The 72,089-nt window shown below is 37.2% G+C and overlaps 5 protein-coding genes and 3 long non-coding RNA genes across 20 annotated transcripts; 7 read left to right on the plus strand and 1 right to left on the minus strand.

Annotated features, from left to right (window-relative positions):
• Positions 1 to 5,163: 5,163 nt before the first annotated feature.
• On the plus strand, positions 5,164 to 7,331 carry LOC130461085 (uncharacterized). Its single transcript, XR_008921410.1, has 3 exons — positions 5,164 to 6,087; positions 6,254 to 6,307; positions 6,946 to 7,331. It is a non-coding gene; the product is annotated as an uncharacterized lncRNA (long non-coding RNA).
• Positions 7,332 to 10,257: 2,926 nt separating this feature from the next.
• Positions 10,258 to 12,004, plus strand: LOC110801438 (uncharacterized). Its single transcript, XR_008921518.1, has 3 exons — positions 10,258 to 10,759; positions 10,927 to 10,980; positions 11,619 to 12,004. It is a non-coding gene; the product is annotated as an uncharacterized lncRNA (long non-coding RNA).
• Positions 12,005 to 12,291: 287 nt separating this feature from the next.
• On the plus strand, positions 12,292 to 13,470 carry LOC110801423 (uncharacterized). Its single transcript, XM_022006788.2, has one exon. It carries the CDS (start codon positions 12,292 to 12,294, stop codon positions 13,468 to 13,470), a length of 1,179 nt encoding a protein of 392 aa, XP_021862480.2.
• Positions 13,471 to 14,703: 1,233 nt separating this feature from the next.
• LOC130461102 (uncharacterized) lies at positions 14,704 to 16,674 on the plus strand. The gene is made up of 3 exons (XR_008921426.1): positions 14,704 to 15,430; positions 15,597 to 15,650; positions 16,289 to 16,674. It is a non-coding gene; the product is annotated as an uncharacterized lncRNA (long non-coding RNA).
• A 287-nt stretch (positions 16,675 to 16,961) lies between these two features.
• Positions 16,962 to 18,140, plus strand: LOC130461367 (uncharacterized). Its single transcript, XM_056829447.1, has one exon. The coding sequence runs from the start codon at positions 16,962 to 16,964 to the stop codon at positions 18,138 to 18,140; it is 1,179 nt and encodes a 392-aa protein (XP_056685425.1).
• A 26,638-nt stretch (positions 18,141 to 44,778) lies between these two features.
• LOC110790209 (uncharacterized) lies at positions 44,779 to 50,494 on the plus strand. Of its 10 annotated transcripts, none has more exons than XM_056828734.1 (5): positions 44,779 to 45,232; positions 45,529 to 45,563; positions 47,261 to 47,396; positions 47,854 to 48,267; positions 49,864 to 50,494. In XM_056828734.1, exons 1-4 carry the CDS (start codon positions 45,038 to 45,040, stop codon positions 47,908 to 47,910), a joined length of 423 nt encoding a protein of 140 aa, XP_056684712.1. In that variant the 5' UTR covers positions 44,779 to 45,037; the 3' UTR covers positions 47,911 to 48,267; positions 49,864 to 50,494. The 10 variants fall into 10 exon arrangements, with proteins under 10 accessions (XP_056684712.1, XP_056684711.1, XP_056684716.1 ...); XM_056828733.1 differs by having other exon boundaries at positions 44,786 to 45,232; positions 47,824 to 48,267; XM_056828738.1 differs by having other exon boundaries at positions 44,794 to 45,232; positions 47,333 to 47,396; positions 47,824 to 48,267.
• Positions 50,495 to 61,426: 10,932 nt separating this feature from the next.
• LOC110790200 (senescence associated gene 20) lies at positions 61,427 to 62,194 on the plus strand. Its single transcript, XM_021994979.2, has one exon. The coding sequence runs from the start codon at positions 61,549 to 61,551 to the stop codon at positions 62,017 to 62,019; it is 471 nt and encodes a 156-aa protein (XP_021850671.2). The 5' UTR covers positions 61,427 to 61,548; the 3' UTR covers positions 62,020 to 62,194.
• A 2,058-nt stretch (positions 62,195 to 64,252) lies between these two features.
• Positions 64,253 to 67,320, minus strand: LOC110790210 (uncharacterized). Of its 4 annotated transcripts, none has more exons than XM_056828769.1 (4): positions 67,102 to 67,320; positions 66,867 to 66,948; positions 64,711 to 66,547; positions 64,253 to 64,570 (listed from the first exon to the last, which is right to left on the minus strand). In XM_056828769.1, the coding sequence occupies exon 3, from the start codon at positions 66,452 to 66,454 to the stop codon at positions 64,826 to 64,828; it is 1,629 nt and encodes a 542-aa protein (XP_056684747.1). In that variant the 5' UTR covers positions 66,455 to 66,547; positions 66,867 to 66,948; positions 67,102 to 67,320; the 3' UTR covers positions 64,253 to 64,570; positions 64,711 to 64,825. The 4 variants fall into 4 exon arrangements, with proteins under 4 accessions (XP_056684747.1, XP_021850683.1, XP_021850682.1 ...); XM_021994991.2 differs by having other exon boundaries at positions 64,691 to 66,547; positions 67,102 to 67,319; XM_021994990.2 differs by having other exon boundaries at positions 64,691 to 66,547; positions 66,853 to 66,948; positions 67,102 to 67,319.
• Between the last annotated feature and the right edge of the window lie 4,769 nt (positions 67,321 to 72,089).

The following is a 72,089-nucleotide window of genomic DNA, read 5'->3' on the forward strand; positions in this document are numbered from 1 at the left end:
CTCACGCTAACGGTCAAAAAAGCCTCCGAAATAGCCTCAAAATTTATTTTAAATATGAGCAAAAATCAAAGCACTAAAACGAAAAAAAAGAGAAAAAAAAAGGAAATGTAAGAACACGTGAAGCAAAGCGCCAAAAACGACCGCCCAACTCATTTTCAGCGCCCAGGGCTGGGCGCCGAAATCTTTGACGCCCCAGCCTGGGCGTTGAAACTCTCTGCCTGCCTAATTTTTAGAAGTGCTCGTCATTTTATCCGCACATAACGGAACAATAACGAACACTTGGGGGGTACAGCACGTATCCAAACAGGCTTATCAAAAAATATAGCCATACAAAAATAGTCGAATTTCATTTTTACATAATACTTACGGCAAAAACGGTAGACGAGACGAAAATAATGATAATACTTCACTCATTTGACCGATTAAGTAATATGCTACCACCTCAGGGCATATCTATTAAAATCCGGCATCCTAGAACTTATTCTAGCTAGAACTACGCGCGACCTGATTCTGACAAGATACGTAGGCAATCCTTACCAAAGATCCGGTCCAATCAAAAAACATATATAAATTGTGCAAAAAGTGTTAGACATATAAAAATGAAAAAAGAAAAAAGAAAAAGAGGAGAAACAAAAAATGAAAATGAAAAAATAAAATACGCCTTTATTAAAAAAAATAAGAAAGAAAACAAAGTGCTGAGGAATGAAAAACAAACACAACTGAAATAAATAAAGGGCACCTACACCCTAGCAAGAACTACACTACTCTAGTTCTTCCGGATCATCAAATAAAGTCTTGTAGAGGGCAATGTTCGCAGGATCCACCCCCACAGTCTTCTGCGCTGCCCCTATATCAATCTCCATAAGAACCGGCTCCTGGACACTAACTTCCAAAGATGCCAAGACTTCAGAAACATTCTCAGTTATAGCCCGCTCAGCCTCAAGGGCACAGACAATGGTGGGAGAAGGATTATTACCATCAACTAGACTAGTCACTGTTTCTACAGGCGGCTGAGCCTTCCTAACCCATACATTGTTCCGGCGACGACCTCCGCGAGAGCTTGCATTTCTTTTTACAACAGCAGGCCCCTTCATGTTAGGCATCTTTTTAGGCCTGAAATTGGAACGGGGAGGAACTTCCTTTCGCTTTCGATCAGGAAGAGCTTTCACAGTCTTAATACCATTGGTACGAGGTTTGGCAGAATCAGGACCCTCATACTTAACACGAATACGAGGTATCAAAAGCTCAGCCGGCTCCCCATTTCGAGCCTCGGTCCTCACATCTTTATCATCGGAGCTCATCCACAACTTGTAGTTTTCAGAAAGACCCACAAAGCCATTTGTAGCTACGGCCCAACGCGGGAGACCATCATAATACTTAGCCCACGCTTGAACCCGTGCTTGTGAAAAGGCCGCTGCTTTAGGTGGTACCGTATCAGAAAAGGGGATAGTCTGCCTTAAACCGTATTGACGCATGACTCGGTAAGGGAAAATATAAGTGGGCCGAGATAGCCCCAACAAGGAAACGTGAACCGATACATCAGAACCCCCCGTCATAGTAGTCAAACCCCACCACGGTACCACCCACTTAATAGAACAGATACCATGAGTAAAAAAGGAGGCCCACTCGGCCTCGTCCTGGCCTCGGTGCAAATATTTTCGGTTACCCAAGGCTATAGGGCGATAATGTTTAGGATCGGCAGGAGTTTACAAAAGCCTAAGCCGTTCCACGAGCCAAATCTGCAAAAAACGGGTACGATCAAAAAAATGATAATAAAAAGAAAACGGTTCCTGGGGCGCAGTTTCAACGCCCAGGACCAGGCGCCGATAATTCTAGCGCCCAGCCCTGGGCGCTGAAACTCAGCCCCAAGGCAGGACGAATAAAAATATATATGAAAAAAAACGTATACGTGCGCAAAGAAAAAAAATCGATTACCTGCAGTAATAGGGGGCTTCCCTTAAAATATTCAGATTTGACATCCTTCTTCAGCTCATCCGCACTCAGCAAAGTCTCGGCAACAACCAATGGCATAATAGAATAGCAGCTTTCCATTTGGCTAATCAAGGGGATCAACCTTATGTCACCGAACTCACCATTGTTATTCGACAGCAAATAATGATTTAACAAGCAAAATACAAGGGCTCGAATATTCAATTTCTGTTCGGTCATATTCTTACTAGGCCTAAAGTGGTGTTTTACAAGTTTTGCCAAATTAACCTCATCACCTACAACAACTTCAGCAAGCATGTTAGCATCTAGTCCTAGGAAAGCCCCTATGGTTGTTTTACTCTCTTCAATAGTGCCAGGAGTGGCAGGGGTAGCATTAGTAAGATAACCAAGGATCGCAGCAAATTCATCTGGCAAAGGACATATTTCGTTGCCCCGAAAGACAAAAACATGATGATCGGAATCCCAAAAGCTTAGGGCTGCGTGCAGAAAATTATAGTCAATGTTAATTTGTTGTAAGCCTAAAAGTGCCTCTAAGTAGTATTCTTTCAACAAAGCCTTTTCTGTAGGATTAAGGGCCCGTAGCCAACGCCTAACAACCCGTTGGAGTGAGAAAGTAGGAATCGACATGACGAAAGCAAGGAGTAACTAAAACACAGCAAAGAAAGAAGGAAATTGAGAGTGATAGAAAATAGGGACGTATCTAGCCCCTATATATAGCTGAACGCATCAATCGACATCCTGATCCCATTCGGAAATGCGTTAAGAAATCCGAAAGTCAAAATTCGCCAGGAAAGGACTTTCAGCGCCTGAAGTTGGGCGCCGAAATAATTAACGCCCAGCCTTGGGCGCCGAAAATGCAGCCCAAGGCCCAGATTTCACAAAAGGCGGAACAGGAAAAGACTTAAAACCGTGTTGCTAGACACGAGGCCCTATGTGCAATTAAGATCAAGCCCAAAAGCACCTTTAAGCTCCCAAATAGCAAAAATGAATGGTAAAACTTGGTCGAAACTTAGACTTGTCTCCAGGAACATATATGTACACTTTTCAAAACAAATGTGAAATATCAAGGTCATTCTTCGAAACACCAAAAAATGTTGTTAAGTCGTTGGTTTCTCAAATAAAAAATGTTTGTCTGACAAAAGATTAATCCGGGCCAAGCTAAACCGGATGATATTAAACCTTGTCGCCCGAAGACTGAAGTCGCACCCCATGACTTCGCCAAAATAACACACCACTATGAAAGGTCGCTCGCACATACGAGCTCGACCCCAAACATGATTAAAAGACGTTATGAAGTATGCGAAAATGACCAACAAAGCCCAAGTGCTTGGGGGCTCGCGAAAAGTATACTCCAACAAAAAATGCGCAATCGAAATCACATTCCCGGACTACGCTATACGCTGTCCCATGTTTGGATGATCTCAAAAGAACAGGTTCGACCTCAGAAAAGGGTCGTCATTGACACTTGTACGTGGTCCTCTGATCAAAGACCAAGTAGTGGCAAAAATCGAGCCGTAAAGACTAGCTCAAAACCACGAAAGCAGACGGTCACAAGGCAAAGGTCCGTCTAAACCCGTTATCGACCCACGTTCAGGTTACAACTAAATCCGAGAATGGATAAAAAGGAAATCTCAAAAGAAATCACGATGAACGAAAAATAGAGACTTGCCCACCTCAATCAGGCAAGATCGCGCCGCGAACCACGCAAGTTCCAAATCAAGAAAAAAAACGAATTCAGGGATGTCCACCCTTAGCGGACAGGGCTCGCCCACCTTCAGCGGGCTGGGTCTGCGTCACTAGCCGTGCAGATCCTCAGTTTTCGAAAAATAGAATCTTCAAAAAACAAAATGAAACAGGCTCGCCATCTTCAGCCGGCGGGGTCTACGGCGCAAACCACGTAGGTCCTTATTTTCAAAAAAAAATGAACACAAAACAAATTTCAAAATAGATTCGTCCACTTCTATCGGACGGGGTGTCCACCCTTAGCGGACAGGCTCGACATCTTTAGCTGGCGGGGTCTACGTCACAAACCGCGTAGGTCCTTATTTTCAAAATTTCAAAAATAGATTCGTCCACTTCTATCGGACGGGGTGTCCACCCTTAGCGGACAGGCTCGCCATCTTTAGCCGGCGGGGTCTGTGTCACTAACCACGCAGGTCCTTAGTCGCTGCAGCGATAAATTTTTCTGGTTTTCCGTTTTTCCAAAAAAGAACGATGTGAGTAGCTTTCCCTTTTTTCCAAAGATTGGTTTTCCGTTTTTTCCAAAAAAAGAGCGATGTGCTGGATTTTCCTTCCATTTAAAACAAGGGGGTTTTCTCGTTTAGCTAACCCTGAAAATGAGAATCTTTAAAAACATTTTTACCTCGTGATTGGGCTTGGCCAGGCCCAATTACACTTTATAGCTTTGATTTCGAAAACATCTGTAGCTACTCCCAATGACAAAGTGAGGGAATTTCTACGCACCTTTAGATCCTTCCAATGACAAAGTGAGGAAGTTTCTATATTATCCGTTGACAAATCCCAATGACACGTGAGGGATATGTCGACACTTCAAGTGATGACCCTTAAGTCAAATGTTATCACTCGGGGGCTCGTGAGACCCTCGCCAAAACAGGTCACCATGGCTTGTGCGGCGCACTCCGTCTAATACTTTGACCATCGTCTTACTCCAAGACTCAATCAAAGTGGGGGCTAACTGTAGACACCTACTTTTGTCCCCATTCCCGAAAGGGAAGGTTCGATGATGAAAACATAAATCTCCACTTGACAACACATCTCCTATAAAATAACGAATCTCAATTTCCCTTTTCATTTCACCCGAAACCTGCTATTTATAGAAACCTGTTATTTATGGAAACCTGCTAAAAAAGTAACTGTCGTAATGGGTAGTTGTTAAAAGTGGCAAGTCATAAAAGATAGAAACCTGTCAGAATTAGGTGTTGCACTCCAACATAAATCCTAAATGAGATAGAGATTATGAGAGAATCCTATTCCTAATATGATTCGAAAATAAGTGTAACACCTCACAATTTCAAAACACGTTTTATTAATATTAATTACTATTATTAGCCTAAAAACGTCCTAATCAATTTTGATCTCTGGAAAACCTATTATTACAACTCCGTATTATTTTACAAACTAACTCTTTAAAAATAAATGTCTTGATTTTTTTTATATAATTTTATTTTATTTTATTTTATTTTATTTTTTTTATAAAATTAATATAAGTAGTATACGAAACAACCCAAATCTGCGCTCTTTCTTTTCAAATAAAAAAAAAAAAAAAAAATCAGAAAATTTTCTCTAGTTTGTTAGAATTACGAAACTACCCCTAAGTCAACTCACAAAAGAGGCAAAGTCCACTTCTTCTTCTTCCCCAACTCTGTCGTGGAAGCAGTTCAATAAGGCCACGAATTTCCTTCCAAATGTCACTCAAAAATCAGGTTACTCACCCATTTGAGCTTACTCATCAAGTGCAAAAGCACCCGGTTTAGTTACTTCTCTCACAAAAGCTTCCATGGTTTTCATTTGGAGGTTTTGCAAAACCATTAGCATGAGCTCATGGCTTACGTGATTCCTCTCCCAAACTTCCCTATAAATACTCATGAAATCAGGCCATAAAACTCACCCAACCAAGCACCAACTCACAGAAAAATAAGCACAAGAAATTAGCTATGTAATTCCCGTAACTATCCCCTGTTTTCGCGCATCACCACCACTGTCACCACCGCGGCACCGCCGCCTATACAACCCACTACTACCATAAGCACCTCCTCTCGTTAACTAAGACAAAGTGAAACCATTGTCCTTTATGTACAAGTCAAGTTGTAACAAACCGTAGCCGAGTCGAAACCCGAAATCACGTAGTCCCTCTCTCTCTCTCCTCATTAGAGCGAGCCACCACCGTCTACCACCACCCAGAAGCTGCCTCCATGAACCTCCGACCGCCTACTCTCAAAACAGTACCACTCTTGTGCCGCCTCACACGCAACCCATCTTCCTCCTTGTCTCGTGCTTCTCTGTTTCACGAGACCAAATTGGTCTTGAAACCAATTCCCCCAATTGGAGTAATATAGTATACTGTACCTAATATCCAAAAGTCAACCTTTGCTTCCTTTTAACCACCAAATAAAATGAGTAAGTTTGCTTTGCTTGGATATTTAGTAGTTTACGCATTAGTGTATTTTCAATGATTATAAAATGGTTTTAAAACAATTACTACATACGTACTAGCTAAATTGCATTATTTTTTTTAATAGCTACTAATTAATAATTTTCATCTTAAATTATAAACTATAAATAGTGCTGAGCTCGGGAGATACGGTACATTGAACAGGAAGTACAAACTACGGTTGAGGTAACATCTATTGCTAACACCCACAATCCCCTTATAAAATGTGTTTATGTGATTATGAAATATGTTTATAATGATGTGTTTTTATTGGATTGTGGGATATGAAATGTATTTATAAAGTTTGCTTTATGCATGAAGATATTCAAATATGTTTATGAATGATTTTATAAGACTGATGTTTATATATGAGTTACGAATAAGATACGAAACATGATAAATAAAAGTGTAACCGGTTCTGGCAGTTAGTGGGGTTACTATTTCTAGGTCGTGCACGTACCGCCGTACCGCGGGACACCCAACAAGGGAGAGTGCTCCTTGAGGGTTACCGCAAGCTAAAAGAGAAACTACTTAGGTACGGGCGTATGTCCAACAAGGGAGAGTGCTCCTTGAGGACTATCGCAAGGTGGGAGACGTCCCGCAAGGCTAACTTGTCAGTTACCAAGTAAAAAGAAGGTTTTAAGAAAGATAATGGGAACTATCAAAGTTTCAAGTTATAAATGATGTTTTATTGCATTTATGAAAATGTTTTACTATGTTCTATTCTCCCTGATTGCAAAGTAAATAAAATTAATTGAAATGAGTTTACGCTGTTAGGGTAGTATGTTACTGGGCCTCGGCTCACGATGTTGCTTTTGTTTTAGGTACGAAGAAGATCGTGGGATGCCTTAGAGTGAGGATGCAACCATCAAATTCACGATCGATGTTTAATAAAGATAACTATGTCATTAGTAATGAAGGGATATATTAATTAAACTCTAAGTTTGATTTCACGATTTGAGTTAGATTTTTAAATTAACGTTAAACATGTTAGAAATATTTATTAAGGTTTACTTAGATTTCAATGAAATTTTTTAAAGAATTAATCGAAGTGAAGTATAGTTACTGTTACTCAACAGTAGTCAGTAAATGTAAAAGGTTATGTCGCCTTGTATTTCCCACGAGGGAGATACGGCAAGTGACGCTCCGACTAAATTAGGGTTTCCGCTGCTAATTAAAGATAATTAACCTAATTAATGGTGTTTGGAAGACGGGGCGTTACAGTTTGGTATTCAGAGCCAAGGTTCTGGACCATAAGTGCTAAAACTTACGGGTTTTGCACGTAATAAAATTCCATAGGTTTTAAGCGAAGAGTTTCAAGAAATAAGTTAAAAAGAATACGTTAAAATCATGCTAAGTTAAAATGAAATGAGTGTGAGTGATAGGAACGGGGAACGCAACGGGAATGTTTTCTTATTATGATTTGCAGAATTTCTTAGTCTAAATTCAAGAAGAAAAGATTATCTGAAGCGTTGTATCCTTGCGATCAGATCGGCGATGACTTCAAGCGGAAATATTCCTATTGAAGGCACTAGAAACGATAATGATGTTAACGATGGCAATGGTAATCACAAATCTGCATTAGCGCTGGAAGGAATGCAAGAAAGAATTGAAGAATTGCGCAAGGATCCCATTTTCGGGGACACTCCAGGAGAAAAAAGCGATAATCGAATGGACTTAATGAGATTGATAATGTCGGAACTTCTGCAAGGAAATCGTCAGAAGCCAAGGTCAGAGCAAGAAGAATGCTCCAACATGTTCAAGAAGTTTGCTTCTCATAAACCCCCTACTTATGATGCCAAGCCAGACCCTACTGAATTTGAGGAATGGATTAGCGATATGGAGAAGTTATTTGATGCAACTCAATGCCCCGAGAAATGGAAGGTCAACTATGCTGTCTTTTACTTGAAAGGACAAGCCAACCTGTGGTGGAAAAGTGTTAAAGGAATCCAAAATGAGCCTGGTTTTGGTTGGGAAAAACTGACGGAAGCTATGCGGGAACAATTTTATCCCTATTCTCTGCAAATGCAAATGGAATCGGAATTTATCAAATTGAGTCAAGGAAAGAAAAATGTTCTAGAATATGCAGTGAAATTCAATGAGCTTGCTCGATTTGCCCCTGACTTGGTGACTACTGATAGGCAAAGGATGAATCGATTTGAAGGAGGATTAAGCATTGAGATCCGTGATCGTCTTTCGAGTTCTAGAATTTCCACTTTCCAAGAGTTGTACGATCGAGCAATTAACGTCGAAAGAATTATCAAGCTTCGAGAAGAAACATATGGAAAACGAAAAGGGAGCTTCGAAGAAAATCAACCGAACAATAAGAAACAAAATGTCAATGTCAGCTATCAAGGAGGGAATAACGGAAACCAAAGCTTCAACGAATCGTGGATGCGCCAAGTGTGGAAGATGGAACCATACTGAGAAAGAATGTCGAATTGGTACGCGAGATTGCTTCAAATGTGGTAGCAAAGATCACCAAATCAGAGATTGTCCTCAAATACATCGAGAGCAAGGTGATAGGAGAAACGATGAAAACAAAGGAAATGGTGGCACTACAAATTTCAACCGTAATCCCCCACGTGGAGCAACTTCGAATGGAAGAGTGTTTTTAATGCAAGGAAAAGACGATGACGCAAATGACAATGACGACTTCGCTAGTATGGAGTAAAGAATGAGTGATCTTTTGAAAACGCGTGATCGAACATCTAGAAAAAAATAGTCTAAACTAAATGATGGAAATTTTGAAAGTAATATGCGCTAATCAAGTATCAAACTAAGATGTATTACCATCATTAGTTATATGAATGTTATGCTTATGTATGAAATTTCAATTAAAGAATTATGTCTCTATGACATGCTTTATGGATTATGTTTATGCCGACATGATTGTATTTGTAATAATTAATCGTTATATATAGACGCCGTCTTCAATGGAGGTTCTCTTGAGCTCAGACTACGAGATTGTTATAATAAATGACTTTTACAAATTATTTGAGTATTGCAATTGATAGATAAACATTTATTTTCATTATATATATGTTTATATATTTTCAGAATTATAATTTTTCATTAAATGTTACTATTTTTGCTAGAAAATATTTTCAAACAGGATTTCACAAAGTAAAATGGGAGCCTAGTCTACGCTAACAAGTTTGCCCTTTTTTATGTTCTTTGCTCCTCGATCCTATTTTATGAAATAAAGTGGAGATACGAAAGACGATGGCGGAATGTAATTGACCTTAATGACGATTAAGGATCAATATAAAATTTTGCCCCTTTTGTATTCTTTACTCTTCGATTTAGGTCTCGAGTAGAAGCGGAGTCCTAAAAGAAGATGGCGGAATGAAGGCTAGATATTGTCGGAATTGAAATGAAATCGTGAGATCTTGGTCTTAAAATAAAATATCATATTTTTATCCGAATGTTTTCGATTTTCAACAATCATTTTACGCGTCTAATTTTCAAAGTTTCGAGGACGAAACTTTTTCTAAGGGGGTAAGAATGTAACACCCCACAGTTTCAAAACACGTTTTATTAATATTAATTACTATTATTAGCCTAAAAACGTCCTAATCAATTTTGATCTCTGGAAAACCTATTATTACAACTCCGTATTATTTTACAAACTAACTCTTTAAAAATAAATGTCTTGATTTTTTTTATATAATTTTATTTTATTTTATTTTATTTTATTTTATTTTTTTTATAAAATTAATATAAGTAGTATACGAAACAACCCAAATCTGCGCTCTTTCTTTTCAAAAAAAAAAAAAAAAAAAAAAATCAGAAAATTTTCTCTAGTTTGTTAGAATTACGAAACTACCCCTAAGTCAACTCACAAAAGAGGCAAAGTCCACTTCTTCTTCTTCCCCAACTCTGTCGTGGAAGCAGTTCAATAAGGCCACGAATTTCCTTCCAAATGTCACTCAAAAATCAGGTTACTCACCCATTTGAGCTTACTCATCAAGTGCAAAAGCACCCGGTTTAGTTACTTCTCTCACAAAAGCTTCCATGGTTTTCATTTGGAGGTTTTGCAAAACCATTAGCATGGGGCTCATGGCTTACGTGATTCCTCTCCCAAACTTCCCTATAAATACTCATGAAATCAGGCCATAAAACTCACCCAACCAAGCACCAACTCACAGAAAAATAAGCACAAGAAATTAGCTATGTAATTCCCGTAACTATCCCCTGTTTTCGCGCATCACCACCACTGTCACCACCGCGGCACCGCCGCCTATACAACCCACTACTACCATAAGCACCTCCTCTCGTTAACTAAGACAAAGTGAAACCATTGTCCTTTATGTACAAGTCAAGTTGTAACAAACCGTAGCCGAGTCGAAACCCGAAATCACGTAGTCCCTCTCTCTCTCTCCTCATTAGAGCGAGCCACCACCGTCTACCACCACCCAGAAGCTGCCTCCATGAACCTCCGACCGCCTACTCTCAAAACAGTACCACTCTTGTGCCGCCTCACACGCAACCCATCTTCCTCCTTGTCTCGTGCTTCTCTGTTTCACGAGACCAAATTGGTCTTGAAACCAATTCCCCCAATTGGAGTAATATAGTATACTGTACCTAATATCCAAAAGTCAACCTTTGCTTCCTTTTAACCACCAAATAAAATGAGTAAGTTTGCTTTGCTTGGATTTTTAGTAGTTTACGCATTAGTGTATTTTCAATGATTATAAAATGGTTTTAAAACAATTACTACATACGTACTAGCTAAATTGCATTAGTTTTTTTTAATAGCTACTAATTAATAATTTTCATCTTAAATTATAAACTATAAATAGTGCTGAGCTCGGGAGATACGGTACATTGAACAGGAAGTACAAACTACGGTTGAGGTAACATCTATTGCTAACACCCACAATCCCCTTATAAAATGTGTTTATGTGATTATGAAATATGTTTATAATGATGTGTTTTTATTGGATTGTGGGATATGAAATGTATTTATAAAGTTTGCTTTATGCATGAAGATATTCAAATATGTTTATGAATGATTTTATAAGACTGATGTTTATATATGAGTTACGAATAAGATACGAAACATGATAAATAAAAGTGTAACCGGTTCTGGCAGTTAGTGGGGTTACTATTTCTAGGTCGTGCACGTACCGCCGTACCGCGGGACACCCAACAAGGGAGAGTGCTCCTTGAGGGTTACCGCAAGCTAAAAGAGAAACTACTTAGGTACAGGCGTATGTCCAACAAGGGAGAGTGCTCCTTGAGGACTATCGCAAGTTGGGAGACGTCCCGCAAGGCTAACTTGTCAGTTACCAAGTAAAAAGAAGGTTTTAAGAAAGATAATGGGAACTATCAAAGTTTCAAGTTATAAATGATGTTTTATTGCATTTATTAAAATGTTTTACTATGTTCTATTCTCCCTGATTGCAAAGTAAATAAAATGAATTGAAATGAGTTTACGCTGTTAGGGTAGTATGTTACTAGGCCTCGGCTCATGATGTTGCTTTTGTTTTAGGTACGAAGAAGATCGTGGGATGCCTTAGAGTGAGGATGCAACCATCAAATTCACGATCGATGTTTAATAAAGATAACTATGTCATTAGTAATGAAGGGATATATTAATTAAACTCTAAGTTTGATTTCACGATTTGAGTTAGATTTTTAAATTAACGTTAAACATGTTAGAAATATTTATTAAGGTTTACTTAGATTTCAATGAAATTTTTTAAAGAATTAATCGAAGTGAAGTATAGTTACTGTTACTCAACAGTAGTCAGTAAATGTAAAAGGTTATGTCGCCTTGTATTTCCCACGAGGGAGATACGGCAAGTGACGCTCCGACTAAATTAGGGTTTCCGCTGCTAATTAAAGATAATTAACCTAATTAATGGTGTTTGGAAGACGGGGCGTTACAGTTTGGTATTCAGAGCCAAGGTTCTGGACCATAAGTGCTAAAACTTACGGGTTTTGCACGTAATAAAATTCCATAGGTTTTAAGCGAAGAGTTTCAAGAAATAAGTTAAAAAGAATACGTTAAAATCATGCTAAGTTAAAATGAAATGAGTGTGAGTGATAGGAACGGGGAACGCAACGGGAATGTTTTCTTATTATGATTTGCAGAATTTCTTAGTCTAAATTCAAGAAGAAAAGATTATCTGAAGCGTTGTATCCTTGCGATCAGATCGGCGATGACTTCAAGCGGAAATATTCCTATTGAAGGCACTAGAAACGATAATGATGTTAACGATGGCAATGGTAATCAAAAATCTGCATTAGCGCTGGAAGGAATGCAAGAAAGAATTGAAGAATTGCGCAAGGATCCCATTTTCGGGGACACTCCAGGAGAAAAAAGCGATAATCGAATGGACTTAATGAGATTGATAATGTCGGAACTTCTGCAAGGAAATCGTCAGAAGCCAAGGTCAGAGCAAGAAGAATGCTCCAACATGTTCAAGAAGTTCGCTTCTCATAAACCCCCTACTTATGATGGCAAGCCAGACCTTACTGAATTTGAGGAATGGATTAGCGATATGGAGAAGTTATTTGATGCAACTCAATGCCCCGAGAAATGGAAGGTCAACTATGTTGTCTTTTACTTGAAAGGACAAGCCAACCTGTGGTGGAAAAGTGTTAAAGGAATCCAAAATGAGCCTGGTTTTGGTTGGGAAAAACTGACGGAAGCTATGCGGGAACAATTTTATCCCTATTCTCTGCAAATGCAAATGGAATCGGAATTTATCAAATTGAGTCAAGGAAAGAAAAATGTTCTAGAATATGTAGTGAAATTCAATGAGCTTGCTCGATTTGCCCCTGACCTGGTGACTACTGATAGGCAAAGGATGAATCGATTTGAAGGAGGATTAAGCATTGAGATCCGTGATCGTCTTTCGAGTTCTAGAATTTCCACTTTCCAAGAGTTGTACGATCGAGTAATTAACGTCGAAAGAATTATCAAGCTTCGAGAAGAAACATATGGAAAACGAAAAGGGGGCTTCGAAGAAAATCAACCGAACAATAAGAAACAAAATGTCAATGTCAGCTATCAAGGAGGGAATAACGGAAACCAAAGCTTCAACAAGAATCATGGATGCGCCAAGTGTGGAAGATGGAACCATACTGAGAAAGAATGTCGAATTGGTACGCGAGATTGCTTCAAATGTGGTAGCAAAGATCACCAAATCAAAGATTGTCCTCAAATACATCGAGAGCAAGGTGATAGGAGAAACGATGAAAACAAAGGAAATGGTGGCACTACAAATTTCAACCGTAATCCCCCACGTGGAGCAACTTCGAATGGAAGAGTGTTTTTAATGCAAGGAAAAGACGATGACGCAAATGACAATGACGACTTCGCTAGTATGGAGTAAAGAATGAATGATCTTTTGAAAACGCGTGATCGAACATCTAGAAAAAAATAGTCTAAACTAAATGATGGAAATTTTGAAAGTAATATGCGCTAATCAAGTATCAAACTAAGATGTATTACCATCATTAGTTATATGAATGTTATGCTTATGTATGAAATTTCAATTAAAGAATTATGTCTCTATGACATGCTTTATGGATTATGTTTATGCCGACATGATTGTATTTGTAATAATTAATCGTTATATATAGACGCCGTCTTCAATGGAGGTTCTCTTGAGCTCAGACTACGAGATTGTTATAATAAATGACTTTTACAAATTATTTGAGTATTGCAATTGATAGATAAACATTTATTTTCATTATATATATGTTTATATATTTTCAGAATTATAATTTTTCATTAAATGTTACTATTTTTGCTAGAAAATATTTTCAAACAGGATTTCACAAAGTAAAATGGGAGCCTAGTCTACGCTAACAAGTTTGCCCTTTTTTATGTTCTTTGCTCCTCGATCCTATTTTATGAAATAAAGTGGAGATACGAAAGACGATGGCGGAATGTAATTGACCTTAATGACGATTAAGGATCAATATAAAATTTTGCCCCTTTTGTATTCTTTACTCTTCGATTTAGGTCTCGAGTAGAAGCGGAGTCCTAAAAGAAGATGGCGGAATGAAGGCTAGATATTGTCGGAATTGAAATGAAATCGTGAGATCTTGGTCTTAAAATAAAATATCATATTTTTATCCGAATGTTTTCGATTTTCAACAATCATTTTACGCGTCTAATTTTCAAAGTTTCGAGGACGAAACTTTTTCTAAGGGGGTAAGAATGTAACACCCCACAGTTTCAAAACACGTTTTATTAATATTAATTACTATTATTAGCCTAAAAACGTCCTAATCAATTTTGATCTCTGGAAAACCTATTATTACAACTCCGTATTATTTTACAAACTAACTCTTTAAAAATAAATGTCTTGATTTATTTTATTTTATTTTATTTTATTTTATTTTATTTTATTTTATTTTTTTTATAAAATTAATATAAGTAGTATACGAAACAACCCAAATCTGCGCTCTTTCTTTTCAAAAAAAAAAAAAAAAAAAATCAGAAAATTTTCTCTAGTTTGTTAGAATTACGAAACTACCCCTAAGTCAACTCACAAAAGAGGCAAAGTCCACTTCTTCTTCTTCCCCAACTCTGTCGTGGAAGCAGTTCAATAAGGCCACGAATTTCCTTCCAAATGTCACTCAAAAATCAGGTTACTCACCCATTTGAGCTTACTCATCAAGTGCAAAAGCACCCGGTTTAGTTACTTCTCTCACAAAAGCTTCCATGGTTTTCATTTGGAGGTTTTGCAAAACCATTAGCATGAGCTCATGGCTTACGTGATTCCTCTCCCAAACTTCCCTATAAATACTCATGAAATCAGGCCATAAAACTCACCCAACCAAGCACCAACTCACAGAAAAATAAGCACAAGAAATTAGCTATGTAATTCCCGTAACTATCCCCTGTTTTCGCGCATCACCACCACTGTCACCACCGCGGCACCGCCGCCTATACAACCCACTACTACCATAAGCACCTCCTCTCGTTAACTAAGACAAAGTGAAACCATTGTCCTTTATGTACAAGTCAAGTTGTAACAAACCGTAGCCGAGTCGAAACCCGAAATCACGTAGTCCCTCTCTCTCTCTCCTCATTAGAGCGAGCCACCACCGTCTACCACCACCCAGAAGCTGCCTCCATGAACCTCCGACCGCCTACTCTCAAAACAGTACCACTCTTGTGCCGCCTCACACGCAACCCATCTTCCTCCTTGTCTCGTGCTTCTCTGTTTCACGAGACCAAATTGGTCTTGAAACCAATTCCCCCAATTGGAGTAATATAGTATACTGTACCTAATATCCAAAAGTCAACCTTTGCTTCCTTTTAACCACCAAATAAAATGAGTAAGTTTGCTTTGCTTGGATTTTTAGTAGTTTACGCATTAGTGTATTTTCAATGATTATAAAATGGTTTTAAAACAATTACTACATACGTACTAGCTAAATTGCATTATTTTTTTTAATAGCTACTAATTAATAATTTTCATCTTAAATTATAAACTATAAATAGTGCTGAGCTCGGGAGATACGGTACATTGAACAGGAAGTACAAACTACGGTTGAGGTAACATCTATTGCTAACACCCACAATCCCCTTATAAAATGTGTTTATGTGATTATGAAATATGTTTATAATGATGTGTTTTTATTGGATTGTGGGATATGAAATGTATTTATAAAGTTTGCTTTATGCATGAAGATATTCAAATATGTTTATGAATGATTTTATAAGACTGATGTTTATATATGAGTTACGAATAAGATACGAAACATGATAAATAAAAGTGTAACCGGTTCTGGCAGTTAGTGGGGTTACTATTTCAAGGTCGTGCACGTACCGCCGTACCGCGGGACACCCAACAAGGGAGAGTGCTCCTTGAGGGTTACCGCAAGCTAAAAGAGAAACTACTTAGGTACGGGCGTATGTCCAACAAGGGAGAGTGCTCCTTGAGGACTATCGCAAGGTGGGAGACGTCCCGCAAGGCTAACTTGTCAGTTACCAAGTAAAAAGAAGGTTTTAAGAAAGATAATGGGAACTATCAAAGTTTCAAGTTATAAATGATGTTTTATTGCATTTATGAAAATGTTTTACTATGTTCTATTCTCCCTGATTGCAAAGTAAATAAAATTAATTGAAATGAGTTTACGCTGTTAGGGTAGTATGTTACTGGGCCTCGGCTCACGATGTTGCTTTTGTTTTAGGTACGAAGAAGATCGTGGGATGCCTTAGAGTGAGGATGCAACCATCAAATTCACGATCGATGTTTAATAAAGATAACTATGTCATTAGTAATGAAGGGATATATTAATTAAACTCTAAGTTTGATTTCACGATTTGAGTTAGATTTTTAAATTAACGTTAAACATGTTAGAAATATTTATTAAGGTTTACTTAGATTTCAATGAAATTTTTTAAAGAATTAATCGAAGTGAAGTATAGTTACTGTTACTCAACAGTAGTCAGTAAATGTAAAAGGTTATGTCGCCTTGTATTTCCCACGAGGGAGATACGGCAAGTGACGCTCCGACTAAATTAGGGTTTCCGCTGCTAATTAAAGATAATTAACCTAATTAATGGTGTTTGGAAGACGGGGCGTTACAGTTTGGTATTCAGAGCCAAGGTTCTGGACCATAAGTGCTAAAACTTACGGGTTTTGCACGTAATAAAATTCCATAGGTTTTAAGCGAAGATTTTCAAGAAATAAGTTAAAAAGAATACGTTAAAATCATGCTAAGTTAAAATGAAATGAGTGTGAGTGATAGGAACGGGGAACGCAACGGGAATGTTTTCTTATTATGATTTGCAGAATTTCTTAGTCTAAATTCAAGAAGAAAAGATTATCTGAAGCGTTGTATCCTTGCGATCAGATCGGCGATGACTTCAAGCGGAAATATTCCTATTGAAGGCACTAGAAACGATAATGATGTTAACGATGGCAATGGTAATCACAAATCTGCATTAGCGCTGGAAGGAATGCAAGAAAGAATTGAAGAATTGCGCAAGGATCCCATTTTCGGGGACACTCCAGGAGAAACAAGCGATAATCGAATGGACTTAATGAGATTGATAATGTCGGAACTTCTGCAAGGAAATCGTCAGAAGCCAAGGTCAGAGCAAGAAGAATGCTCCAACATGTTCAAGAAGTTCGCTTCTCATAAACCCCCTCATTATGATGGCAAGCCAGACCCTACTGAATTTGAGGAATGGATTAGCGATATGGAGAAGTTATTTGATGCAACTCAATGCCCCGAGAAATGGAAGGTCAACTATGCTGTCTTTTACTTGAAAGGACAAGCCAACCTGTGGTGGAAAAGTGTTAAAGGAATCCAAAATGAGCCTGGTTTTGGTTGGGAAAAACTGACGGAAGCTATGCGGGAACAATTTTATCCCTATTCTCTGCAAATGCAAATGGAATCGGAATTTATCAAATTGAGTCAAGGAAAGAAAAATGTTCTAGAATATGCAGTGAAATTCAATGAGCTTGCTCGATTTGCCCCTGACTTGGTGACTACTGATAGGCAAAGGATGAATCGATTTGAAGGAGGATTAAGCATTGAGATCCGTGATCGTCTTTCGAGTTCTAGAATTTCCACTTTCCAAGAGTTGTACGATCGAGCAATTAACGTCGAAAGAATTATCAAGCTTCGAGAAGAAACATATGGAAAACGAAAAGGGAGCTTCGAAGAAAATCAACCGAACAATAAGAAACAAAATGTCAATGTCAGCTATCAAGGAGGGAATAACGGAAACCAAAGCTTCAACAAGAATCGTGGATGCGCCAAGTGTGGAAGATGGAACCATACTGAGAAAGAATGTCGAATTGGTACGCGAGATTGCTTCAAATGTGGTAGCAAAGATCACCAAATCAGAGATTGTCCTCAAATACATCGAGAGCAAGGTGATAGGAGAAACGATGAAAACAAAGGAAATGGTGGCACTACAAATTTCAACCGTAATCCCCCACGTGGAGCAACTTCGAATGGAAGAGTGTTTTTAATGCAAGAAAAAGACGATGACGCAAATGACAATGACGACTTCGCTAGTATGGAGTAAAGAATGAGTGATCTTTTGAAAACGCGTGATCGAACATCTAGAAAAAAATAGTCTAAACTAAATGATGGAAATTTTGAAAGTAATATGCGCTAATCAAGTATCAAACTAAGATGTATTACCATCATTAGTTATATGAATGTTATGCTTATGTATGAAATTTCAATTAAAGAATTATGTCTCTATGACATGCTTTATGGATTATGTTTATGCCGACATGATTGTATTTGTAATAATTAATCGTTATATATAGACGCCGTCTTCAATGGAGGTTCTCTTGAGCTCAGACTACGAGATTGTTATAATAAATGACTTTTACAAATTATTTGAGTATTGCAATTGATAGATAAACATTTATTTTCATTATATATATGTTTATATATTTTCAGAATTATAATTTTTCATTAAATGTTACTATTTTTGCTAGAAAATATTTTCAAACAGGATTTCACAAAGTAAAATGGGAGCCTAGTCTACGCTAACAAGTTTACCCTTTTTTATGTTCTTTGCTCCTCGATCCTATTTTATGAAATAAAGTGGAGATACGAAAGACGATGGCGGAATGTAATTGACCTTAATGACGATTAAGGATCAATATAAAATTTTGCCCCTTTTGTATTCTTTACTCTTCGATTTAGGTCTCGAGTAGAAGCGGAGGCCTAAAAGAAGATGGCGGAATGAAGGCTAGATATTGTCGGAATTGAAATGAAATCGTGAGATCTTGGTCTTAAAATAAAATATCATATTTTTATCCGAATGTTTTCGATTTTCAACAATCATTTTACGCGTCTAATTTTCAAAGTTTCGAGGACGAAACTTTTTCTAAGGGGGTAAGAATGTAACACCCCACAGTTTCAAAACACGTTTTATTAATATTAATTACTATTATTAGCCTAAAAACGTCCTAATCAATTTTGATCTCTGGAAAACCTATTATTACAACTCCGTATTATTTTACAAACTAACTCTTTAAAAATAAATGTCTTGATTTTTTTTATATAATTTTATTTTATTTTATTTTATTTTATTTTATTTTTTTTATAAAATTAATATAAGTAGTATACGAAACAACCCAAATCTGCGCTCTTTCTTTTCAAAAAAAAAAAAAAAAAAAAAATCAGAAAATTTTCTCTAGTTTGTTAGAATTACGAAACTACCCCTAAGTCAACTCACAAAAGAGGCAAAGTCCACTTCTTCTTCTTCCCCAACTCTGTCGTGGAAGCAGTTCAATAAGGCCACGAATTTCCTTCCAAATGTCACTCAAAAATCAGGTTACTCACCCATTTGAGCTTACTCATCAAGTGCAAAAGCACCCGGTTTAGTTACTTCTCTCACAAAAGCTTCCATGGTTTTCATTTGGAGGTTTTGCAAAACCATTAGCATGAGCTCATGGCTTACGTGATTCCTCTCCCAAACTTCCCTATAAATACTCATGAAATCAGGCCATAAAACTCACCCAACCAAGCACCAACTCACAGAAAAATAAGCACAAGAAATTAGCTATGTAATTCCCGTAACTATCCCCTGTTTTCGCGCATCACCACCACTGTCACCACCGCGGCACCGCCGCCTATACAACCCACTACTACCATAAGCACCTCCTCTCGTTAACTAAGACAAAGTGAAACCATTGTCCTTTATGTACAAGTCAAGTTGTAACAAACCGTAGCCGAGTCGAAACCCGAAATCACGTAGTCCCTCTCTCTCTCTCCTCATTAGAGCGAGCCACCACCGTCTACCACCACCCAGAAGCTGCCTCCATGAACCTCCGACCGCCTACTCTCAAAACAGTACCACTCTTGTGCCGCCTCACACGCAACCCATCTTCCTCCTTGTCTCGTGCTTCTCTGTTTCACGAGACCAAATTGGTCTTGAAACCAATTCCCCCAATTGGAGTAATATAGTATACTGTACCTAATATCCAAAAGTCAACCTTTGCTTCCTTTTAACCACCAAATAAAATGAGTAAGTTTGCTTTGCTTGGATTTTTAGTAGTTTACGCATTAGTGTATTTTCAATGATTATAAAATGGTTTTAAAACAATTACTACATACGTACTAGCTAAATTGCATTATTTTTTTTAATAGCTACTAATTAATAATTTTCATCTTAAATTATAAACTATAAATAGTGCTGAGCTCGGGAGATACGGTACATTGAACAGGAAGTACAAACTACGGTTGAGGTAACATCTATTGCTAACACCCACAATCCCCTTATAAAATGTGTTTATGTGATTATGAAATATGTTTATAATGATGTGTTTTTATTGGATTGTGGGATATGAAATGTATTTATAAAGTTTGCTTTATGCATGAAGATATTCAAATATGTTTATGAATGATTTTATAAGACTGATGTTTATATATGAGTTACGAATAAGATACGAAACATGATAAATAAAAGTGTAGCCGGTTCTGGCAGTTAGTGGGGTTACTATTTCTAGGTCGTGCACGTACCGCCGTACCGCGGGACACCCAACAAGGGAGAGTGCTCCTTGAGGGCTACCGCAAGCTAAAAGAGAAACTACTTAGGTACGGGCGTATGTCCAACAAGGGAGAGTGCTCCTTGAGGACTATCGCAAGGTGGGAGACGTCCCACAAGGCTAACTTGTCAGTTACCAAGTAAAAAGAAGGTTTTAAGAAAGATAATGGGAACTATCAAAGTTTCAAGTTATAAATGATGTTTTATTGCATTTATGAAAATGTTTTACTATGTTCTATTTGTTAGGTTATGATACATATGATATTACATAAATCATGCGGAAACAACCATTAACCCAGGATTACATGTTATTTACACATAATCATATAACATAATTTAGATGCATACTCTTTGTTGCGTGCCCTCCCTAGCTGCGCCCGAACCGAACAAGAACAAGTCTTTAGGACTCCAAGTGTCGTCCCTCCGTAGATAGTCCACAGCACGTCCGGATCCGCTTTAAGATTGACCAACTAGAATCGCCCTTAAGGTACTAGAATTTTCGGCACTTTTGAGCAAGATGTGTGGCTGAATTTTTTTCTCTCAAAACTCACTTTGAATACTTTGAAACTCGTTATAAATTGTGAACCCAGGCCACATATTTATAGGGTTATGGAAAGGGAATTGGAATCCTATTCAGATACAAATTAATTAAACCTAGAATCCTACAAGAACTCTAATTTAATTAATTTATCAAATAGAATTAGGAATTTAATCATTAACCGAACTCTGCACGTTTTAGGAAACGTGCACGAACACAAACACTCACGCACACACACACGGCAGCCACGATGGACCGCCCATGCGCGTGCGTGCGAGCAGCAGCCCACGCAGCGAGGCCTACGCGAGCTACAAGCCCACGTAGCTCCTGCGCGCGCTGGGCGCGCTGTGCGCGTTGCCTCGGCCTGCTGGGCCTGGCCTTGCGCTGGGCCTGGCGTGGCCTTGGCTGTTCGTGTGGCGCGCTTGGCTTGCTGGGCGATGGCCTGGCTTCGTGCTGGGCCCTCGTCCGGCAGGCCTCGTCCGATGCTTATTCGTACGATACGCTTCCGATTAAATTTCCGATTCCGGAATTCATTTCCGATACGAACAATATTTAATATTTCCGATTCCGGAATTAATTTCCGTTTCGAACAAATATTTAATATTTCCGTTTCCGGAATTATTTTCCGATTCCGATAATATTTCCGATTCTGACAATATTTCCGTTTCCGGCAATATTTCCGATTCTGGCAATATTTCCATTTCCGATAATATTTTCCGATACGTACCATGTTTCCGTTTCCGGCAACATCTATGACTTGGATAATATTTATATTTCCGATACGATCCATATTTCCGTTTCCGGCAATATCATCGTTTCCGGAGTATTCATTTCTTGCCTGTGACGATCTCAGCTCCCACTGAAACCAAGATCCGTCGATTCCGAATATCCATAGATAGAGTATTTAATGCCATAAATACTTGATCCGTTTACGTACTATTTGTGTGACCCTACGGGTTCAGTCAAGAGTAAGCTGTGGATTAATATCATTAATTCCACTTGAACTGAAGCGGCCTCTAGCTAGGCATTCAGCTCACTTGATCTCACTGAATTATTAACTTGTTAATTAATACTGAACCGCATTTATTAGACTTAACATAGAATGCATACTTGGACCAAGGGCATTATTTCCTTCAGTCTCCCACTTGTCCTTAGGGACAAGTGTGCATTTCCTAATTCCTTTGTCGCTCGATGCTTGCTCTTGAACATAAGGTAAGAGTTGTCATCCTTATTATGTCCAGTGGTGTTCCTCGGTTTCAGAGTTCAACTGATCAAATAAACAGATAATCATAGCCTATGATTCATCCGAGCACGGCCATGCATTTCACAGTTTCTAGCTCTCCGAGTGGCCTTGTACAACTTTTAAGCATCTCATCCCGATTTATGGGAGGAAAATCCCAATCTTGCGATCTTGAGATTAGACTTCGTTTGATAGGTGATTACCTGAGCGTTGCCTTTATAGCCTCCTTTTACGGTGCGACGGTTGGTCAACGTCAAAGCAACCAGTTCTCAAACAAGTAATCTCAAATCACTCAGGTATTGAGGATTTAGTGTCTAATAATTTAATGAAATTTACTTATGACAGATTTTCATCTCTTACAGTAAAGTTTCATAGGTCTTGTCCGATACTAGTCTTCCCAAAGTAAGTATCTATGCAAATGATTATGACATTGCCATGTCCACATAGTTCAAGAAACAGAACTACTAGTCATCTTGCATTCTAATCGTCTAACGTTTTCTATGCGTCCAATTTTATAGAAAACTCCGATTAGGGACCATTTTCAACCTTTGACATTCAAGTTCACTTGATAGACATTTCTTAGTCACAGGACTGGTCCTGACAGTCTATCTTGAATATATCGTCAAATTGAAGGGACTCATCATTTAATACTAAACCAAGATTAAATGGAATATGAAAATACATTTCATATATGATAAATGTTTAACCCCATTGTTTTACAACCATGGGCCTCAAACCCATCTTTAAAACAGCTCATGGAATTCAAAGCTATGCTTGATTTCCAGTGCTACATTGTGAGTGTTGCTTCTCACTTGTTGCATAGGTTTAGTTATCATGCTTTGCCAATCTTAATATCCTTTTCATCGAATGTTCTTCGAGATATGATGATAAGATCTTTTCGAGTTTGTTTATTATGTGATCTAGTCTTTCTTACTTTGATGGTGGTTTCACTCATTTTGCAATGAAGAACCATCAAGTTAGCAGACGTTTTTCTTGCTTCAAGAGTGGTTCTACGCATTTTTCAATGAAGAACCATCAAGCCAGCAGATAGGTGATCTACCCAAGTTCAGTGAAGAACTTTAAACAACCCTGTTTTATTGCTTATTAGGCAATAATTACTTTTACTTCAACTGTATAGGTTGCTAGTGATGCTTTGTTTGGATTTACCTATCCAAGCAGTTCATAGATATGTGGAAGACTCTCCAACTATATCTTAGAACATAGAAATTATTATTTTAATTTCCCACGCAACAACTCATGGTCTCCAACCCATGTTGCCATTTTCAAAACACGATGCTCTATAGCTCGTCCTTATCAATGGTTAACTCCAAAGGGCCTTGCTTGATCCTTTGCCAGTGTTTATGCGTGTTGCATCAATATTTAGCATATCTTTATTTCCTTGAATCAAGAACTATTCCTATGTACCTTTTCAAGTACCATAAGTGTTCTTGATCTCAATCTAGTTGATCTTCACTTAGATCAATAGAGATTGGTATATGTTCGTCATGGCTAAAGTCATACGATACGTTTTTGGCGATCCTCATATTATATCATACATGATAAATTCTTTTGCAGAATAATTCCCAATTGAATTCTATTCATGTAACTTTAGCTCATCTAGTTTCAGTAGATACTAAATCCAGCTAAATTCTTTGACATATAATATAGGTTTAAGAATCTTACTTAGATTCTTTGATGTTTAACTTAGTAAATGCTTATACATAGTTCAAACATCCTTTACTTAGATTTATTCACATGGGTCGAATATCTCCAATGGAGACTTTCGTGTTTGATTTAGTAAATGCCATTACTTAATCCAAAACAATATCATAAGATCTTTGTAAATAGATCTTAATACCCAGTATGTACTAAGTTTCGCCATGGTCCATCATTGATGAATAATTTCAAATCTAAGTCATTAGCATTTGAATGTTATTTCACAATAGAGAGATATGTGTGTAATACACATAGGACCAATTAAGTTTTAAGTACTCCCACTAAACTTCTTATATATCTATAAGAATCATGTATATTTTATGAAACTAAAATGCTTATTAGCTTCACTTAAAATACAGTTCCAATTCCCAATTGCTTGCTTAAATCTGTACTTAGATTTTATAAGCTAACTTTCCTTTTCAAGCATTTATTTGGATCCACAAATTCTATGACATACCATGTACATATTATATTCCAACATTTGATTGAGGAATACGTTTTGTCATCCAATTGCCATATGTACCAATATGCAATCATTGCTTGAATTATAGACTTAAGCATTACGATTTTGCATGAGGTTTCAACACAATCCATGCCATGAATTTGCTTTTAACCTTTAGCAACTAATCTAGCTTTGTGTGTGAACACAATTCCATGTTTGATGGTTTTTATCCTTAAAACAAACTTGCAACCAATAGGTGTGAAACTATTCTTGCAAATCAACAAAATTTCAATTTTGTCATCAAAACATTGAGTATGTTTTATGGCCTTTAACCAATTAAACATATAGTCTATATATGGCCTCTAACCATTTTAGGGAATCTGGGTTTCGTCATAGCTTTCTTACAGGTCACAAAGTCATTAATAGTTTGACTGCAAGTTGTAGGTTTCTTTACTATCTAATAGAAGAATTGCATAGCTTCAGTGACCTGAACTCCATGTTTCTTCACTATCTAATAGAAGAATCTCATAGTTTCAGTGACTTGAACTCTATGCCTACTTGGGTATAGAACATCAAACAATAGAATATCAATAGCCACTTGAAAGTCCTTTGAATATTCTGTTCTCCTTGAAGCACTTGTAAAGTCTTCTAAGAGATGTCTATTCTTTAAAGCCACTTCTAAAGTCCTTAAAGAATAAGTTCGGTTTTTCTGAAGCACTTTGAAAAGCCTCCGGAATGTCCGTTTATGTTTGTTGTTCGCCTTGAAGACTTTAGAGGTCTATTTTCTCCCACTTGTCATTTTGGAAACGAATCTCCAAAAGGACATTATTTCGAGCAAACAAACATTATGTTCTCAAAAATTCGTGGTAGAAACAATACCCTTGTGTCTCATTTGAATAAATCACAATGAAACATATATCTAGACTTGGGCCTTAGTTTGTTGAATAACAAACACTAAGCTCCCACTGAGTTTAGCAACTCTTTAGATATATATAATTGAAAAGATATCCTGAAATTACTTTTCAATAGCTTTGACGAATTTGGTTTAGTTTGGTGGTAGTTGAGCATTTTGTTTTAGAAATTATAGGAAAAGTCCTTATGATTCATCATTAATCGAATCAAGTACTAATTGACTTCGATTATTCCAACTAAGATATGCCATATCTTATGGACCTAGATTGTGAAATTACAACACACAATCATTGATGATCATATTTGGTCTCAAGTAATCATCAACATGATCTAACCTAGATCTTTATGATTTCTTGCCAAGTGGATTTTATACTTTTGAATCTTTGAACTAGCCAAACAGATTCAACTTATATCACATTTGAGTAAATAAACCTATATTCACTCAAATCCATGTGAAATAATAAAGTCATAAAATCTTTCTTTAGCTTTGAACTCTATTGTCTAGGCGTTCTAACAATAGTTCATATCTTTTGTTACTTACAACAAGTAAGACTAGTTGTCTTAAAATGATCTAGAAATCAATCAACTTTCAAAAGTCCATCAAAATAGAGCTTATGAATGTTAACTTGTTGATATGGTCTAAGCAACAATGCCAAAGATTAGTGGAACTCAAATCAAGGGGTTGATTTGAACCTAGTAAAGTTCTTTAAAGAGTTGTTTGTTTTAATCAAGCGTATTGACTCATCCTGTAATTGGCCATTTCATTCAAATAAACAAACAAACATTGTTTTTGTTTTTCTTGAATGTGAGTCTTTCTGTGTTTGAAGCAGAAATTTAGGTATGCTGATTTTGGAACAAAATAGCCATTAAGTTCCAGCCTTTGAAAGGACTTAAAACAAACTAGATGACCCTACAACTAATGTAGCATTGCCATGCTTCATTTCCCACTTGTAGGTCATTAGTGTATCCTAGCTTCCATTGTTTGAGTTATTACCGAAGTAAGAACCTCAAGCGGTATATGATACCAAGGAAGTTTGATTGCTAGGTCACTTCTCTTTAAACATAAACTTATAGGTAGAAACGGAATCGTAAATTCCTTTCATTTGTTTCTCGTTTTCCTATTTCTTGTACCCTTTCTTATAGTCTTAAGAATTGAATTCTTTTATTGTTGACTTTTATACTTTGTTAGACATGTCCAATGTCACCCCAACAAGGTTCTTACCATTTAATTTATGTTGAATATTTTGTTTCAACTAGATGATCTTACCAGAAGCTTCTAAAGTTCTCTAAACATCGATCTATTCGAATGTCTAGGGACTAGACTCATTCGAGAATTAAATGGACAAAGATATTAGGTTGTTAACCATTAGTAAAGCTGAGCGTTTTAAGCTCAATGCTTCATGATTTCAAAACTACAGTGTATTTTGAATTCACAAGCACCAATTGGTTTGCCATTCGATTTTGATATTCGAAAACAACCATAAAAGTCGATATAAGAAACGTACATTTTAAATTGCTCACTTTCTCTCTTTTCCGTGAATCGTTCTTGGATTCACTACCAATCGAGAAAATTTACTGTTACCTTTCTAAAAGGATTTATTGCAGTGCAAGATATTTAATTATAAACAATAATTAAAACATACATTGAAGCATGCAAAGTCTAAACATTTATCATGAATAATAACTTGAAATTAAAGCAACCATGCAATTCAAACAAGTTATTAGCATTTTATTCGATTTTATTGTTCCGGCAGGTGTGAATAAAATGATTCCAAGACCCTAAAACCATTGAAGAATTAAGCACAGTTTGTCGACTCAATTCTAAAACATTTTAGGTAAGCAAAAGCCTTTTGCTAATAGTCTAGAAACTACTCTTGGTTGATAGGTACGTCTAAGAACTTATTAGGTAAACCTATCGATTTTGCCACGACATAAAAGGACTCCTTACTTATATCATTGAGTTTCACCAAAACTAACATGTACTCACAATTATTTGTGTACCTTGCCCCTTTAGGACCAATAAGTAACACCTCGCTGAGCGAAAACTATTACTAGATTGATGTAAAGGATATCCAAGCAAGTGTATATTTTGGCATGGCACCTTATAACTCAATTTTTTAAGTTTGGAACTTAAGGCTCTTACTATGTTGGTTAGATTTTAAGTGAACTAAAATCCTTAATCATGCAACATAATCAAGCTTTTGATCTCATGCATTTTAAGACATATTTAAAAGCAATAAATAACTTAAAACATGCATAAGATATTTGTGATCTAGTATGGCCCGACTTCATCTTGAAGCTTTGACTTCAAAGTCCGTCTTGAAAATCTCCGTGGGAGGCACCATTTTCTTCAAATATGATAAGCTATAACTAATTACAACTATTTGATGGTTCGCAGACCATATTTGAATTGAAAAATAACTTTGGTACTTTAGACCAATTACATTCAAATTAATGGTACGCAGACCATATTTTCTATCCTATTTGGGCCATACTAGTCACTTCATAACCTGCAAAACAGTACATATACAATATATACCATTCACCCATTCATTATCATGAATGGCCCACATAGCTGGTTAGTAAAACACATTATGCATCACGTAAACATTTGCAGCAATTAATCAAGGGCACCAATAATCTACCAATTATTCAGTCCTTATTAATTCTAATCAAGTTGTTTTAACCTTAAGGATTTGTAGACCTAATCAAGAGTTTATGACTAAAAAGCGCTCCCACTTAAACCAATAAATTCATATGCTTTACTAATTTTAAACATAAAAATGTATTTCTAGTCTAACCGGAAACATACAAATTTAATTAAAATTTAAAGCTCATATAAATTTATAATTGAATCCAAAAAGTTTAATTTAATTTCAGTCGTATTTAAATTAATTCATGATTTTAATTTTAGTAAAATAATTAGAATAAATAACATTTATTATAATTACAATATTCAAAATTAAAATCCAAGAAAATAATTTAAATTATTAATTTTAAAATTAATTAAAATTACGTCAACTGAAATTTTCAAATTAAACATTCAAAACGATCTAATCGTAACGCAAACACCCTACGCATTGCACGCCCATGGGCCGCACGCACACAGCCATCGCTGGCCATGTGCGCGCAGCCCATGCGCTCGTCGCATAGCTGCTGCATCTCCATCGCAAGCCATCGCACGCTGTGGTGCTTGCTGCGCGCGCGCCAGCGCTCGTCGCACGCGAGCCATCGCTCGCTGGGCGCGCGACATCGCTCGCTGGGCGCGCGACATCGCTCGCTGTGCGCGCGACATCGCTCGCTGGACGCGCGACATCGCTCGCTGGGCGCGCGACATCGCTCGCTGTGCGCGCGAGCAACGCTGGGCGCAGCGCTCGTGGCACGCGAGCTTGCGCTCGCTGCGCGCGAGGCTGCGCGCTCTTGCGCGAGGCAGTGCGCGTTGTGGCGCAGCTCGCTTGCTGCCCACACGCGACTGCCTTGGCTCGCCCTTCGCCCATGCCCATTCGTCCATTGCTCGTGGCCCACGACACAAGGCAGGGCTGCTGCCTTGTGCTCGTGCACTACGCCCTTGCTCATTGCATTCGTGCCGCACGGGCGACGAGCTCCCTTGCTCGTCGTCGCATGCCCGCATTATACAACACCCCTTAAGGGTAACACAAAGCGTCCATTGCTTTGTGCGTGCAAGTTATATGAACGAATCGCATAAAAAATTTAAAATTTATAAAATTAATGACAAATTAATAAATATTATTAATTTCATAATTTTAGGGCGAAAAATCGAAAATTTATTATCCAATTGATTTCCGATTGTTATGGATTCAAGTCTAGGTCATAGAAATTTAAAATTTATCATAAATTTACAATTTTTATGGTGGTTTTTAATCATAGGTTTCTAATTAAATTACAATTAATTATGAAAATCAAATTAATTCTAAATTATTCTAATTTTCAACAAATTAATCATAATTACAAATTAGATTGCATAATTAACAAGACTAGGCATTCAAACTTGTTAAACATATGCAGTAGGTCAATCAAAAATTCAAGATTTATCAACAAGAATCGCAAATATTTAATTTAACATCTTAAATTTACGAAATTTTGCATTCGAAAAACTAAAACCTTCGAAAAGTCATAGTTAAGCTTCGAATTTGAGAATTCTGGGTTCGGCAGAAAATTACTATTTATTTGAAAATTTTAGAATGCCTTTTACATGCGGAATTGACACAAAAATCACTCGATTTGGATGAGTAACGAAGAAACTGCCGAAAAACTGCGTACGTATAATTAAATAAACGCAATTTGCAATTAATTAACAATTACGAAAATTAATCACCCCTTTTAATTCTTGCAAATTTGTAATATTTAACCATGTTCATGCAATTTAGATTATGAAAATAATAAGGGGCTCGTGATACCACTGTTAGGTTATGATACATATGATATTACATAAATCATGCGGAAACAACCATTAACCCAGGATTACATATTATTTACACATAATCATATAGCATAATTTAGATGCATACTCTTTGTTGCGTGCCCTCCCTAGCTGCGCCCGAACCGAACAAGAACAAGTCTTTAGGACTCCAAGTGTCGTCCCTCCGTAGATAGTCCACAGCACGTCCGGATCCGCCTTAAGATTGACCAACTAGAATCGCCCTTAAGGTACTAGAATTTTCGGCACTTTTGAGCAAGATGTGTGGCTGAATTTTTTTCTCTCAAAACTCACTTTGAATACTTTGAAACTCGTTATAAATTGTGAACCCAGGCCACATATTTATAGGGTTATGGAAAGGGAATTGGAATCCTATTCAGATACAAATTAATTAAACCTAGAATCCTACAAGAACTCTAATTTAATTAATTTATCAAATAGAATTAGGAATTTAATCATTAACCGAACTCTGCACGTTTTAGGAAACGTGCACGAACACAAACACTCACGCGCACACACACGGCAGCCATGATGGGCCGCCCATGCGCGTGCGTGCGAGCAGCAGCCCACGCAGCGAGGCCTACGCGAGCTACAAGCCCACGTAGCTCCTGCGCGCGCTGTGCGCGTTGCCTCGGCCTGCTGGGCCTGGCCTTGCGCTGGGCCTGGCGTGGCCTTGGCTGTTCGTGTGGCGCGCTTGGCTTGCTGGGCGATGGCCTGGCTTCGTGCTGGGCCCTCGTCCGGCAGGCTTCGTCCGATGCTTATTCGTACGATACGCTTCCGATTAAATTTCCGATTCCGGAATTCATTTCCGATACGAACAATATTTAATATTTCCGATTCCGGAATTAATTTCCGTTTCGAACAAATATTTAATATTTCCGTTTCCGGAATTATTTTCCGATTCCGATAATATTTCCGATTCTGACAATATTTCCGTTTCCGGCAATATTTCCGATTCTGGCAATATTTCCATTTCCGATAATATTTTCCGATACGTACCATGTTTCCGTTTCCGGCAACATCTACGACTTGGATAATATTTATATTTCCGATACGATCCATATTTCCGTTTCCGGCAATATCATCGTTTCCGGAGTATTCATTTCTTGCATGTGACGATCTCAGCTCCCACTGAAACCAAGATCCGTCGATTCCGAATATCCATAGATAGAGTATTTAATGCCATTAAATACTTGATCCGTTTACGTACTATTTGTGTGACCCTACGGGTTCAGTCAAGAGTAAGCTGTGGATTAATATCATTAATTCCACTTGAACTGAAGCAGCCTCTAGCTAGGCATTCAGCTCACTTGATCTCACTGAATTATTAACTTGTTAATTAATACTGAACCGCATTTATTAGACTTAACATAGAATGCATACTTGGACCAAGGGCATTATTTCCTTCACTATTCTCCCTGATTGCAAAGTAAATAAAATGAATTGAAATGAGTTTACGCTGTTAGGGTAGTATGTTACTGGGCCTCGGCTCACGATGTTGCTTTTGTTTTAGGTACGAAGAAGATCGTGGGATGCCTTAGAGTGAGGATGCAACCATCAAATTCACGATCGATGTTTAATAAAGATAACTATGTCATTAGTAATGAAGGGATATATTAATTAAACTCTAAGTTTGATTTCACGATTTGAGTTAGATTTTTAAATTAACGTTAAACATGTTAGAAATATTTATTAAGGTTTACTTAGATTTCAATGAAATTTTTTAAAGAATTAATCGAAGTGAAGTATAGTTACTGTTACTCAACAGTAGTCAGTAAATGTAAAAGGTTATGTCGCCTTGTATTTCCCACGAGGGAGATACGGCAAGTGACGCTCCGACTAAATTAGGGTTTCCGCTGCTAATTAAAGATAATTAACCTAATTAATGATGTTTGGAAGACGGGGCGTTACAATAAGAGTCACGTATTAATTAAAATCCTAACGAGCCTAGAGTTCGTAACGGGCCCAGACGCATCCCGTCACAAGGTTAATACGCACTAAAAGACTCAATTAAATTTCAAATACTCCGGATTCTAGGAATCCGATTCTGGCTAAGAAGAACAGCCCAGGTCCTATTTTCAACGCCTGGCTCTGGGCGCCGAAATCTTCGGCGCCCAGGCCTGGGCGCTGAAAATACCTGGTACGTGTTTTTTCCTAATTCTTCGTGGATTAGAGTTCTACAATTCTATCTTTCCACGAACTCTTTTCTATAAATAGGGCCTTAAGTTCGACGTGAAGAGGACAACACACAACAATTATTATTTTGAGTATTGACTCCAACCCCTAAGCCTAAGCCTCACGCTGCGAAATTGATCACGCGTTCTGTCGCAATCGATCCATAAATCGAACAGAACGGATCCTGTCCCATAACTTGAGATTCGTTAAATAAAAGGAGAAATAGCAAAGTCAAAGTGGTTAGTTTTCTGAGAACCGTGACGTACCTCTCAAGGGTGCGTCGTAATGTGTCCCTTTTCTATGATTTAATTGCTTTCCTCGCCCTTTTATGAACGGTTAAACTAACTAAATCTTATTGTTCGATCACGCCTAATAAATATGATATTTTTGGGAAATTGGATTATCATGCTAGGTCCCTTAAAACAATCTAAATCAGATAATCTCGTTCGATCTAGTACTATATGTTGCATATTGCTAAAATCGACTCAGATTAGTTTAATAGTTAACGCATGTCCCTTCAATTATTTATGTTGAGCTAGTAAGGATATCCTGCCTCTGGAGTTATCGAAGAGCGAGTACTCCTCTCGGTAGTTACAGTCCCCCGAACCCTCAATATCTACCTTGCGGGTGTACGTTGAGCGATCCCCACCACCAGGGATCACAAGGGAACCTACGGCCGTCGTGGTCAAACATAATTGCACTCCCTTTATGTCACGATAACCGGGTTTTGTCAGTTTTTCTCATTGTCGTTAAAAACTGAATGACGACTCCTATATTACTAGTCAATTGGGTGTAAACTCACAGGAAATCCAATTACACTTGATTTGACAAAAAGAAGCGTCACACCCACGAGGGACGAGGTCAGGCATTAGCCTCGTGCTTTTTCGACCCCCTCACAAATACAAATGTATAAAACTTGAAAATGAATAAACAGTGAGCTTCAATGAATAAAACTTGAGTTTTAAATATTTAAATTGAATCTTAAATGAGTTAATCGGGCTAGTTAAAATAAATGATCCTTAAATTACTTTTAAAGCACAATTTTATACATTTATTTAATTTAATTCAAGATTTTTCTATATACATGTTAAAAATTATTCATAAGTTTTTAATAAGTAACAAAAATTTTATTTCAATTATAAGATATTAAATAATATTAAACTAGTTTTGAAATTATAACATCAAAAAAATAATTATGGGAAAGTGTGGTAATGACCAATGGCTTAGTTAAAAAAATGTAAAGGTTATTTCAAATCACACAAGGTCATATGTTAGTGTTTAAGTTGTTTTTGATTTAAAATAAATATTTTAAAAAGAAATACCCATGGTCACACCTCTAGGAATCAAATCAAATATAACGATTAAGAACATATAATTAAAGATTTAAGCTTAATTTTTATACATTGAAACTCAACTTTTATTCATTGAAGCGCGACATTTATTCATTTTCAAGTTTTATACATTTTAATTTACCCCACAATAAGATAACTAGAAAAATGTGGTAAAAAAAATTAAAAACTAGCTAAAACGATAACAATTGTTCAATGTAAGATTCAAACCCTGGTTCCCTAACATGTATCTTTTAGACTTTACTACTGCTCCATTAACTAATTTGTGTTATCTAATGGAATGAATAAATATTTAAATATTCCACTTCCCTCATATTTCCTCTCTCCTCCCCGCGGATTATTCCAACACATCGAGACAACTGTGGCCAACCACCCCCTTTCCTGACCACCCTGAATTGTTTCCCCTCCCTTACCTAACGCCGACCACCTTCTCTGGCGTCCAGCGCCATCAAAGTCGCCCCTCCTCTCACCCCACTCCCCCTCCCTGACCACCTTCAATGTGTTCGGATCCCGTCGCCGACAACCTCCCTTTCGCCTCTCCCCCTCCACCGCCCCCTCCCCTTTTCTCCACAACTTCCGGTCCTCCTTTTTCTTTTGTCCGCCGATCTCCGACCACCGGTTCTTGATGTGGTGTTTTGGGCCGGCAGAGGGGCTGTAGGATGGGTTTGCGCAACTTATTTAATTATCTAAAAATAATTAATTATTAAGCTAATTAGGTTTTAATTAGTTAATTTGATAAGTAAGTATTATTTCAATTTTTTTTAGAAAATAATTTCACATTTTATAAATTCATTTTACATTTAGCAATAATAAAGAATGAAAAAAAAAGACAGGGACCAAAAAAAATAAGCCGACCATAATACGACAAGTGGACAATTATGGTGATTCTCAACAGGAGGACCACCCTAGACACATCTGTAGACACCTACTTTTGTCCCCATTCCCGAAAGGGAAGGTCCGATGATGAGAACATAAAATCTCCACTTGGCAACGCATCTCCTATAAAATAACGAATCTCGATCACCCTTTTCATTTCACCCAAAACTGCTATTTATAGAAACCTGCTAAAAATAGTAACTGCCGTAACGGGTAGTTGCTAAAAGTGGCAAAACATAAAAGATAGAAACCTGTCAGAATTAGGTGTTGCACTCCAACATAAATCCTAAAAGAGATAGAACTTGCAAGAGGAATCCTATTCCTAGTATAATTCGAAAATAAGAGTTACGTATTGATTAAAATCCTAACGAACCTAGAGTTTGTAACGGGCCCAGACGCATTCCGTCATAAAGTTAATACGCACTAAAAGACTCGGATAAGTCTCAAAGACTCCGTATTCCAAGAGTCCAAACCTGACAAGAAAATACGGCCCAGACCCTATTTTCAACGCCTGGCTCTGGGCGCCGAAATCTTCGGCGCCCAGCCCTGGGCGCTGAAATTACCTGGGTACGTATTCTCTCCTAATTCTTCTTGGATTAGAGCTCTAAAATTCTATCTTTCCACAAACTCTTCCCTATAAATACAGCCCCAAATTCGACGTGAAAAGACACAACACACAATTCATATTCTGAGTATTGACTCCAACCCCTAAGCCTAAGCCTCACGCTGCGAAATTGATCCCGCGTTCTGTCGCAATTGATCCAAAAATCGAACAGAACGTATCCTGTCCCTTGTAGCTGAAGAATTAAGCCCGGAAACTTGAGATTCGTTAAATAAAAGGAGAAATAGCAAAGCCAAAGTGGTTAGTTTTCTGAGAACCATGACGCACCTCTCAAGGGTGCGTCGTAATGTGTCCCTTCGCATGATTTAATCGCTTTCCTCGCCCTCTTATAAAACTGTTAAACTATTAAATCTGATTGTTCTATCACGCCTAATAAAGATAATATCTGGGGCAATTGAACTATCATGCCAGGTCCCTTAAATCAATCTAAACAAGATAATCACGATCGATCTAGTACTATGTGTTGCATATTGCTAAAATCAATTCAGATTAGTTTAATAGTTAACGCATGTCCCTTCAATTATTTATGCTGAGCGAGTAAGGATATCCTGCCTCTGGAGTTATCGAAGAGCGAGTACTCCTCTCGGTAGTTACAGTCCCCCGAACCCTCAATCTCTACCTTGCGGGTGTACGTTGAGAGATCCCCACACCAGGGATCACAAGGGAACCTATGGCCGTCGTGGTCAAACATAATTGCACTCCCTTTATGTCACGATAACCGGATTTTGTCAGTTTTTCTCATTGTCGTTAAAAACTGAATGGCGACTCCTATATTACTAGTCAATTGGGTGTAAACTCACAGGAAATCCAATTACACTTGATTTGACAAAAAGAAACGTCACGCCCACGAGGGACAAGGTCACGCATTAGCCTCGTGCTTTTTCGACCCCCTCACAACATCCAATCGTCCTAGCCAATTGTATGTGGTCCTTTTCATCGAGCTTAATATATGTGATAGTGAAAAATGATATTCTAGCACATTTATAAGGTGTATGGCTTATTCATTTATTTTCATTTTTTTTTAATTCTAGCTACTAGATGCTACTCCACTACTGTGAACACGTTGGGTAGGGAATAGTAGTAGTATTACAGCAAAATATGGTTTATACACCCGGGTGCACAATGCTCATTGTGCACCCTGTTTTACAAAGAACATATAGTTCAAATACAAAGAACATATTGTTCATACTCAAAGAACATATAGCCAATGAACATATAGTTCAAATCCATAGAACATATAGTTTAAATATTTCACTAGTACATGTACATTGAAATCGTTCTCAATGTTCATTAGATTTTCAATAAATGTTCAACAAGGTGCACGATGAGCACTGTGCACCCGGGTGTATAATCCAAATTGCGGTATTATAGATAGGATTTAAATTACTCCGTAGCTTATTCTGAAGGAGTACATTGTGCTAAACGTGCATTACAAAATTATAATTTTATGGGCTGTTTTCCCTAAACCTACCACATTATAGTCGGTAGTTTAGTCGGTAAATTTTACCGACGGTTTTCTAGTTGGAATTTACTCAATTACCGATCAGGGTAATAACGACGAACCTTTACCGACCATTTTCGTTCGGAAAAGTGTTTACCGACTATTTTCATCCTTTTACCGATTGAAAATGACGGCAGAAAAAACCCGGTTTTCTTGCAAAATATGGTTTATACACCCAGTTTTTTTTTTTTTTTTACATAGGTTTAATTGGCAAAATTTAAAGAGTTTACACACTGTTACAAACTACAAGTTACAGAGAAAGAAAATCTACCAGGAACATTAGAAACACTTACAAAACTTACATAACAAACTAAAAAGAAACCATTAAAGGCCGAAAGGAAGCATTCTCTTCTTCGGTGAACCCGTGATTTTCGACACCATTTTGTTTACAACGCTAAAGAGTGTTTAGCGTGCCAAATCCCTTGTATCTCCTTATAGTAGAGTAAGTCGGAGTAGATATTTGAGAGACCCATTTAAATACTTATGGAACTTAGAAACCAACGAAAGGAGATGAAGAGTAGTAACGCCACAAATTGGGTTCAAAGAGCTTGTGATAATCTCACAAGCAACATGAGTCACTAAATAGTTAAAGGAATCGGTAACTGTGCTATGAATCCCCAAAAAATAGGGAGCAACGTTCAAATAGAAGATATTTGAAAGCGTTGAGAAACTTGCTCATCGCTAACCTAAATTGAGAATGAACCAAAGTCAATCTCAATGACCAAACTACAACCCAAACCCATGAACCCCAAGACCCCTTCCACACACATCTCCTAATCTCGGCCTAAACCCTCCAAGACCACTACTAAAGGCAAATGAATATTCCTTGCCAAGACCCAACATGACACCTCCTCCAAAATCCACACTCAAAACTTCACAGGAAGAAGGAACTTCAAATTTTATTACTTATCTACACCTATTCATTAAACCCAATTTGACTACATCAAACATCCGATTTGAAAAATCCCACATAGAACCTCCAAACATACCAGACATATTTGAAAACCACAACTTCATAACAAAAACAACAACCTCATATGGGTACCAACACACCAAATAAAAGAGAAACCAAACAACAACACCCTACAACATCATCATGGTAGAATGATCCATCAAGGAAAATAACTAACAACTTGTGGTCTAGACAATCAAAAGAGGATAACACTTCCTAAACCACAACAATTTAAACTATCTAGAAAAAAATAATGATATACTTCTACAAGTCTACTACTTAGGCTTGCAGAAATTAGAAACAGGGAAGAGAACCACTTACAAAACCGGACAATCGATTGAAGCCTCGAAATCGGGCAGAATACCAAGCCATAAACCATCATTGTATCTTCACGTACCTTTACCGTCAAAACTCCACCTTTTCAGAGACCTCTTGACGACGGCAATAAGACGAGCCATGATGTGAAATGTTAGGTTATGAACAATCCAATGTCATGTTGAATAAATCATAAATGCCAGAATCCAAATTAATCGCACTTAGTCAATTAGCATAATTTAGTCTACATACTTCATGATGCGTGCCTTCCCTAGATGCATGCTCCCGAACCGAACAAGAACAAGTTAGAATGCCAAACGTCGAAACTCCGTAGTAAGTCCACAGTACGTTCGGATCCGCCTTAGATCATACCAACTAGGATATAAAATAAGGTTTATGATTTCCGGATCTCACTTTTAGGTTATAGGCAAAGTATGTTGTATTGATGTGTTTAATTCATGATCATAGGCCATTTATTTATAGGAAAATAGGAAAACCCTAGAAGCCAAAATCCTAGCGTATTTTAGGCAGTTTTAGGAAAATCCCCAAACCCTAAAGACTCTAGGGAAGCCGGCTGCTTTGGTCAGCCCTTGCACGCAATGCGCCAGCAGCACAGGCCCAAGCGCTAGGCAAAACAGCGCTGGCCCATGCGCTAGGAACAACATAATGAAAAGGTGCATAAGAGATTTGGGGACCAGTGGTCATGGTGTTGTAACTATGCTCATTCTCCTAAGGGGAGAATTTGGGTAGGTTGGAAAGCTGCTGACATTGACTTGCAAGTTCTTACTAGTTCATCTCAAACTGTTCATTGTTGGATAAAGACTAAGGATCATAGGTTTGCTTCTTTCTTTACTGCTGTGTATGGCTTGCATAGTGTAGGCCATAGGCAAGCATTGTGGAGTAAGCTGGTTCTTCTTAGCCAAAGCATTAAGAGTAGTCCTTGGGTGGTTGCAGGTGATTTCAACTCTATTCTCTACTCAGGTGATAGGATTAATGGCAATCTTGTGACCAATGTAGAAACTAGAGATTTTCTTTAGTGTATTTCTGATTGTGATTTGAATGAACTGCAAAGTTCTGGTTGGTTCTTTTCCTGGTCTAGTAAGGGTACTGATGACCCTAGGGTTTGGAGTAGGATAGATAGAGTATTTCGGAATATGAAATGGATGGATACTTATGCTGGAATATCCACCAAGTATTTGAATCCTTCTTTGTCTAATCATTCCCCTATTGATATACCCTGTGTTGAGAACACCACTACTGGTGGGAGGCCTTTTAAGTTCATGAACTACTTGGCAGATCATAGTTCTTTTGAGGGGATTGTGACTGAATGTTGGCAGATTGAGGATAGGGGTAGGCCTATAGCTCAGGTGTGGTATAAGCTGAACAAAATTAAGACTAGGTTGAAAACTTTGCATCGGTGGCGGAGCCACGGACCTCTTTGAGGGGTCCTTGACCCCACTTGAATTTTTTTCTTTTTTTTATAGTTAAAATTTCAATTTTTTTAAAAAAATAATTTTAGTGAAATTTTCATCAATTTTTAAATAGTGACCCCGCTATCTCGAATTTCTGGATCTGCTACTGCTTTGCATAAGAAGGAGTTCTCTCATATTACAGAAAAGATTGAGCAATTCAGGAAAGATCAATTGATACTCTGCAGAATCAGCTGAGAACTGGTAGTAGCCCTCACATGTTTGCTGCTGAAAAAGATTTGACATGTAATCTCAAGAAGTGGTTACACATTGAGGAGCAAGCCCTCCAGCAAAAGTCTAGAGTTCAGTGGATGAAGGTGGGTGACTCAAACCATAGTTTTTTCTATGCTGCAATGAAAGAGAGATACTGCACCAACAAAATCCATATGTTACATGATGAAGGGGGAGTGGAGATTACTGACTCTGGTGTGATCCATACTAGAATTATTGATTTTTATAAGCAATTACTTGGTTCAGCTGCTTGTTCCTTGCCTGGGTTGGACTTGCCTACTGTTAGAAATGGAGTTGTTCTTTCTGCAGAGGCTAGGGCCTTATTGTGTGCTCCTGTTCCCACTCTGGAGATTGATGAAGCTTTAGCTGGTATTGATTCTACTAACGCACCAGGTATTGATGGCTTTAACTCTTTCTTTTTCAGGAAGAGCTAGCCTATACTGAAGCATGATATTTATAAAGTTGCGTTGGATTTCTTTGCTTCTGGATTTTCGTATGGCAAATTTAACTGCACTACAGTGACCCTGGTCCCTAAAATCCCATGTCCTACCTCTGTTGCTCATTCTAGGCCTATAGCTTGGTGTTCTACCATGTACAAAACAGTTAAAATCTTAACTGCTCGTTTGCAAAAAGTGGTTTCTGAAGTTGTTTCTGAATACCAGGCTGGGTTTGTTCCTGGTAGGAGTATCTCTGATAATATCATTGTTGCCACTGAGTTGATCAGGGGTTACAATAGGGATCATATGTCCCCTAGATGTATGGTTAAGGTGGATCTAAGGAAGGCCTATGATTCTGTTGAGTGGCATTTCCTCTCTATGGTTTTGCAAGAACTTGGTTTCCTTTCTCAGTTCATCCATTGGATCCATGCTTGTGTCACTTCTGTGAGCTATTATATCCTTGTAAATGGGAAGCCCTTGCCTCCTTTTCCTGCCAAGAAAGGGTTAAGACAGGGTGACCCTCTCTCCCCTTTCTTATTTGCTATCTGTATGGAGTATTTGAGCAAGTGTATGAAAAAACTTACTGACAACCATGATTTCAATTTTCATCCTAAGTGTGAAAATGTGAAACTGACTCATCTTATGTTTGCTGATGACTTACTTCTCTTTGCCAGAGGAGATCTTGTTTCACTTCAGCTTCTATTAAAGCTTTCACTTGCTTTTCTAAAGCTTCTGGTCTAGAAGCCAATATAAAGAAAACTGAGGTTTATTTCTCCGGGGTTCCTCCTTGGGAGAAAGAAGCTATCATGGCCTCTCTTGGCATCTCCAAAGGTTCTTTGCCTTTTAGATACTTGGGTGTTCCACTGTCTAGTTCTAAACTCACAATCAGTTAATGCAACCCTCTTATTGACAAGTTTCATGCTAGAGTGTCTTCTTTGGTTGTAAAGAAGTTGTACTATGCTGGTAGGTTGCAGTTGGTTAAGGTTATACTCTTTAGCCTTCAAACATATTGGAGCCAAATATTTATGCTGCCTAAGAAGGTCATGAGAGAACTTGAAAGGATCTGCAGGACTTATCTGTGGACTGGTGACACAAAAACATCTAGGAAAGCTCCTATTGCTTGGGATTATGTCTGCAGACCAAGAGTTGCTGGTGGTCAAAATGTAAAAAACTTCCACACTTGGAACAATGCTGCTATTCTGAAGCTTCTGTGGGCTTTGGCTTTTAAACCTGATGCTCTTTGGGTTAAATGGGTGAATGCTTACTATATTAAAGGTAAAGATTTGTTTTCTATGGCCTTGCCTGGTACTGCTTCTTGGATTCTCAAAAAGATTTGGGGTAGTAGAGAAGTTTTGGAGAGTGACCCTGTGTGTAGACAGATCTTATTTTCTGATAGTTACTCAATTAGGAAAATGTATTAAGGTTTGCTTGGTCAGTTTTCTAAGGTTCAATGGAGGAGGGTCTTGTGCAACAGTTCTGCTAGTCCTAAAAGTTTGTTTGTTCTCTAGCTTGCAATTCAAGGTAGACTGCCTACCAAGTCAGAATCAAGAGAAAATGGTTCAGTTTGCAATCAAAATGAGTAAGAAGACCACTGTTGTGAGCACGTTGTTTATTGTTGGGTTTGCTGAAATTGTGTATGGACTGTGGCTACAGAGGAATCAAAGGGTGTTTGCTGGTCACACTCAAACTGCTGATCAGAATAGTAAAGAAGCAATTTTCCGAGTTGCCTGTAGATGCAGGGATTCTGACTTACACTTACTGTTGTATTAATCTTGTCTAGGCAGGTTGGGTTTTAGTTGTTTGTTTGTGTTCCTGTTGGGGACCTTGTGTTTAGGTTTTGTTGCCTGTAAACTCTTGAGCTGCTGCTCTTTTCCTTTTGGTAATATAATCTTTATTTGCCAAAAAAAAACACGTATTTCCACTTTGAGACTAGCGACGACGTACAACTTTTTCCCACTGATCGTAGTTCGAAGCCCCTCGTAATATGACGGCGTAATCTCAATACTCGGACCATCACCCGATCCTAAGTAGTAATCAAGAATAGATGTGCTGTGAACTGTGGATACCTCATCATCCTTGCCCATGGTTGAAACACACAAAAAAGCTCACGTCTGTCTCACAATCAATGTGACTGCAAAAAGGGGAAAAAATATATCTCGTTTGCTAGCAATCAAATGTGACCATAAGAAAGTCTCTCAATTTTTCTCGCTGCCAATGTGACTGCGCTCCTCAATTCTTATTGCGGAAAAAAAATTAAAGTTTTAACCTAATCTCATGATATCATGACAAATAATTTATAACCTCTGTTATTCTCATTAATTCACTTCGTGTATATATATATAATTCACGTCAAATTAAGAACATACTACGTACTACGTAGAAAGTACTACGGATCAAGTAGTATTTACGGAGCACGCAGTAATAAAACTTTAATGTAATTGGAGGGAATTGCATTTTTTTAAACTGATATATATATATATATATATATATATATATATATATATTTTGGTTCTACTACGAGGAGTTCCCACCGCCTTCGGCGAGTGGACTAATCTCGCGCGGGAGATTGCATGGGTACCTCGATGGGCAGCATCCCTCCCAGTTGAGATTTTTTCCATTCCCAAGTCTCGAACCCGAGCAAGAGGCCCTTAACCACTCATGCCAACCTCAATTAGTTGATATATTATTTATTAATATTAAAAAAGAAATCAGATTAGACCAACCTAACTATAAAAAATCAGACTAGACCAAATCATACGAGGTAAAAATAACATATCCTAGATATGGGCGTCCCTACGTGACTATCTCCATGACTCCATCCCACAAGCCCACAAGGCCACAAGGGCATAAGGCCACAAGATAAGCAGCTGGATAATATTATAGCTTTAATTATTGTCACGGTGTCACCCAGTTCAGCTAAGTAGTCGTATTATTTTGTGCAAGAAAATGACAAGGTATGTGCCTCGGTGGGGCAACGACCTAGCTATACTCAAATTAATTATTGTGAACGTGTGCAAGTCCAACTATGATTTCAGGAATTAAACGAACCTATTAATTGAACCTTTGATCACTTTGGACTTAATTTGGAGAAGATAGCCCTATTTGTTAATATCATCTTTATAAATAGTAAGGAGTACACGTACTCCTATTGTTTGGTTGGTTAAAGCTTGTGTACAAAGCATGAGTGCGCGCATTATAAACTCAATTAAGCTTGTGTACAAATAGAACGTACTTGATAGCTGATATTATATTATATATATATATATATATATATATATATATACAATAACTTCATCGTTATTATTCTGTACTTTGTGAAAATTATTAAGTACACCTGAGGAAATGACCTTGCTAATTTGCCAGACCGATCTTCAAATTTTCTAAGGGTTCCACACGTCTACAAATACATAAGATAACAAAGCATAACCAGTGCCTAGTGGATCAGTGCATGGAACAGAGATAAAGAGAGTATGATGAGATGACAAAGTAGGCTGTTTTTATTACAACAAGGAGATGGATGGACCAGCAGTACGTGCTTAAAGACAAGTCGAGGTCAATATTATTATTGACATGTACCAACCGACCTGCTTATTAATCCGTCCTTTTTTTTTTTTACTATGACTAATGCGAGATGTTGTTAGTTTCGTCTCAATGTGCATTTTCAAAATATTAATTTTTTATTATAGATAATTAAAGATAATTATTTTGTGCATTTTTTTTTTTTTTTTTTGCAAGGTAAGATGAATAGTTCTACCGGATCGGAACCCCGCACGGGTCAACCCGCCCGGGTTAGCAGGCTAGACACTTTGAGAGTGGGGGGAGTGATAAGGGGAAACCTCCCTCAAAGTGGCCCTAGGCCAAGACACACTTGGTTACTCCTTCCGTCCCTTAATACTCGACCTGTTTTGACTTTTTGCACTATTCACATAATTCACTTTGACCCTATTTTATTTCTAGTATATGAAAATAAAGGTTAGTATATAATAAAGGTTAGTATATGAAAATAAAGGTTAGTATATTGTTGGCTTCATCTTAATATATATTTTCAAAATAGTAATATTTTTATAAGTTTTTATAATATATAGTTAAAGAAATTGGTGGTCAAAATTGTGCATCGGCAAGCGTGTCAGGTCAAAACAGGTCGAGTATTAAAGGACAGAGGGAGTAATTATTTTGTGCATTGACAAGCATAAAAGTGACCAATGTTGCAAAGAAAAACGAACGAATGAAGTATATTTTTTTAGGTTGAAGTCACAGTTTTTGGTGTTTGATAAATATGCTACAAGGGGTTACTTTACTGAGGGCGGAGAAGCCAATATCTGATATGTATTTCAAGATACATATCACACCACTAAACGACAAAATAGAGATAAGATAAAAATGAGAACAAGTGCCATTTTTCAAAGAACAAATGCCATTTTTCAAAAACCAATGTCATTTTCCAAAAACGATGCCATTTTCAAAAAAAATTGATTTTGTCCATTAGTGTTTGTCTTATCCCTATTTTGTCGTTTAGTAGGTGATATGTATTTGTGAAATACATATCAGATATTGATTTATACTTCCTCTACGTACTTTACCAACCCATGTGTACAACTGCAACCAAGTTTTAACTAGACTCTGTTCGGTTCACGCGAATATGAAATTAACTTATATATCGTTCTAGAATATATTTTTTTGTTGAAAAAAAACTTATTTGTGTATTAAATTGTCTGGAAAAGCTTATTTTTGTCGAAATAAGTCAATGTAAGTTAAAGTAAGTTGAAACAAACAAACTCTTACGAGCTGATTGTTACCAGATATAATAAAAGGCGAGAATGATAATAAATGTAAGCGTTATTGACAAGAAAAAATAACATCAGAATGTGTACAGTAGTGTCACTTTATCTCGAACTTGGTGTTTTATTTTTTTCTTCATAAATTGACATTCCTGCCCAATACTATTCCTCAAATGGTAATGGAAGATAACTAAGGAGTTACATGATGACCGGGACGTGTATTAAGGAAGAAGAGTTTAATCTAATAAAAATAATAAAGCAAGTGGGGGAGGGAGTAATAAACAAATCTTAACCCTTTAAAAAGCAAGAAACCCCAATTTTTTTCCTTAGGAACAGTAAAATCTCTTAAGAACAGTTCCCTTCCTCCCTTTACTGGAAACCCTTCTCCCCTTTTATTTCGACCGGTCAACACCCTCCTACCACACATGTCCACCTTTTTCTCCATCTTCGTCTTCTTCCTGGAGCTTCATCCATCATCTCTGTCTCCTGCTCCTGAGTTCTTTCTGTCTTCCTCAAGATTACTCTCTTTCATGATCTACAACTGTATCCTCCTTCTGCTACCTCTCCTCTCCAATGGCATCGGCGCCTCTGGTCCTCTCCTCTCCTCTTCCATGGTGTTGGTACCTCTCCTCTCCTAATTATCTTCTTCGTCTTCTACATCTCCCGATCTATTATTCTTCGTCTTTGACATCTCACGATCTAGCAAGGTATTCCAATAATATCTTTGAAGATTCTAAAGCAAAGCCTAAAGCAAAGCCCAATTTAAGAGAATTAATTAGGTTTCAGAATCTTCTAAGGTATTATTGGAATTCTTGATGGAAGATTCAAGAATGGTGTTAGGATCTAAGCTATCTCCTTCCCCTTTCTCTGATTCCTGTTCTTCTATTGACCTTCTATTTCAATTCAATCTGTGCAGAAATCAGGAATGAAATTAGAAATACCACAAAGGAGGTAAGCAACGAAGATTAATTTTTTTTTTAAAATTTCAAGTCTCTTTTCAATTCAATTTTTCTTGTTACTTACTGTTGTTAATTACTACTCCGGTGACTGTTACTTTGGACGTTTGTTATTTTGCTTTGATTAGCTTAAAGATACTATTTTACATAAATGTTATAAGCACACCGTGAATTCTGTCTGTTATGCACGAAGCTGTGGTAGTTTTGATAAATATAAATGTTTATTTGGTGCGAGTTTGGTCAAGTTATTGACAATTTGTTAGTCTTGTTTACCATATATAAATGTTAATTTGGTGCGAGTTTGGTCAAGTTATTGACGTTTTGTTAGTCTTGTTTACCATATGCTTGTAGCAGGATTGTTTTTATTGAGTACCCATATTCTAATAATCGTATATGTAATTGAAAGTACTTTAGTCGATTCATTTTTCTGCCTGTATAGATAGTTTTGGTAGTTCCTGGGGTTGAACTGGGTCCAGAGATGATTTGATCTTTTACTTTCTTGCAAGTATAAGGTTCTATTTTTTTGGTGAAATCAAAATTCTTATTACCTGTCATTCCACCCGGGGTTTGTTTATATTCTTGCATCAGTTCTTGGCATTCAATGCGTCTATCTTATAATTTTGGTTTTGCTACTACTAAAGCTGGGTATAACTTAAAAAGGTATTGGAGCCATTCCTAAACCAAGAACCAAACTGCAATCTAAACTCACTACACCGGTAAAATTTCTTTGAAGATACACTACACCAGTAAATAATTAGGTGCGAGTTTGGTCAAGTTATTGACGTTTTGTTAGTCTTGTTTACCATATGCTTGTAGCAGGATTGTTTTTATTGAGTACCCATATTCTAATAATTAGACTGATGTACATTACTTAGTGATTTCCTGGTTTGTTATTCACCTGTTCTGGCAGTGCTCTCATCTTCCAACTTACATCCTTATCTTTTCAGCCACTTTTTAATTTGATTGTTACTGTTTCCGTCTTTTTTGGTGAACTCCATTATTTTGAAGTGGTAGGTGTTTCCTTTTTATGGCATTGGTTATCAATTTGAGGGTAGTGTTGTGAAAATGATTTATTTGGTTATGATAAAAAAAAAAAAAAACATCTTGGCAGTGATGGAAAAGGACTATTTCAATTTGGGCTTTCTATTTGAGTTTAATGAAGTAGTTTTCGGTTAAGTATTAGAGTTGGTTGAACATGTTTTGGTTTTATGCGTTGGAATTGAGTTGGAGTGATTTCTGGCAACGGAGTTCGCCAACTTAAGGCTCAAGTATTAGTCGAACAACAGTCTTCCACTTTCAAAACAACAGTCTGTGTTTTATTGAGCTATATCCAACTTCATTTGTCAACCTAATGTTAATTGATGATGGCATTTACTTTTCCATGGGTCGAGTCTGATACATCAACCGTCATTATCCTCCTGTTCTTCGTTAGAGATGGAGTCGAGTTAAAGGTTTCATATCTTTTCGCAATTTTCAATTCCATATTCTTTTGCTTTAATTCAAGGAAAACAATACATTTTTATGTAGATTTATCAATGTGTTGTAGAACTTGCAAAATCGCGACTTTTCCCCCTAATTCACAGAGAGAAGGAGTGAGCTATTTGAGTTGAAGGGCGAACTTTTAGTCGAAATTTCATATGTAAATGTAGCATTAGGGTTTAACTGTATGTGATTTTTAAAATTTTATTTTAGTGGGCAGGGGAGGTATTATTTTAGCAGCATAAAATCACAGGCATATCTGATGTTCGTTCTGCCGCCAATCAGGGTTGCGGGGCGTCACTCCGGCGTCATCTGGGTAGAAGTGACGAGGAGAGAATTGTTACCTAAGGTTAGCTACTGTGAGAGTCAAGATGATAATTTTACATACCATAAAACTGGTTGTCAGCCTTTTTTCATCTGACATCCATTTTCTTGTGACTTCAATTGTATGTCAATTTCAATTAAGGTTGTGTTTTCACTTGCATTTCGCTTGTGTCTTCTTTTTAGAGAAGGGGAGAATAGGTGATCAAATGTTTTTGTTAACAGGCATTTCGAAATGGTATTTCCTTTTCCTGGAAAGAAGTTGTTGCTTGCTTGTTCCTATATTCCTGTAAAAATGACACTATTCTTTGGTACTTTATGTATTCCTATGCTGTTGTGGAGTAGACATCCGTTGATTTATTTTGTTGATCATGTTGGTTTATCTGTTTCTTTGAATGTTCCAGTTTCTATTTAAAAAATTTGCACTTATCTCTGCATGTTGATATTTGGTGCAGAATGACAGATGCCTGTCTTCTTTGGTGCAGTATGGTCGTATTTTGGAAGTTGAATTAAAAGTTCCACCTCGACCTCCTTGTTTTTAACTGTATTCATACGTTAGAGTTACTCCTGAAGGAGTTGAAGCCCCCCGGAGTTTGGTGGATGCACCGATGCAGAACTGCAACAAAAGCTCAAAGTTATGTCGTCCGAGTATCAGCCCTCCAGTCCAACAAATCATGATCCTAAGTGGAGATATATATATGTGGAGGATCGGTCCTCCCATCTAATACTAGCTTTAAGGAATTGAATATCGAGCCTGTTATTCCTCAGGGATTCCCATAACGGAAAGATACCATGGATTAATGGGGTCTCAAAATGATATCAGCTATCCAGGTTGTGGCAGAGATGGTGGCTATTGGATTTGGCATCCTATGGATGCTTTCACTTCTCTCATGAGCCAGGTACTCTTTTTTGCTAATGTAAACGTGTTTCTGTGATAATTATAATGATAAAAATGCAAATTTTAGTATGTGCTACGTGCTACGTACTACGTACCTCAATTCAAGCCGTTGGACTTATGTACTCATGTATGACTATAGATAAATGTAGCTTCAGCAAGTATTACCAGTACTTGGGTTTCATTTAGCATGAAAATCTTAATCGGCTTTCGAGGGATAATATATGAATTAAGATATTTGTTTAGGCCTTGTTATTTCATCCATTTAGTCATGTGCATTCAATTTCGTGTAAGCTAATGGTCTTAGACTCAAAATAACCAAATATGTAGTACGGAGTAAACATTTTCCCAAAAGGATGACTTAGAAAAGACAATCATTCACATTTTTCAAATAAATGAATCATGCAGTAAGCAAGGCGTCTCAAATCATGGGAAAAGTAAATAATAAAAAGGCTTCCTGGTGCTTTGTAGAAGTTCCCAACTTATCTAAGGGACTAAGTATCTTGCCCACACCATTACCAGTACCATTACCATTGGTGTCTTCACCTATAGTAGATTAAGGGTGTTGAGTTTGTTCCCTCAGTATCCTCACCCCCCTGTAATTTCAAGGAGAATGTCAGGGATGAAAGCTGTGAAAAACAGCACAAAGCACAAAAATGCTTTGCTGCTATTCTTAATTATTCAGTGTTATCAGAATATTCCAAGAGATTCTCAAGTTCGCGTGATTACCATTTTTAAGGTCTAGAGAACGACGCTTCTTTGCTTTCTTTCTATAGAAATATGTGCTGAAAGAAATTAGTACTCTCAAGATAACTAGAGGAACAACGATTGCAACAACTACATTCGTAGTTTGTTTCTTCGTTCCTGCAATTTGCAGACAAACGGTATGAAATACAGGTATATGGAGTAGTTACTAGATATAATAAATACGAAAAAACATTATGAAAATAAGGAATTATACCTCTATATGTTATTGTTGAAATATGATGGTTAGGTGGAGGTGAACTGATAACACTGTTAAAAATTGCATCTACTACTCAATTACCATTACTGTTGGTGTTTGCACCTGACCTTTGGTGGATTGAGGGTGTTGGGTATGTTTCCTTACTCCCTGTAATTGCAAGGAGAATGATAATCCATCTAGAGCCTTGATTGTTTAAGGGTTTGAGCAGCTTTGACCGATGGCCTACTTCGCTAGAAATAGGTAGAGTGGTTGTTTGAGCAATTGTGGCATCTGATTTTTCTAATTCTGTTATTTATTTTGAGAACTCAGTATTCTTCATGGTAATCACTTGTCTGTGCAATTGTGGCATCTGAGTCAATCCTTGTGAAGATATTTATAAACATTTTCCAAGACATTTTAATCTCTGTCCTACAAGACATTTTAATCTCTTTATTAGACAGTAATTTACTCATTTAGCCTGTAAATAGGCTGGACACTTCTGACTCCTGATTTTTTATACCAAAGCTATTCCATGTACGACTCTATCTGGTGCAGGACTAAATTAAACTTATACAGAGTAACATGTAATTCTTGGAATCAGTCTCCTGATGTATTTTTTATTTTTTTTGGTAATGCTAACTGCCATGTACATTACAGAATGATCATAAGGCATTCGAGGCTATCGAGAAAATGCTTTGCACTAAGCACGTGCTTATCGAAATGGGAGCAACAACAGCTTTGGCTCGGAACAACGCTCTGCAGTGGTCCCTCAAGCAAGTCGTTCCAGAGGAGTCCATAACTGATGCGGTAGCTCTAGATGTTACAAGTGTTACTGCTGAGGAGGCCACTAATACTACTATTCTGGAGGAGGCTCCTACTGTTGTTGTGGATGTTACAAGTGATACTGCCCTTGAAGCCACAAACACTACTACTCTGGAGGCCAACACTCCTGCTAAGTGACTGCCATCTGGATGTGGTGACCTACCCTATTTTGCTAAGCACCGCTTGCTATATGTATAAAACACTTTGATGATCTTTTGGATGTTAATCACTACTCTAGGTGTAATATTAATTTCAATGCTATGTAGCATTTCCGTAGGTTTAATGTGAACGTATGAGCTTGGAGCTTTTGCAAGGAACACGAAGACATCTACGCTTCATGTCCCTAGCGAACACTCCGTCATTGCTCCTTTTGTGAAACAGGAGACATTTCAATTACCGCACTTCTAATGTATAATATATTGTCAGGGAGTATTTGCATCTATTAGTGCCCTGTTTCCTCGTTTAATGCAGTATTTCAACACTTTAATATATTAGATGTTGCAAATAAGGTTCCCGAATTAGCTTCCCTATCTTGGGGGACCGCGCGCGCGGTCCAACAACTAGTAGAATAAAGGTGATGAGAAAAAAAAATCAAAACAGAGGTAGAGAGAGTTTATTGTAGCGGTTAGAAGAAATTAGATATATTAAATAATTAGAAATTAAATTTGGTAGAAAATTTACTAAAAATAAAAGCGTGACTCCTAAAATACTGCCAAAAATAGTAAATGTGACTCCTAAAAAAATATGGAGGAAATATGAAGAAAAATAGATCATTTTGAGTGAACAAATATCATGAAAATTAATATTGACATGATAAAAATATACGGATTATGAAAATAAAAGGGGACGAAGAAAGTAATAATATGAATATGTAGATAAGTCTAATGCAGGCCCGACGCTAGGGGTAGGCGAGGGGTGCGACCGCCTAGGGCCCAAGGCGGAAAGGGGCCCAAAATAATTGTCTACCCAGTAATTTAGTACTAGTAATAAACAACACATTAATTACACATGTCATTTCCTTGGCTCATTGGTAGAAAGTAGGTTCTAAAGTTTTGATATCTACTAGATGTCTAGTGTTCGACTCCCCTTACTAACTCTTCTCTTTTCTTTTTAAACTTTGTCAATATTTTTATTTTTGTGTTTGACTTTTAGTACTCAGTTCTAATTGATATAACTATATTTGAGCAAAAAATGTTTATTTGATGGACTATGGGTTTATAAGTTTTAAAATAGATAAGCATTTTAATGAAGACAAAATTAACTGCTATTTTTATATGCTAAAAATGAACCTTTATTTTCAAAAAATATCTCTTTACGCATATTAATTATCTTGTAATTAAGTGAGTATTTATTTTATTGAAATATTTCAAGAAATCGACTAGAGCCGGATTTTGAAATTCTAGGATCCTGCAAAGGATATATAGTAAGTTTTTATTGATTTGAATTCAACAATATAATGGATTTCACAAAAACAAAAAAGAAAAAAAAGATGTAATTTCAGTTAAAGACGTATTATTTTGGAAGGGGCACAAATCCCTCATTTCGCCTAGGGCCCTCAAAATGTAAGGACCGGACCTGGTCTAATGTATTGTCAGAATTATTTTCCTGGATATGGAATTTTAATAAGTTCAATGAATATAACGTACCAATATGCCCATAAGACAATTCATGTTGCTTAGTTACTGTAGGGTTCGATCGTTTAATTATTGACGTGGGGTTCGTTTGACTGTTTGAGCTTCGGCCAAGTTCAACTATTCAACATCCGTGCACTCTCAATTCTCAAATATACAGTCTGGTTCCAACTGGTCTTATTGATGAATACTTTTTGGTTTCGGCATGGATGAAGCCAGAATTTAATTGACGTTTTTAGATCATGGATGTAATTTCTATGTTTATAATTATAACTGAAGTTATTTTATTAAAATATTGATCATTATTATAAAATGTAGAGGGAAATGTAAATATGTTTAATAGTATAAGGAAGTTAGCGTATTTCTGAGAGAAACTTAGTGCATGTTTGGTATGAATTTTAAAAAAGGAAATGGATTGAAAATATTTAAAAAAGAGAAATGGTAGTGTTAAGTGTTATCATTATTTGTTGTTTGGTATACCCAAGGAAATCAATATCTTATATCAAATTAGGGACTGCGTAAGGTAACACTTTGTTACCATAAGGTTAGGAATGGTAACAAGTTGGAGGTAATGGTTACCTTCGAAAATGGAATGCGTTATCCAACTCTCAAACAAAACAATAGGTAATGGAATTAGTTAATTAATTCCATTTCCAACATGACACTTGAAAAATGCTATACCAAACATGCTCTTAAGAGTAATAGGAGTACTATTTTCAGAGAATTTCAACAATATACAATCTATTGGAATTGATATCCTTGATAAATATTGATAGTTATCCATTAGAAAAAAAACATTATTAACGAAGTGATTTTTCCGCGTAAAAACAATTACAACGGGATTACCCGTCACAATTATATCGTGAACGGAGACCATCATAAGTGACTAACCCGTCACAAATATTATGTTGATCATTTGATTTTGCTAGATTTTTTGGCCTATGTTATGAAATGTGCAAATATTATATCGTAGAAATTTTCACATAAAGGATAAGATTTGTGCTCGTCAATAAAGTTTGTTATTAATGGAATTGTGTTGCAAATGGTTAAAAGTCAATTATTTAGGAACGAAAAGATTATTATATAGCATAATACCCTAAAAGTCAAAACCAAAGGACGTATATCGTTGGATGTTAATTTAGATTGAGTCATATGAATGTAGTTCGCATGTACCATGATTTCACTGTGCCAAACTCGTGGTGTATTATTTTTTGTTTTAAGTTTTCGGATTTTTCAAAATCAAAGACAAAATATGGACTCTATAAAATGTACGGAGTAGTTCCAAGTTGTTATTAGTTTTTAAAATCAACATAATTATTATTATATATGATTATTTTTATTTTATTTCATGATTCGATCTAAATCATACTTCCTCTATTTTTTAATAATTGCACCATCTTGGTTTTAGCACTATTCACACATTCTTATATAGTTATTTTTTGTGATTTATATGCAAGGAAAAATATATTTATGTGGGATCTTGTTAGATTCGTTTCGAAATATACTTTCAAATTTTCAAATTTTTATAATTTTTCAAAATGTATAATGAGAGATATTAGTGGTTAAAATAGTGCATTGGCAAGCGTGAAATTCCAGATGGTGCAATTAAAAAAAATGGAGGAAATATGATTTTCAAAATCATAAACCAAAAATAAAAAACTGAAAATTGACGATCATATTGAACCCGTCCTAAATTTTTATTTACAAAAGGTCTTGTGCGCACAAGGTGCACAATAAATTTATTGTACACCAAGATAACTTTAACCCTTTTTTTTTTGTAACTTTAACCTAGTTTTGATTAACTTTTATATTAGTAAAAAATAAATTAATAGATAAATATTTTAGAGGGTTAAATGATTAATTTTATACATTATTAGTTAGTTTGAAGAAATAAGTTTTACTAAAATGAAAAAATTTATCACTGAAAAATAGATAACTTTTACATATATATGCTTAATTATTAATTATTAATTAATAATTAATAATTAATAATTAATAATTAATAATTAATAATTAATAATTAATAATTAATAATTAATAATTAATAATTATTAATTATTAATTATTAATTATTAATTATTAATTATTAATTATTAATTATTAATTATTAATTATTAATTATTAATTATTAATTATTAATTATTAATTATTAATTATTAATTATTAATTATCAAGAAGTTCCAATAAGTTCAGATAAGTTCCAATAAGTTTCAATAAGTTCCAATAAGTTCAGATAAGTTCAGATCAGATAAGTTCAGATAAGTTCAGAAAAGATCAGATAAGTTCAGGTCAAATAAGTTGAACAGAACGCACCCTAAGTGATTTTATTTAGTTTTTTCAAATTGTAAAAAATTAAGAAGAAAGACAATATCCGAAAGTCATTTATGCACTTTGTCTTCTCTAGAGGCCTTCAATAAGACCATAGTCTAGTCTAGTCTGGTACGTGTAAATTAAATGCAAAAAGTATAGATCAAATTCAAAGAATAGTTAATCAACCACACACTGAAAGACTGAAAGTGACTACAAAGTCTACAAGTAATAAGTTATGTACTTATGTCCCATTTCTCTAGTTCAGAATTCAGATGCATGCAATACAGCCAAATCAATTAGCTTCCCCATTATGACAAGCGGGCTCCATTTTAAAATGTTATTTGTACAAATATTAAGACAAAATATGAAACGTGTATAAAAAAATGGGTGAATATTTATAAAATATGCATAAAGTAAGAAATATTTGTAAAAATTAAGGTGGTGTGTGTAAGAAAATAAATAAATAAAATATATATTGAGGGTGCGTTCTGTTCAACTTATTTGACCTGAACTTATCTGAAATTATCTGAACTTATTGAAACTTATCTGAACTTATTGAAACTTATTGGAACTTATCTGAACTTATTGAAACTTATTACTAATAATAAATAATAAATAATTACTTCATCTGTATTTATTTAAGAGATACACTTGCCTTTTCTGGTCGTATTTATTTAAGAGATACACTTGCCTTTTTGATAACTTATCAACCCCACCATTTTAGCGTGCAAGATCTCATGAGAACAGGGGAAAAGATAAGGGAGTCCCCAGTTCACTAGTAAGATTCATCAACCTGCTCACTAGTAAGATTCATCAACCTTTTCATTGTGAGATACGATCCTTTCTGCATTAAACCAAATACGGATTACGGGGTACTCCGTATTACTCCAAATACGGATTACGGGGTATTCCGTAGTACTCCCTCCGTCTCTTTTTGTTTTTTACGTATTCCATTTTGGGTGTTTCATTTTGTTCTTTACATTTCCTTTTAAATTGTCACATAATGCATTAATATTCTATCAAAATTTGTGCCCAAACATTATTTTAACCAATTAAATCCATTGGACATTAAATATTTCTTATTTTCCCAATGTCAGATTTTGATAAAAGTGAAAACATTATAAATAAACGTAATTTTTCTTGTTTAAATAAAAAAAGTAAAGGAATATCAATGCACATTAAATATTCGTTAAATCGCATGAAAAAACATCAAATGTAAAAAACAAAAAGAGACGGAGGGAGTACATAATACAGTAAGTCAAAAACAGTCAACTATAATACACTAACAGGCTGGAATGTGGATGTTGATCAAGCCGCCACTCGCCACTCGCCACTATCTAAGTAAGTAGACAAGCATGAAGTATCCCATACAATCAAGTGGACTGACTGTGGACAAGCTAAGCTTACGTACATTTCTCCACAATACTCGGTTTATCTGGTGTCGGTCTTTGCTCTAGTTTGACCCCACACAAGAAATGAAAAAAAATATACATAACGTCATTAATTTATGTGATTTTAGATGAGTAAGGGTACGTTCTGTTCACCTTAAAAAAAATAAGTTTCAGTTCCAATAAGTTCAGAAATAAATAATAATAATAAATAAATAAATAATAATAATAATAATAATAAATAAATAATAATAATAATAATAATAATAATAAATAAATAATAATAATAATAATAAATAATAATAAATAATAATAATAATAATAATAAATAATAATAATAATAATAATAAATAATAATAAAAATAAAAATTAATAATTAAATAATTATTCTTATATTATTATTATTCTTCTTCTTAATATTATTATTATTCTTATTATTATCATCCTTATTATTATTATTCGTGAAATATTACTATTATGATTATAAATAACCAAACACGATATTAACCCGAACCGATAAGAACCCAAATTCGGCGAAAATTGACCCATTACATTCAAACCCGATTTACCCAATCTGACATGAAGATGACCGATATGATTCTCAAATCCGTTTAAACCCAACCCCTTTTCAACTCGTTCCCGTTTAAACCCGTACCCGTTAATACCCGAAACCGTTTCAACCCGTTCCCGTTTAATTCAGGATCTGTTAAAACCCGAACCCGTTTCAACCCATACCCGTTAAATCCTAAACCCGTTAAAATCCGAACCCGTTTCAACCCGTACCCATAAAAATCCGAACACGTTAAAATCCAAACCCGTTTCAACCCATACGGCCGTACCCGTAAAAATCTGAAAACGTTATTTATTATTATTGATTATATATATATATATATATATATATATATATATATATATATATATATATATATATATATATATATATATATATATTATTAAATATTATTATTATTATTAATTATTAATTATTAATTATTTTTTATTTTATTATTATTATTATTATTTTAATTTATTAATTTAATTATTATTATAAGTTCCCAAAATCCTCTCGATTTGGGCGAACTAAGGCAGACGGCCACGGTGTGCTGAAGGAGTCCCGGCACCGGCCAACCTGCGTTAAGTCTACGGCCAACCTCCGGTAAAGGTTTCGCCGGCGTCGTCTGGTATTGTGGGGGTAGGTTCGACATCTGTTGCTCGAGCAGGGGTGTGAAATAGGTGGTTTTCTGGTGTTGCGTGGGCTGGGGTTTGTTTTGTGGCGGTTCGGTTGTGACGGGGTGTTGTTACGGCGGTAAGGTTGTGACGGGGTGTTTTGGTGGTGTTGTGGCTGTGTGAAGACGGTGTTGTTGCGGCGGTGGTGGTTATTTGGGAGTTGTATGCGGTTTTGTTGAAGGCGGGAGTTGTATGCGGTTTGTTTGAGGGGCTGCGCCAGCGGTGGTGTTCGAGTTTGTTTGAGGGGTTGCGCCGGCGGTTGTGTTGCTGGTGAGCCGTAAGGGGGTGGTTGTTGGTGTTCGTTGGTGTTGAGTGTGTGCACCGTGGCTGTTTTCTTGGTGTTGTGCTAACTCGTTGGTGCTTCTTGGTCCCTATTAGTGTTGTGCTAACTCGTTGGTGCTTCTTGGTCCCTATTGGTGCTGCATTATCTCGTGGGTATTCCTTTTCTTTTCCATATTTAATGGTGCATTGACTTTCTACTCCAACTTTGTGGGGGTTTATTTTGTCTACTCCAGCATTGTGGGGGTTCTTTGGTTCTACTCCAGCATTGTAGTGGGTACGTTGGAGTTACTTTTTGGTTGAAGTGTGCTTGGTAGTGGGTACGTTGGAGTTACTTTTTGGTTGAAGTGCTTTGATATGGCTACTTCCGTGGAGAAGTTTCATTGCCCTTTTGTGGGTCTTAGCGGGTGCCAGGATGGAGGTGGGCGTGGTCTGGTGAGGAGTTCTCTGATCACTCACTTACGAGATCGTCATTGTTGCACTGGAGTGCGGGATGTAACCCGTCATTCCCTTACTACCAATTTGCAGGTTTTTACTACGGCTGAGGTGACCTTTCGTCGTATGGGAATTTGGCTATGTGGAGATTGTTTCAAGACGCATACTCATCGTATTAGGTGTCGATATGGCAGTGGTTCTAGTACGGTTTCTGTGGATCCACCTGACTCTGGGGATGGTACTATTCGTTTTACTCTTTACGGTATTCCAAAATCGCAAGCTCCGGCTTTCGAGCGTTCTACTTCTGATGCGCCTCGAGAACATCATTTTTCTTTTGATGTTGCTCTTCTAAACACTTTATGGTCTAAGCGGTTGCGTTCTGTGAAATCCATCCCTCCCAAATGTCGTTTGGGTTTTTCGCGAGTTCTGAAAGGAGCGCTTGATAAGGTGATTTGCAGACCAGATGACATCGCTTGTTGGGTTCAGTTGCTCGTGTTACCTCTTTGTGTACTCAAGACTTTTTCTCCACGAAGTAATCGTGAGTGTTCCTCCGGTGTTAGGCGGCGACAACAGGAAGAGTGTATCACCTCTGCTATTCGTTCTTGGGGTGTGCCTGGTGGTTCTGAGCAACTTGTCATAGACACATTGGCTAGCGTGTCTCCCCCTCTATTGGATGTTGACGAAGACCATGATTTGGCGGAGCGTAATATTAAGCAATGCAAGAGAAAGATTTCTGACGGTCACTTCACTACTGCCGTTAGGGTTCTTTCTTCCTCAGGTCTTGCCCCTTACGATGATGCTACTCTTGCAGATTTGCAAGCAAAGCACCCTTCTGTTCCGGTCCCTACCTTACCAGATATCCCTGTTGATCATCACCTCAATGCTTCCTCCGCTGTTGTTTTGGAGCAGATTATGGGCTTTCCGCGTGGTACTTCGTGCGGTAGAGATGGCTTGCGTGCTCAACACCTTTTGGATTGCTTGGGTGGTGCTGCTGTAGCTATTTCTCATGAGTTGGTGGATGCTATCACTCAGGTAGTTAATCTCTTTCTTGCTGGAAAGTGTCCTGCTGAGCTTGGAGGATACATTGCTAGTGCTCCTCTTACGCCACTGGTTAAGCCTGGTGGGGGTATTCGGCCTATTGCTGTGGGCACTATTTGGAGGCGCCTTGTTTCTAAGGTCGGGGCTGCTTTGATTGGTCCGCGTTTAGGAAACTACTTTGGAGGTCTTCAGTTTGGAGTTGGGGTTCCAGCAGGTGGTGAGGCCATTCTCCATGCTGTCAATCGGTTGGTTGAGGCTCGTGGGGCTGATGTTGGCCTATCTATGTTATTGGTGGATTTTCAGAATGCTTTCAATTTAGTTGATCGATCGGCTTTGTTGCGTGAGGTTCGGCTCCATTGTCCTGCTCTTTCGCGTTGGGTTGAATTCTGCTACTCTTCTCCAGCGCGGCTGTATTATGGGGAGCATACCTTGTGGTCTTGTCAGGGTGTGCAGCAAGGGGATCCTCTCGGCCCTTTGCTTTTTTCTCTGGTTCTACATCCATTGGTGTGTCGAATCAGAGACTCATTTGATCTATCTCTTCAGGCTTGGTACTTGGACGATGGCACTATCGTTGGTGACACTTTGGTGGTTGGACAGGTCTTGGAGTTGATTTTGGAGGAGGGTCCTCGTTTAGGTCTCCATGTTAATGTTGAGAAGACGGAGGTTTTCTGGCCTTCGGAGGACCCTCGCAGTCGTCTAGAGGGTGTCTTTCCTACGGATATTGCTCGTCCTACGCTTGGTGTTAAGTTGCTTGGTGGCCCAGTCAGTACGGGTTCCTCTTTTTGTAAGGAGTTGGTTTCGCAGCGTGTGTCGAAGACTGTTGTGTTGATGGATGCTGTAGCCAAGCTTAATGATCCCCAGTGTGAGTTATTGCTTCTTCGTGCGTGTACTGGAGTTTCTAAACTCTACTTTGCTATGCGCACTTGTCCGCCTCATCTGTTCGAAGCGGCCCAATTATCTTTTGATGTGGCTCTGCGGGCTTCTTTAGAGCGCATCGTGACTGCTTCGGGACCTGGGTTCGGTGACTGGCAATGGCGCCTTGCCACCTTGCCTTATTCTTATGGAGGATTGGGTGTTTATTCAGCTGGTGATGTTCGTCATTATGCTTTTCTTGCATCCCGTTTGCAGTCTTCTGGTTTGCAGGATTCGCTTCTTCGGCTTTCAGGTGTTGATGGTCCGGGACCGACCTTTGATGATGCCCTTGGTCTTTTCAATAGGACCGTGGAGACCGACCTTATGCGTAGCCCTAGTGAGATCGCTGCCCCCACACTCATGAAGAAACTGGCAGACATATATTTCACGAAGGTTACTGCTGATGCGGAATCCGCCTACTCCTTATCTTCGCGTCTTGTTGCCCTATGGAAATCACAGCAGGGGGATCAGTCCTCAGCTTGGTTGCGGGCAGTCCCCATCTCGGGGTTAGGCCAGACTATGAACGGTAAGACTTATCGTTCGGTTCTTTGCTATCGGTTGGGTATTCCGTTGTTCTCTGATTCGACGCCGTGTTCTGCTTGCTCCCGGGTTTTCGACGGGGACATTTATGGGGATCATGCCGTGTCTTGTGCTGGGATTGTGGGTATCAAACATCGTCATAATGTTGTTCGTGATACCCTTTTGGATATTTGCTATCGGTCAGGGATTTCTGCTCGCAAGGAGGTTGATGTTGGGCTGACTAGTGAGAGTGATGGAGCTCTTCGTCCTGCAGATATATTGCTTTACTCATGGGATGGCGGTCTAGATGTGTGTGTTGACTTGACTGGGTCTTCCCCTATGACGCAATCTGGGTTGTCAGGCTTCATTCCGGGTCGGGTTGTGGCGGTTGCAGCGCAGCGGAAGCAGGATAAGTATGCGGCGTGTTGTAGGGCTTTGGCTTACGGTTTCTTACCTTTTTCCTTCTCTTCTTTTGGGGAATTAGAGAAACGGGCTGTTTCTTTGCTGAAGCGGGTCCAGACGTACTCTAGGGCTCAGGACATTGGGGCGCGGGCAGCTGCCCACATTTTCAGCAGGATCGGGTTCGCCATAGCTAGAGGAGTGGGGGCCCAGATTGTATCTCGGCTCCCCTCCAACTTCTTGTAGTTCCCTTGATCTTTGTAGCTTATTATTATTATTATTATTATTATTATTATTATTACTATTAAAAGTTTCAATAAGTTTCAATAAGTTCCAATAAGTTCAGATAAGTTCCAATAAGTTTCAATAAGTTCAGATAAGTTCAGATCAGATAAGTTCAGATAAGTTCAGATAAATTCAAATAAGTTCAGGTCAAATAAGTTGAACAGAACGAACCCTAAACTCGCAGTAAATAAGCCGTTGTTAATATATCTAAGGGGTGTTACGAAAAATAATCTATTTTGTACGTTAATTAGTACATGAAAATAGTATTATCCATTGCAAAAAGCCAAAAAGGGTGTGATTTCAAACTGTTGGCAAATAAATTTTGTTGAACTAAGTTTCTACTAACGCATCATAGTGGTTCAAGAGTCTTTCTTATCATTCCATCGCATCTTTTTTAGATTTCATCGCCTCTCTCAAGTCTCAACTAATTTTCTTTTAATCATTTACTCCCTTCATTTCATATTCTTTCAAGTGTGCTGTGGAGGAACACGATTTTAGTTTTAATAGTAGATCGAGTTAAAAAGAAATAATATAGGTGAAAGTGAGTATAAATTTAAGTTTTGATACATAAATTTAGTTATAATTAACAAAAAAAAAACCATGTATTTCCGTAGAAATCAATTGAAAGAGTAGTCTTGCAATATGCAAGGGGGCAATTTTCATTTATATTTTTTCCTAAATTTTCTACTCAAGATAATATAATAATCAATAATGCAGTACCACTCATTGTTATATTGGAAAAGAACAAAAATCAATTTATATAGTACTTAAATAATGAATTAAATCTTAGTGTTCAAAGTATGTTTTGTTATTGAACATTGGCATGAAATGGAGAAGTGGGCCTTATTATCTTGGATGTCTCTCTCACCAATACAATTCACCTTAACATTTATGCAAAAAAAATTGGTGGGCCACCAACCCATTTTCCTCCCCCCTTCCCTTAAATTTATGGGTATAAATAGAGGTCCAAATCTCTATTCAATCCATGCACATAACTTACAACAATTCATATAAACACATCAAACCCTCACAAAACCTTAACTTCCAACAATTCATATAAACACATTTCAAAACCTTCTCATAAATTAACAATTGTCATGGAAAGATACACCCAAAATGAGTATAATATAGCAATAGTTCAAGATTTTTACAATGCACTCGCAAAAGGAGATGGAGATAATGTCTCAAAACACTTGGCAAGTGACTTGGAGTGGTGGTTTCACGGGCCGCCTCAATGCCAACACATGAGAAGGGTGTTGACAGGGGAATCAAACCATCCGGAGTTTCAGTTCGAGCCTCGGTCCATCACCACCATCGACGAAGACCGTGTCATCGCCGAGGGGTGGGAAGGAGCCCATTCCTATTGGGTTCATGTTTGGACACTTAAAGATGGGCTAATCACACAATTTAGAGAATACTTTAATACATGGCTCACGGTTAGGGACCTCAGGCCCCAAAATGGTAAGTGGGAAATTAAGCCAGTGAATGCGAAAGGGACCCTTTGGCAGAGCCAAATATCTGGCCTCAGTAGTACTCGGTCCATGCCTGGCCTTGTTCTTGCTATCTGATGTCCTAATTAAGTTTAATTTCAAATTGCTTAAATTAGCTTTTGTTAATTTTTTTTTGAGAGATAGCTTTTGTTAATTAAATTAATTAAAGATGAGCTAGTTAACTGTAAACTTTAGCATGCAATTGTAAAGATCTTTCCTACCGGTTTGAATGAATAAATAAATTCTAAACTCCAGGAAACCATTATTTTTATTTAAGAAGGTTCATAATTTTATTACTAGACCTTGCTCTGCAAAATTAGTGTATCAGGATATTATTAAGACACACCTAACTCAAGATGTATTCATGCGGGTACACATGAAGAGAGTTGTGGAAGATGTTGTCTTTGATATTTTCATCTACAGCATGAGCTTAATTACGTGAACAACACTAAAAAACTGAGTTACAGCCTAACATATGCTGCCCTTGCATTAGGAAGCTACAAAACAAAGGAAATAAATCAATGATAGACTTTGTTCTCTTCACCTTATTTATATTGCTTATTAGACCGACTAGAAAAATCAGATAAGATCAGAATATACCAGACTAGAAAAAACAAAAAACACTCACATAAAACATCTAAATCAGACCAGATTAAGTGAAGAGAACAAGGCTAAGAGATGTGGATGAGCCACTTGTTAGAAGGTGTTTGGTAAGGAGTAGATTCATACACTGATAACGAAATGCAACTTTGATGATTAGCCAATCTTCAATTTCGTGATATTTGGTAGTATTAGCTTAGATTTAGTTAGATATTTTCTCAACATGAGTAGGGTTAGTCAAATTGGATATTCATCCCAATTCGTAATATTCGATGTCCAAATTTTAAATCGACATAATTTGATATGAAGTTAATTAGAAAATGAGAAATTAATATTAACCACTTTATAAAGTTGAAAAGTTACTTCTCGTATCACGAATTGGTTTTGAAAAGGACCACCTTCAAACTTGCAGTCTTGTACAAGGTTTAAACTTTTGTCTTCCTTGGGTTGTTCAGATATGTTTCATATTTCTCCTTAAATAAACACTCGTGAGATTACAAATTCTCGCATGTTCCCGGAATTTTGGGTACACCTAGCATTAGGTCTGGGGTATTTTTTTCGTCCCTTACAAAAGAGTAAAGCTGGTTAAATAAGCAAAAATACACCCTTGGATAGTTGATAAAGAAACAAGACAGAAGTCCTAAGTTACTGATGCAGATTTGGGGTAAGAGGGGGCATATTTAAGCAAATTCCTCAAGATAAGAAAATGGAAAACAGAGAACAGTAAATGATGCGTGATTGTGAACGGTATAGTTGTCTTCCCGCCGTAAAAGCAGCAAAGAACAAGGATCAGAGACAAGAAAACCACATCTCTGCCCTTTCCATACAATGTCTGTATTCTGTAGTAAAGAAGAAAGATGTCATTAAACTTTTTGTCAATAATTTAAAGGGAAAAAGTTGCAGAAGTTAATCTCTGCAGGCTGCTGATTCAACTCATAAGAAACAACTGCACAATTGTACATCTCCCTTGAAAAGACATTAAATACAAGATTGATTAAGAAGGATGTATCTCATAAAGGTCACTGGAAACAACCATATGACGATTGCTGGGGATAATGCTAAACGAACCTGTTGCAGTCGTACAACAAGATTGCATACACTTTAGGTGATAATGAGCTTAGCTGAGTCGAGTTTGAGCTTGCAAGTGCAACAACACGATCAACTCCAACTATTAAAATACAATTTCAAGTGAAAAATGTGTCTAGTCACTTTCTAGTGCATTATTCAAATTGGTAAAAAAGATAATCACAGAGAATTCTCATCCCACTCCGTGCTTAATCTTCTCTAGGGAGCCTTGATAAAAGAAATCAGCATAAATGTTAAAGATTAAATAATGGCACGGATGACAGTTTCCTGATGGCTTCCCACGTTGCTTAGCTAATGATAGAATCGAGAGTCGATGAGGAAAGCCTACGATGGATGATCTACTAAGGCAGGATATTTTCAGTGGAGGAATTACGTACTCAAAAGCTCGATAGACCAAGTTACCAAGATAATTATATGAGATCTCAGAAACAATTTTTATGCTTTTCCTGATACTATATGTGCAAGCGCAACTGTGAAATTAGCTAATATCTAGTTCAGAATCAATTGAACTCACTTCCCTGGTTGTAGAGCAAAGACAGGACCTCCAATCACAAAGTACAAAAAGATTCAGAGTATTCCAGAAAAATATATTTAGAACTAATCAAATGTAGAGAATGATTGGATCTAGAGAGGGAAAAATAATTGACAATTACGAGAAACCTTCAGTGTTACTCCAGACTTCCGTAGTGTATTACTACGGAGTACTCCGTATTAGATACCACAAGTCACAAGACTAAATCTGACGATGTGTACCTTGCAAAAGTACAGATAGCCGAAAAGGTACACACAGAAGCATTTCCTTTCTGCAATTACAAATTGTATTGCATGCATCTATCAAACTAGCAGGAGTTCGTCATACCAGCAAAAAATTGTCACAGAAAAAGATGAGGTAAATAGGTCCATAAAGGAGGAATTGAATAGTCATCCTGTCTCACAAAAGAAGCTGCATGAAAAACAAAGATTTATGTTACTTGCTGGGAGAGCACAGTTCAAACAATTGCAATAAAAAGTAAAGATCAATTAAACTAAACTTTATATGACTATCCAGAATCCATGTACTTACTTCAGAGATGAAATACGTACCCCCCTTTACAAGCAGCAAAAACCACGCAATCACACATTTCAAAGACGGAGAAATTATATATGAACTGCAAAGTTGGTTTCTCATTTCAACATAGGCATCCGATATCTGAATACATCATACTTCCCGAAGATCCTCTACTTCCATTCTCATTGTTGTCGGGTCAGGTGGCATCATAGTTTCATTTTTCAATACTGAAGGTTTATTCTTAGATGAACCAGAATTCAACCAAAATGGGGTGCTCAAATCAGACATGGATTGAGTACCAGTACTACCTTCACGAGGTAATGGGGTAAGAGGAGTATGAACGTCATTTTCATTCTTAACGTAAAATCTATCTTCCACAGTCTCATAGAAATCTCCTGTTCGAACTTCCTGTGCCAGAGAACACCAGCAGCAAAACAGCCACTGAACACAATCTGCAACATTAGGTTTTCCAAAACACATGTTATTTGGTGGCAGGTTGAATCGTTTTCTCATTTGAATTCGCCAAAACCCTCCATATAGCAAGCCAAACACACAGAGTGCAATACCAGTAATGCCCAAAATCTCTCTTATTGCGTCATTATCAATGTTGACAGCAGCCAAGTTGAAGATCCAAAAGGGGGCCATGCAGAAAAGGAGAAATGTTGCTATGTGAACATACATATTCCCAAAACCAAGCCTTTCCAAATTCCAACCAAAGACACAAAAGCAGCAGAAAATTGAGAGGTATGCCACAACAAAATCTTCCCATAAGCTAAACAGCCCTCCTTTCCACTCAGGTTTTTTCTCAACAATCCCTCTTTCATCTCGGATCGCAAATGCATATTTTTTTTCAAATGATTGCCTCCTCGACTGTTTAGGTGCTTCCTCATCAGCATCACATTCATAATCCTTCCCGAGGGGGCTAAGAACACAGTACAATCCTGCAACTGCAGGAGCTGCAATGGCAAATGTTATGCAAACACCAACACCAATAAGTGGCCGCTCAGATCTTCTATAACCCAGATTAAGGCAGCATAAAGCATATTGAGCAAAACAATTTATATGAAGCAAAATAACCACAAACATCAGGTGTGCCCGTTCATTGGGTTTAGCAGTTCCGTTCTTGCAATAAATCTTCCTTAATACTGATATATCATCCGACTTCCACCTACACAAAAGCACCAAATGGTAGAACCGTTTTGGGTGTTGGTAAAGACACATTAGAGTGAAGAGGGCATTGATGATCTGGTTATTAACCTCAAACCACTCATCCCTCTGTGATTTCTTTGGAAGAAGATGGTTTAGCATTCCTGTCATCACAAGAAACAGAATGCCACCTGACACAGCAACACAAATAATCCACAGGAAAAGGACCATATTCAATGGTTTCTTAACCCAATCTTTGCACATTTGCATCACAAAAGGCCAATCAACTTTGTTAGACATCACATCTTTGAAACGTTTTCGGACACCTTGTATGGCAGGAGGCAGAGCACTACTCGAGAGCTCATCCTTATCCTTGGAAATTCTATAAAACCCAATAGAGGGAGAAGTCCGTTTGCCTTTCGGACTGATCTTTAGCAACTTCAATCTGCTAGACAGACTAATGGGATTGTCGGTGAAGCCCCTTGGCGATTTTTCATCACTCAATAGTCCCTTTCTAGATGTAGAAACTTGCAAAGATATATGGTTGTTCAAATTACTCCCATTTAAGGTCTCACAGTCAACTGAGTGACTCAAATTAGACCCAGAACCCCCTTCATTTCCAGTTGAAACCATTGTAATTCTTCGAAAAATCAACAACCTTTCAAACAACCATAATAAAGAACCAATGGTTCAAGAACTTAACTTGACTACCCATATAGCAATTACCTACAACAACCCACAAAAGAAACAAACACAAAAATGGCCAAATATTAGGCAACCCAGAAAACTAATTGAATTAAGGCATTTACAGTTACGACAGCAAAATCCTAGCTCTCAAATCCCAAGTCTCAAACCCCCCAACCCCAAACGAAAGAAAATGTCATAACTCAGAGAGGTCTACAAGTTGGACAACAATAACAACACCAAAAAGGCCTTAATCACAATAAGTTATCTCTACTGATCACCCACTAAACCCTCTTCCTCCATTCAAACTAAAATAACTGTAGAATGTGAAAAATGCATGAAATTACCTGTTGTAGCTTACCAGAAAGGCAGAAATTAGTGACTTTCTTTTGCAGCACCTGAAATCAGATATCAGAACACCCAGAAGCCCAATTTGCTGGATTCTGACCAAACCAGCAACAAAATGGAGATTAAAATAAAAACAAAGATCAAGTCAAAGTTCAATTTACTTAATTAGAGTGCTCAAATTGATTTGATGGAATCTTTTCAAAAGAAAACAGTGTAAAAGCAAAATTAAGTGCAGAGAGAAAAATCACATTGAGCCCACAATGTCAAAATTTGCGTCCTCCTTCTGACCCTAAATTTAATAATTTGTAAACAAAAATCCTGAAAATACAATTTGAACAGTATGGGGAGGCAGCAAGAAAGTAGAGTACAAGAAGTAAAAGGGAGCAAAGTTGGATATTTGAGGGAAGTTTGACTATAAAGTTTTCAAAAAAGTAGACATGCCTTTCGAAAAACGAGTTGAATTGCCCGCTTAAAAATGTTTTGTCTTGCTAATCAAAGCATTACCGGTACTTATAGAGTTATAGGTTGCATAGGTTCTTATCATATGTTGATGTTTAGTTAGAGGATTGTGGGTTATCTTATTAATTTTTTTGGTTAGACTGAGTTACTTTATTTTTAAAGGACGATGATAAAGGTCGCAAGTTGCGAAAATATTTAGTTGTCGTAATCTTACGTGTCGCAGTTTAATTGGTACATATAGGCGCTACGTAGGATACACGTCATTATAATATTTTTACTATCAATGCAATATTTCTACTATGTAATATGTAAATAAGGTAGTCGATATGAATAAGGAAACAATATTAAGATTTTCCTACCTTTTTTTTATAACATGTATAATAGATAATATAAGTTAAATATTTTAATTTCCAATTTAAATCATGACACATAAGCATGTCATGTCATCATTATGACACGGCTTAAAGGTCGCATGTTGCGACCTTTATCATTTTCGATTTTTAAATTAGAACATCAAAATATACAAAAGCTAGTTTGTGCTGATATTATCAGTTTCCACTTCACATGGAACAAAAATACAACCATTCATATCACACGCACTACTTAGAGATAAAGTTTACAAAAAAGAAATGTCATTAGAGAGTAAAATGCTACTAAATTTGCATGGGGTGAGGCTAACTCGTTGATGCACCAGACTCAGCTAGGCCTTGGCCTTCCTTGCCACATGATCCCCTTCCTTCAGCTGCTCTCTTCTTCTTGACTTCAAATAGAGGCTTCTTTGGCTTCTTAGCATGTCTCTGCATTTTCCATATAGATTAGAGAACCAAGTAGTGGATGTTTCTTCTTCATTGATGCTGTCTACTGCCACCTTTCAATGAGATAAGATTATTACCCCTAGCCATTGTTTCAAAATGACCCGAGAAATTGCAAGGAGTATGGCTTGAGTTTCTGCAGCAACAGATGCTACTGATGTGGTTGTGCCACCCACTCTATCTATATAGTTATGATTTGTATCCCTACATATTATAGCATCGGAAGCCAGCAAAGATGTGGTGCAGTAGGTAGCATCCACTTTGATAATAAAGTTAGCTTGATCAGAAACTGGGAGTACATGCAAGGGCTTGATGTTCAAGGCACGAGGTTTGTCATTCTGAGAAAATTATGTAGCTAGGCTGATAGTTTGAGAGGACTAGAAAATGAGGGGTTTATTTCCTTTTTGAAAAAGCCAGAGATTTCTTCTCCTCCAGATTCTCCAAACACAGAAGCTAAAAACAGTTGCATGTTCAATATTTAAATCTTTGATCATATCCCTTTCCAAGACATTATCCAAAAACCAGGTGTTAAAATCAAAATCAGAATGCTTAACTTTGGGGATAAACTTAACACACTACACCACAATAAGCTTTTAACAACATTTATTCCATTTAAACATAGCGTTTATAAAGCATTGTGAATAGCGTTGTTAAAAGAATAATAGCGCTTAATAAGCATTGTTACCGTTGACACATTTAGTAGCATTCAATATATAAGCGCTATCAAACCTTTTGTAATGACGAAAATTTTGGTACACTCAACAAAAAAAAGGAATTTGAATTGTAATTAGTATCATTTAACTGAAAAGCGATGTAATTTGTAACGAGATTCTGAACTTTTCCGTAGGCTCTTTTTTTAGTTATAATTTTAGTTAATAAAATAAAGCTTATGATAATTAATCAATTGTAATATAATATAGATAATTCAATTTCATTTCTCATATCAAATAAGCATCTCACTGTCTAGTAACTTACAAATAATAATACAAAAATATATTATATTCAAAAAATAAATAAAGAACTATACACATATACTTCTCTTCATGTCAATTTAACACACTCAAATTAGAAACTCGAACTCAAAAACATAATTAATCCACCACAATAATCGCACGGGAAGAACATGGCATTGCGATGTTTGTCATCGGAATCCTAGGACCACTATGTAAGTGCCAGACCAGTTCTACCAGCACGTCCAACACGCTGGTCAGCAGCATCTGGAAAGACTTGAAGAGCATCCATATCCAACCTCGGAAAAACACAAAATAAATGCATGACATTAGAACTTTCACTTAGATAAAAACACCAGAACATTTCGATCTTAGCAGATTTAGTCTACTATGGCATCCAATATTTTCAATTAGACAGATTCTACAGCTCATCAAGATGGATATGAGTAGGTTTGGGAGGTCTTTCATAATATCTCCCCCTCATTGAAAAATAATACCCGTGATACAATTTATAGTAATTTTCTTTTCTTTTTAGACAAAACGTCACAAGTACGTGCACCATGTAGAAAAATTACAGTCCCCTCACTAATCAATAATATGTGAGAGTATCAATACCATTTACATAGTATATTTACATAGCACATCCACTATGCAGAATTGCTGATTAAATAATTTTCTAAGCAATCAATGCATTCTTCCAGTCTAACACAGCTACTGCAGATAAGCTTCTTACTTTAAGGTATATCATATATGTAGGGGAATACAGTTAAAAAATATTAACATGAAATGGGGTTTTAGATGCTATTCCTGAAATTGGGGATCCTAGACCTGAATCTGCTAGAATTATTAGTAGGATATTTCAAATGGGGGGTGAAACTCAACAACCATGGACTAATATGTTCAAAGGTAGTACTCTTGCTGCCAAGGGTCAGTCCTTGAATTATATTGCCCCTGTTTGTGTAGATGGGAAGATAGTTTCTCAATTACAACAAGAGGAAATTGATAGAGATACTGAAAAATGGATGACTGTTGTGGTTATGTTTGTTCTAGGAGAGACCCCTACTATTACCTCTATTATGAGATTTATGGCCAAAGAATGGAATAATGTAGCTACCCCTAAAGTGTTTTTGCACGATGATGGTTACTTTGTGCTGCATTTTAAACCTCAAGAGGATAAGAATGAGATCTTATTTGCTGGTCCTCAAATTTTCTATGGTAAACCTTCCATCATTAAGCCATGGTCCCCTCATTTTAACTTTCATGAAGAAGTGCTTAAGGTGATTCCATTGTGGGTCAAGTTCCCTAACCTTCCTTTGAATTGTTGGGGGAGTGATTCACTCAGCAGGCTAAGCAGTGTGCTAGGAGTTCCACTCTTAGCTGATGAATGCTCTACACAAAAACTCAGAATCTCATTTGTAAGAGTTCTTAAAATTGATGTTACAAAACTATTGCCTTCCCAGATAGTTGTAGCTGATCCCAATGGAAAGGAATTTGTTCAGCCTGTGATGTATGATTGGAAACCCCCCTTTTGCAAGAAATCCTGCCTAGTTGGCCATGACTGTGCCAAAGCTAAGCAAGAAACTACTACAAGGCCAGCAATCCAGAAAGTTGTGAAGTGGGTGGTTAAGAAAACTGTTCCAGTTGATACTCAGAAGGAAGCAAATGCTGTTGTTGATGGCACTGTGACTCCAGTTGGTACAATTAATGTGGCTCAGTCTAGTAATGATGCTGGTTGGATGAATGCTAGAAAGAACAGACAGGTTGAAGGCAGAGTTCCTATTTCTGAAAATCCTATTCAGAATTCCTTAGAGTTCTGAACCAGCAAGATGAGCAACACTCAGATGATGATGCTGATGATAAAAGTGATGAGGAGAATGTTGGGGAGCCCCAAGGTAACTCTTCACTCCAAACTTAATGATAGTGTGTACATGGAACATTAGGGGTCTAAATGATCCCACTAAGGCTAGAAGTCTTAAGAGATTTTTGGCTGAAAATAAGATAGATGTGGTTGCTGTCCTAGAAACTAGAGTCAAATATAAAAATGCAGTTAAGATCTAGAATAAGTTTGGTAATTGTTGGTCTTGGGCTTGTAACTCTCTTTGCAACCCAATAAGGGGTATAATCTGGTTGGGTTGGAACTCTTTGAAAGTTTCAGTCACAGTCCTTGTTACTCATGAGAAATTTATACATGGTGAATTGGTGGATCCTAGTGGGGAGTCTATCTGTCTGTTTACAGCTGTTTATGGGCTTCATACTGTGGAAACTAGGAAGCCTCTTTGGAGAGAGCTTACTAGTTTAGCTACTTCTGTTGGCAACGCTCCTTGGCTTGTATCAGGAGATTTTAATGTTGTTCTTTCCCAACAAGATAGAGTTAATGGTGCAGGTATTACAAGTTATGACACTCAAGATTTTGAGCAGTTTCTTTTTCATACTCGGGTTGCTGAGATCAGAGCTACATGACACTTTTATTCTTGGAATAATAAGGGGATTGTCGACAGAAGAATTTCTAACAGAATTGATAGACCTTTAGGGAATGGGGAATGGATGTGTAGGTATGATAAAGTGTGTGTTGAATATCTAGAGCTGGCAAAAATTGACCCAACCCACCAACCCAACCCGAACCCAACCCAATAATAAAGGGTTGGGTCAAGATTTTCAACCCGTTTAATTAAATGGGTCAACCCAACCCAACCCGTTTAATTAAATGGGTTGGGTCAGGTTGAAATTTTCAACCCGAAAACAACCCGTCTAACCCGTTTAAGTGCAAGCAAGTATGTAATATATATATGTATAATGTGATTTGAAAGATTTTATTTCTCATTTTCCCTTCAACATTGAATAATTATTTGACGTTTTGATTCATGTCAAATACATATTGAAAAATTACTTTTTGCAATGAGATATGCCATAACAAAATCACCTCGCAATTCTATAGTCAAATCAATTTACAATTAAAAGTGGGAAAAAAAAATTAAACGGGTCAACTTCAGGTCAACCCGTTTATAGTTGGGTTGG

This window comes from Spinacia oleracea, chromosome 5, assembly GCF_020520425.1.
Source record: "Spinacia oleracea cultivar Varoflay chromosome 5, BTI_SOV_V1, whole genome shotgun sequence".
NCBI classification, from domain to species: Eukaryota; Viridiplantae; Streptophyta; class Magnoliopsida; order Caryophyllales; family Amaranthaceae; genus Spinacia; species Spinacia oleracea.

What these genes read in the sequence shown, in the direction of transcription:
- LOC110790210 (XM_056828769.1), bottom strand. Translation starts at nt 66,454, where the DNA reads ATGGTTTCAACTGGAAATGAAGGGGGTTCTGGGTCTAATTTGAGTCAC.
- LOC110790200 (XM_021994979.2), top strand. Translation starts at nt 61,549, where the DNA reads ATGGAAAGATACACCCAAAATGAGTATAATATAGCAATAGTTCAAGAT.
- LOC110790209 (XM_056828733.1), top strand. Translation starts at nt 45,038, where the DNA reads ATGTCCACCTTTTTCTCCATCTTCGTCTTCTTCCTGGAGCTTCATCCA. An exon ending in TCTCCTCTTCCATGGTGTTG is followed by an intron (nt 45,233 to 45,528) that starts GTACCTCTCCTC and finishes CAATCTGTGCAG; the next exon opens with AAATCAGGAATGAAATTAGA. An exon ending in GGAGAGAATTGTTACCTAAG is followed by an intron (nt 47,397 to 47,823) that starts GTTAGCTACTGT and finishes TATTTGGTGCAG; the next exon opens with AATGACAGATGCCTGTCTTC.
- LOC130461367 (XM_056829447.1), top strand. Translation starts at nt 16,962, where the DNA reads ATGACTTCAAGCGGAAATATTCCTATTGAAGGCACTAGAAACGATAAT.
- LOC110801423 (XM_022006788.2), top strand. Translation starts at nt 12,292, where the DNA reads ATGACTTCAAGCGGAAATATTCCTATTGAAGGCACTAGAAACGATAAT.